Source organism: Fundulus heteroclitus, unplaced genomic scaffold, assembly GCF_011125445.2.
Source record: "Fundulus heteroclitus isolate FHET01 unplaced genomic scaffold, MU-UCD_Fhet_4.1 scaffold_44, whole genome shotgun sequence".
Taxonomy (NCBI): Eukaryota; Metazoa; Chordata; class Actinopteri; order Cyprinodontiformes; family Fundulidae; genus Fundulus; species Fundulus heteroclitus.
The window spans coordinates 1,202,062-1,273,653 of record NW_023396857.1 but is presented as its reverse complement, the minus strand read 5'-3'; the positions used below and the strand labels follow the sequence as shown (position 1 = coordinate 1,273,653).

The following is a 71,592-nucleotide window of genomic DNA, read 5'->3' as shown; positions in this document are numbered from 1 at the left end:
ATGTGATAAACCACTGTTTCTGTGAGCACATGGCCTTGGTGGAGCTGGCCTGTGGGAGCACCAACATCAACAGTCTGGCTGGACTGATGGCTATTTTCTTCATCCCTGTTTTTGACTTCTTTGTCATCACTACCTCTTACATTGTGATATTCAGTTCTGTGTTGAGATCCAGCAGTTCAGGTGTAAAAGCACTGCACACCTGCATCACTCACATCATCGTCCTCACCTTCAGTCTGACCTTAGCTCTCATTGCTTTCCTTTCATATCGAGTTAAAAGCGGGCTTCCAGAAGCCATCCGGGTTTTCTTCAGCACCATGTATCTGTTGTTTCCCAGCTGCTTCAACCCGATCATCTACGGCATCAGAACCACTGAGATCAGACAGCAAATGCAGAAGACACTGACACACTGGAGACACTTATTCCAGGTTGTTCATTAGGGAACCAACTTCCACCTCCTCACAAAGGAACCAGAAACTAATAAACTTTCTATTAAACTTGTTCATTACAGATATGAATTAAAAGACACTTTTAAAAACTACAGCTTAGCTTCTGTGTCATGTTCTTGCCCTTTAAGTTTGGCTGAGTTTTAACATTCAAGTTTATCATTGTATTTATTATTTAAAGGCCTTATCTCACCACTATGAATGGTTTTGAACATTTTGTAAAGAAGGAAAATGAGATTTTGACACCAACTAAAGAGCTGCACTAGTTTTGAAGAAAAATAAAGACATATATGACAAGGAAACAGAAATAGTTAAAACTCACTTTCCTGTTATGTGACAGTGGGGGCTGTCACATAACAAGCAGAAGATAATTCAGCCTTACCAGTGGCAGTATGAAGGCAATGCAGGAGCGATTAAGATAATGCTTTATACATAAGGAAATTTATGACCGGAGCTGACTGAACAGCTGGCAGCATTTCCATCTCCTGTTGACCCAGATTGCTACGGCCTTAATAAACGTCTGTCTCTACACCTCTGCTGCTCAGACTTCCCTCCTTCAGCTCCATCTAAACCTTCAACTCCAGCTCTTAAGTGTGCTTTGCTGTACTTTACTTTAATGGTACAACCACAGGTTGGATTGTAAACTTTCTTTTATCAGAAATACTCTGTTCCAGCATTGCATTTACTTGGGTCAACCCAGTGATTTCACTAATTTTACTAAAAAACATACCTCAGTATGTTTATATTTACTAAGCAATCGCTGATTCCCACTTAATCCCATTAAAGGTGATTAAGAAGCCTGTTTCCAGTTGTCACAGAGACAGAGGAGAGGTAAAACCTGGACAAGTCCATTAGTGGTCCAATACAGGAATACAAAGAAAAACCCATACCTAATAAAGGGGGTTTATTAGGTATATAGTGGGTATATAGTGGGTGAGGGGTGGCTCTGGTCGGGTGGCCCGTACGGGTCGTGTCGGCCCCCCCTCTTTGGGGGGCCTGATACGGGGGGCGTCTGGTCTGGGGGCGGGGCCGGGGGTCGGGCACAGGCAGTCGTATTGTTGAATTGTGGTGACCCCCCCCCCCCCACTTGGGATTTTTGGATGTGAATGCTATGTGGGAATGTGTGTACAACGTCCTTTTTTTTTGTGTCTGTGTGTGGCGAGTGGGGCACAAGGGAGGGATGGTGTGAATGAATTTTTTTTTTTTTTTTTTTTCCCAGGTTCGGGTCCGGTCCGCTCCGTCTCCCAAGAACATCTCAAGTCTCCGGTAGGTGCGGAGCCCATCCCCCCACATCCTGCCCTCCTCCGCTGCGTTGGCAGGCGCCTTGGCCCTCTGGCGCATTGACGGTCCTCGGGTTTGGGGCGGGTTCCCGGGTGGGCGCCGGCCCATTCCCGGCGGTGGCTTCGCGGGGCCTGGCCTCCCAGGGGGCGGCCGGAGCCCCTGCCGCGGGGGCGGGGTGCCCCTGGGGCCTCTGGCACCCAGGGCCCATGGCCAGGACCACTTCAGCGCGGCCGGCTGCCGGCGGAGCCCACGGGCTCGTCCCCGCGGCTCTTGGGGGCGTCGGCATTGCCGTGGCTGGGGGATTTCCTCGGGGTCGTCTCTCCTCTTTCCTCGGGGGGGGTTGCAGATTTCCTGTGAAGGCCCCTCTCGGGCGCACTGCTTTGGGGGCCCCTTTGGGAGTCCGGGGTTACGGGTCCCCTGACTCCAGCCTCTGTGCTCGGGGAAGGTGGGTCTTCGGTTCTCCACAATCACTATCGAACTATTTCCTTCTGGATAATTTTCACCTAAACTAGTGCACTCTCACAAACTCCCACAGGTGCTGGGTCCCAGGTATTAAATGTTCACTTATATACAGAAAGGCTATAATTTATTTATTTATTTTCTTTTACTTTCTTTTTTAGGTATCACATTACACATGTCAGCTTAAATAATAATACATATGATTTAGCAATGGTATCAAGGTGTTACACGATTGTATCTGTTGCTTTATGTCTGTTGGTTGTGCTGTTCTTTTTGTGTCTCTTTCCAGGTGATGGAGCAGACAGAGGACGTTTTATCATTCTCTTCCTTTTATCTCTTCTTTCTTTCACCTCTTCTTTCTTTTTTTCTCTCTTCTTGTTTTTCTTTTACTCTCCTACTTTCCCATTGTAGTGTCCATATAATTTGAAATTCTCCCTGCAGGAATCACAATAAAGCTATTTACATGCACAAATCAAGCGGAGCATTATGGCGAAAGCTGTTTGCTCCACTTGTGAAAGTAAAATCTGTCGAGCTCTATTTGGCATTAAGATATCAATTCTTATTGCCACATTGCTAGACAGGACACTGGGAAAGAAAAAAAAAAAAAAAGAAAAAAGAAAAACCCATACCATGGCAAACCAGGCCTTGTTAAGGTGTGTTCATACTGTAACAACCGTAATTGTGTATCTCTTTAAGATACTACAGTCTCACTAGTGACGTCATATGTATGCGCCACTGTTTTTCTCTGTAGAGAGCGCGGGAGATATATATGCAAAACGGAGGCGGTCATGTTAGCACCCTATTTTATTTGGTGACGTTTTAGGTTGTTGGAACTCTGCTCATGTCATGTTTGATATAATAGCAGCCGTTCAACCGGGCTTTGTAAGGTTGGTGAAGAGAATTCATTAAAGGACAACATTGTGGAATTTCCAATACCAATGTGGTCGTGAGTTTCTGAACGTCTCAACGAGCCTGTGCCTCATCTCCACCCTTCCACACAACCCAAACCGTTACAATACCAAACCCCCGAACAAGGTGAATGGAGCGAGTGATATACATGTTGTTCCTATGTGAAGGCGCAATCAGGAATACATTTTTGGTTGGATGGGTTTCGAGCAATGCGAATGGCACCAACTGCGCAAATAGAGCAAAGCAACATTTTTGCTCAAGTGCAACAATTGGAACTTTTTTTTAAGAGTTCTCCTCATCCATTTTTTTAGGCAAGACATATGGCCAGGGCGTGGCGCCGCCACGGCCACGCCGCCACTGCAACCCCCTCCAGCCAAAAGTCTTGGTAGTGCAGACCCTCTTTGAACATCTTGTTATCTGTCACAGGGCAAACACAATTAAAATTTTATTTTGAGTGGTTTTCATTTGTTAGCATCAGTTTATTTGTTCTGGAACACCAACGTGTTCAAAATGAAATAAATAAATAAAACATGAAATAATGATCTACTTGAATAAATAAGATATTGTGGAAGTCAGCAAAAGAGGCGAGAAAAAGTATGTGGAGTCTCAACTCTATTGATGCCGAACTTCAAACAACAATCAATTAATTAATGCTCCAGCAAAACTTTCGTTCAACTGAACAACAGTGCAAAAACAAATACCACACTAGTAGTACTGCTTAGGGGGTTTAAGCAAGCGGTCACTCTGGCTGTGCTTGGTGACCAAAGGTGGAGAAAGTGAGAAAGGGGCAGGGCTTTGACTACTGTGAGACTGCCCACCTGCAGGGGAAACAACAGCAGCAGGGGGCAGGGCCTGAGAGCGAGGAGCAAAAACAGGACGACCACGGGTGCCGGGAAAGTTCGGCCAACTCAATAGAACCATCTGGAAACACATGACCAGGCTTAAGGTGATCCTCTGAAACACGCTCCTCACTACTCCCAGCTCAACCAAAAAAATCCTTCGCCCCCCCTCTAATAAACCTAATGGACCAATCTAAGGTGGTTGAAGTGGAGAACGGTGTGCATCATGGTGGATAAAAATGTACTTGGCAGACATTAGGTCCTTTAGCACATGCGACTGTGGAAAGCAGTGATGCACAGCCACTTGGGCTAGCATCCCCCAGAAAAAACGACCTGCTCACGGTATCGACAACTGAACCAGAAGTACCAGGAAAAAACTCCCCCGGGCAACCTCAAAGGCTGACCCAGGACCAGCACAACTGAAGAAGACCAGAGGTTCTCCTTAGAAGCCAAATGCAGGCCCAGCAGGATCCAAGGAAGGCAGTCAGCCCAGCTGCTGTCCACCAGCAAGGCCTGTAAGGCCGCCTTCGTGGTATGGTGGAACCTGTCGCAAAGGCCATCGGCCTGAGGGTGGTACATGGTAGTGCAATGGAGTTTGATGCTCAGGTTCTCCACCACTGCAGTCCACAGCTCAAAGGGGAATTGAGGACCCTTGCCAGAAGCGAACCAATATACCAAGGAAGATACAAATGTGCGAGCGACATCTGACGAGGTGATTGAAGACAAGGAAACCACCTCAGGCCACTGAAACGTCCTGTCCACCATAGTGAGGAGATGAGTGAAACCTCAGAAAGGGGGATATGGGCCTAACAGGTCCACATGAACATGTTCAAACCTCCTCTGGGGTATGGGAAACTACTTGAACCTTGGCGCGCTGACATGCAACAGATGAGGAAGCCCCCATCCTGACCTTTTTTCGGAGGATGGGCCACATAAATTTCAACCCCATCAAGTCAAAAGAAGCTTTAACTCCCATGTGCGAAAGGGAATGAACTGCGTCCACAACCCATTGACGCCAGCAAGCAGAAATCAAGGGGCAAGGCCTGCCTAACGAGATATCGCAAAGAAGGGTTACACCACTGTCCTGAAATGAGACATCTTCCAAATGCAAACCGGACTCGGCCGTCCTAAAAGCCTGAACCTCTGTGTCGGTAAGCTGTTCAGCAGCCATGGCAGAGTAGTCCTCTTCCAAATGCACAGAACTAACCTGCGGCAAACAGTCAGCCACCAGATTAAACTTGCCAGCAATGTGTTGAATGTCAGTGGTATACTTTGAAATGGCATAATGCTGCTGCTGCTGCTGCCGTGCCAACCCTGGTTCTGAGACTTTGCCATGGCAAACGTGAGAGGCTTGTGGTCCAGAAAAGCAGTTAAGTCTCTGCCCTCAAGCAGGAACCAGAAATGATGCGTCACAAGAAAAAGGGCGAGGAGCTCCTGTCAAACGTACTGTATTTCCTAAATAAAATCAGAGGCATCGGTTGTAAGGGCAACAGGAGCCGCGGGAAATGGGTGGACCAAGAGTGCAGCCTTAGCAAGGGCAGCTTTGGCACTGTCATATGCCTGCACCCATCCAGGTATCCACTCCCATGTCCTGGCTGCCTTACGTGCCCTTAAAGCTATAGTGGTAATTCTGTTCAGAAACTGCCTCAACCTTAGTGGGGAGGGGAACCGACCCTTGTGGAGAAATGCAATGTCCCAAAAACTCAAATGGCTGGCAGACCAAATTGCCATTTAGCTGGATTCACAATCAAACTGTAGTCACTGAGACACTCAAACAACTGGCAGAGGTGGACTGCGTGTTCCACAGCGGAAGGACCACGCGACCAGTATGTTGTCGAGGTAGACGAACAAAAACGGCCTTCCACGTAAAACAGAGTTCATAAGGCGCTGAAACGTCTGTGCCGCACCCTTAAGACTGAAGGGCATCCACAAAAACTCAAAAAGGCCAAAGGAGTGATAATCACAGTCTTGGGCATGTCATGAGGATGGACAAGAACCTGATGGTATCCCTGCACCAAATCCACCTTGGAAAAAATAGATGCCCCAGCAACATAGTTGACAGATACCCCACCACGGCGCCACCAACCGTCCGCTTTACGTACCATGTGCAATGGAGACGTTCACGGGCTGTTGGAGGGGTGCATAATACCAAGGTGCTCCATGTTTGCAAACTCCTCCCTTGCTATCGCTAACTTAGCCGTATCGAGATGGCGTGCATGCGCATAAACTGGCAGACCAACAGTAGTAATGTAATGCTCCACGCCATGTTTAGCTACGGCTGCAGAGAGGGTGGGGACCATGATGACAGGAAACTCAGCAAGTAAATGCTGGTACTCATCATCTGTGGCAAGTATGTTAGCGAAGAACAGTGGGGCAGGACCACCAAGTTAACAGGGTTAGGTATCAAAAGATACAGCATCTATCAGGCAACTATTTGCTACATTGACCAATTAACCTTAAAGCACATATCAGCGACGAGTATAAGTACTGAGACAGACGCTATCACGAAGGCTCAGTCAAACTTAGGTCCCTTGAAACACACAGTCACAAACCTAGGGCCCCCGTTCGCTGCGACCAGCGGGGGTCCGTGACATTGCCCCAAGGTGTCTACGGGTGAAGCTGGCATGATGCTCTGCTGAGCCCCCGAATCCACATGCAGACTTTGTGATGAAGCAGTGTCCTCGATAAATAGCACCTTGTCCGAGCTGCTAGTGCACACGGTTGCTAGTGAGCACCAGCTCTATCATTTGCCTGGTGCCGGAAGTTACACGGTGAGATGCAACACTTCGCCTTCACTCCAAACCGGCAACAATAGAAGAACAACAAATTTCCTTCCTCTGGCGCTCCGTGACCACAGCAATAGCTTCTCCAGTCTTTGGTCCCTGTAGAGCCTCTTTAAAAAATGTGTATAGTAATAACATAGCAATAAATAGCAATAATTTCACATTATTTTTCACAATAATAAAAAACTAGTGTTTGCGTATTTTATTTGATTTAATCAGTTTTATTTCAAAATGTCTTTTTTTTAAAGTCCTCTTTTATTTCATATTGGTGTTTTTCACAATGGCCTTTTTATTTCATAATGACACTTTTCAGCAGAATCACTTTGCCTGCCAATCAAGAGAAATAGGGCGGGGCGAGCAGTATAATTGGCTGCTTCTTTACCCAGACCAAAGCAATCCAACACAGAGTTTCAAGTCAGGCCTGAAACCCTTAATTCAGGGCTGCATCCTTTGATGAACCCGGTCTTTGTGGGTCGCGTCTTGCAGCTATACTGCAGCTCACTGAATCGACAGCGCTTTCAGGTAAAAAAAAAAAATTCAAACTCACATACTTTTCCAACTATTCAAAATCTCCTACCACGGGCAGGTATGAAGCTTCATAGCAGGGTTTGCAGCCAGGACGAAGCAGGGCAGCTGTCAGCTGCTTTCATGTTGAAGTCATCAATAACAGAAAAAAGACGAGAAGCTGCTTTTTTGATAATGAATAAATTGATGGAGCACGGGTCTGAAAAGTCTCTGGCAACAGCAGCGCTGAGACTGAGTGTCAGCCTCCTCAGAAAATGACTGCAGGGCTGTGTGTCTGTCTTTTCCTTCTCGCAACTGCAATCTGTGGAGGCAAGCCAGCCGCATGATCAACATGATTTGTTTGTGTAATAAAGAGCAATCCGAACCTTTGCAAGGCAAGGCAAGGCAAATTTATTTATATAGCACAATTCAGTACAGGGACAATGGAAAGTGCTTTACATGATTAAAATATAGCAAATTAAAACAGAATAAAAGCAAGTAGGAATAAAATGTAGATAGAAATTAGAACAAAGAAGTGGTGATTCAGTTAACTAGAACAGTTGAAGGCAATCCTAAACAAATGTGTTTTTAATCTTGATTTAAAGGAACTCAGGCTTTCCGCACCTTTACAATTTTGTGGAAGTTTGTTCCAGATAAGTGGAGCATAGGAACTAAATGCTGCTTCTCCTTGTTTAGTTCTGGTTCTAGGTATGCAGAGTAGGCTGGAGCCAGAAGACCTTAGTGGTCTGGATGGTTGATACACCGATAACAAGTCTGTGATGTATTTAGGTGCTAAGCCATTCAGGGATTTATAGACTAACAGAAGTATTTTAAAGTCTATTCTCTGAGATATAGGGAGCCAGTGTAAGGACTTTAGAACTGGGGTTATGTGCTCTACTTTCTTAGTCTTGGTGAGGACGCGGGCAGCAGCGTTCTGGATCAGCTGCAGCTGTCTGACCCACTTTTTAGGCAGACCTGTGAAAACACCGTTGCAGTAATCTATTCGACTAAAAATAAACGCATGGATTAGTTTTTCCAGATCCTGCTGAGACATCAGTCCTTTAATCCTAGAAATGTTCTTCAGGTGATAGAAAGCCGACCTTGTAACTGTCTTTAGGTGCTTTTGGAGGTTCAGGTCTGAGTCCATCACTACTCCCAGATTTCGGGCCTGATTAGTGGTTTTTAGCTGAAGCAGCTGGAGCTGTGAGCTAACTTTTGATCTCTCCTCTATTGGTCCAAATGTTATTACTTCTGTTTTGTTTTTATTCAACTGAAGAAAATTTTGGCACATCCACGTATTGATTTCTTCTAGGCATTTATTCAGTGCCTGAACTGGTTCATAGTCACCTGGTGACATGGTGATGTAGAGCTGTGTGTCGTCTGCATAGTGATGGTAGCTGATGTTGTTGTTTTTTATTGCGACGGTTAAGTGGACCTGGGCCGGGCCACCAGGAAAACTCCCGGTGCTCCGGATGGCTGTTCAGCCCACCTCTGACTGTACATGGGTATTATCTTTCCCTTTACCCCCCTAAAGCCAAAACCAGCCAAATGTTTATTTTTATATTGATATAACAAACAAAATAAACAAACAAAATTCATTGACGACAAAATTTGTGCAATTTATTGCCTTTTCCAACTTAAACACTAACTTTCTTAGTAAAGTTTAAATCAATTTATTTGTAGAGTAATGGAGCTAAAGTGGAAATTGAGCCTGAAGAAACTCATTGCTTACCTCCATGAATCAGGGACTCATTCGCCTCCGACGCAAGCCAATCAGCTTTAAACTGCTCCTCCTCGAAGCCAATCAGCGTCCTGGATCCGTCTTAAAAGAACTTTAAATCCAGCTCAGCTTCTACCCAGCAAGCAAGCAGTCGCTGTGCGATGTCTGATCTGGACTCTGATGACTGGATTCAAGACGATAACAACTTATCCTCAAATCTTCCTGCTCCTAGGAACGCATCTAGCCACACATCCATCATCTCCGACCGCTGTATTTGCTCCAGCATATCTTAACCAACGCTGACCTGGACTCACTCTCTTAGCTGGCCTTCTTCCACTTGTGGCATCTCATTCCGTCACCCAACCTCTGTTTTCCATCATCTCCGATTCCTGGTGCAGACGCCGTCCCAACTCTGCCTCAGCTCTGGTCCCGCTCCGCTTCGTAGGGCGCTCGGGTCTTTCTCCAGCTGATTCATGGTGCTGGCTCTCAGCCGAGGGCTCTGCAACACCGTGGGACCTTCTCTGGTTTTGAACGGCTTTGCGAGACCCACCTTCCTGTATCATCCCTACCGCAACTTTCAGCCGGATCTCCTCTCTCATCCCCGCTCTGAGCAGCTCAGGGTAACATGTATCCACTCATGTTTTCATTCATATTGCACGCGTTTCGCTAATCACGCTTCTGAATGTCCGTCCAATTAGGCAGAACGTATCCCATCCATTCTAATGTTTGTTTTCGTTTTTCTTCTTCTTCTGGTTTGGCAGTTGGCAACAGGCTTGTAGTAGCATTACTGCCACCTACTGGTTGCAGTATGGTTCGTATTAGCAAATGTCTCAGCATTTTCAAACCTCTGATTTGTCATTCAAAGACTAACTATTGGCAATCCTTCCCTAAGCACCTTCAATGTCATTTATGTTCTGCTTAACCGGATAGGAGGGTTGAGTTGATACTCACCCCCATTTTATTTCAGAAGTACATTTTAAATCCAACAATAATACCAATTGTTATTAAAAAAACGCTGCAACTCTGGTGCAATTCGGTGTCCGTTTGGACCGGTCTGTACTGGATTCAGACCTTTTATTTATGCTGACCAGGCACCTTTTGTCACTCTTGTCATTTCAGTGGTCATTTCAATGTTTTGCCAATCAATTACTTCAGGTGAAATTATACATGTTAAAGTTATTTAATGCTTTTGTTTGTAGGTATTGTCTGAACGTCAGCTGGGAGCTGACGTCGGGTTGGCTGTTGGGGAATGATTTGACTATTGGCGATCTTTTAACAGCATATGTGCTCATGTTTTAAGGATTGACAATTTTCTTTTTCAGGTTCAAGAATTTATGTTAAGATGAACATCCGGAGAGCATCACTGTGGGTGGTGTTGTCTGGTGATAGTATTTCAAGTACGGAGCTTGTCTGCAGGCTGGTGAGGATAATTAAGCTAATAAGCATTGAAGATCATCAGTCTTTTCAGAATGCAGTGCAGAATCTGAGTTAGAGTATTAAATTAATTTCAAACACCATGGAATGAGCTAAATAAACTTAATCAATTCATGACAGCATTTAGTATGCATTCGGCATTCTACGCATTCATGAGTTAAGCAAATATTATTTGATAAATTATGTCTTAAGAAGTGTTGCCCGTCTTCATCCATTCATTTTATGGTCACATTCCTCTCATAGATTTTTCTTTCACTATTCCCAGTTGTCCTTTCTCCAATTAAACCTGTCAGCCTGCAAATTAAGTTCTAGGTATGGATCTCAACCTAGTTTCATGATGGCTTCCTGCCTGCAGTTAAGCTCTCGAATTCACAAGATATCAGTCTCATTCCATATCAGTGTTTCCGTTAGCTGCCCTCCTTGCTCGGTCAGCTCAGTCTCACAGACACATCATTGTCAGAGACACACTTTATATACAGGCAGCTCGAGTTAACTAATTTTGTTTCTTTCCTTCTTGAACAGGATACTCTGGTTGAGAGCTGCCGTTCTGAACTTCTAGTCTGGTCTGCTTCTTGCCTGGATCGGAAATATATTTCTGTAATGTGTCCTGTCATAGATATGTTTAAAGATTTTACGGATGCTGCCATCCGTAGGTTTTGGGGGAGTTCTTTAGAATTGTTGGTTCTCAGATTCCTGATCACTCCAACAAATGGGCCATGGTCACCATCATGCCTCGCATATCGTTCTGAGGATCCATTCATTTTAGCTGCTCAATGCCCTCTAAATTATAAGTAATAAAACTACAAATACTGCTGGTAGTTCAAAACTCATTCATATTATTTGTAGACCTGTGTTCTTCCTATCATGCATTCTGTCGCGTACCCTTTCATGCATTCTTTTCATATTTGTAATGCATTCTGTCATGCATATCTTGTGCGTATGGTCGTGTCTGGTCTTGCGTCATGTCATTCGTCTTTTCATGCATTCTGTCATGCGTCCTGTTATGCATCCCGTCATGTGTCCTGTCATCTGTCTTGCATCTCATCATGATCACTCCTTGTCGCGTCTGGTCCTGCGTCTTGTCATGTGTTCTCTCATGCATGCCGTCATGCATTCTGTTATGCATACCGTTGCATTCTGTCATGTGTCCCGTCACCTGTCTTGCATCTCGTCATGATCACTCGTCTTGTCGCGTCTGGTCCTGCGTCTTGTCATGCGTCCCTTCATGCATTCGTCATGCATTCTCTCATGCATCCTGTCATGCATCTTGTCATGTGTCCTGTCACCTGTCTTGCATCTCGTCATGATCACTCGGTGTCGCGTCCGGTCCTGCGTCTGTCGTTTCCTTTCATGCATGCCGTCATGCATTCTGTTATGCATACCGTTGCATTCTGTCATGCGTCCCGTCACCTGTCTTGCATCTCGTCATGATCACTCATCTTGTCGCGTCTGGTCCTGCGTCTTGTCATGCGTCCCTTCATGCATTCATCATGCATTCTCTCATGCATTCTGTCATGCATCTTGTCATGTGTCCTGTCACCTGTCTTGCATCTCGTCATGATCACTTGTTTATCTATGTGCAGAAAGCATCCGCAAGAAATCATTCGCATCCGCAAGAATCATTCGCATCAGCAAGAAATCATCATAAACATTCCTAAGCACCTCATCATCTCCCATTCATCTCACTGTACTCTGGGTAAGCCTTCACTGCAACGGCCTGCTCGCAGGCCTTCATAACCACGGCCTGACTCGGTAAGCTGTTTGCAAACCTTCTTGGCAGTTCAATTACTCATTTTGTTATCCTTCGCTGTTAGTCACCCTACCTCATGAGCATACAGATGCTCAGACCTCGGCAATTTTTGGGAGATCATTCCTATTCTCATACACCTGCTTATGCATATTGAAGTATAATTCAGCGTGAATGTTTCCTGCCGAGGTCTAAGCGCCAAAGTCTTAAAATATTGTATCAATAAATTCTTCAAATTGTCTCTTCTTTCCGTGTAAGTTTTTCAGATTGAAATATAATTATGAACTAACTGAACAGAATTCAGAATATTGAAATTATTTCTCTTTGCAGAAAGCCAGCAGAAGTTGGACAGAATTTAGGAATTGTGTCAGGAGAAAGCCGTTCTCTTTCGGCATGGAGAGTCTCTGCTGCCATGTCAGCTGGACACCAACGAGATGAGCCGAGGTCCCAACATGTCTGAGTGATATGTCAACACACCGAGCAGATGGTTCGGGTTAACTTCTCGCCTAAAACCTTTATCAACATTGATTTTATGTCACAGAAAGTGTAATATATCCAACTTTATTTACAATTTTTCACTCCTCTCCACCATTGCTGTTTCCAGTTAAAGAATTATCTTCAACTCACAATGATACATTGTTTGGCAGCATTTACCGCCTTCGTCGGCCCGCTGTGACATCATCAGCCCACAAATGCAGCCTTTGAAGGATGCAGCCCAGGGCACACTCTATAGAAAGCTGCTTATGGAGCAGCCAGGAGAAACTAATCGCTGTTTAAGGATCAGCCAATAGGGGAGCAGGTCCACCCAATGGATGCTGAATGGCAGGTGACGTGATTCTGCAGAAAAGTGTCATGAAATTGGGAAAACCCTATAATGAAATAAAAATTACATTTTGAAATTAAAAACTGCTGGAATTAAATAATATTGCCTCAATAATAATTTATTTTACTGTGAAAAATATCAATGAGAAATAAATGTTTATTCAATGGTTATACAAAATTTTAGACATTAATGAAAAATATTTTATAATGTTGAGATGGTAATTTACAAGCATTCAGTTGTTTCACAATTTCATTGTTACTTTGAATATTTATATCTTATTTATTCAAGTATATAATCATTTAATAATGTTTTATTTATATATTTCATTTTGAAATCTTTGGTGTTCCATAATTTGTCTCCCCATTCACTTTAAACTGGTTTGGATTCATAGAAAATTTTTAGCAAAACTGTAGGTGAAGCAATAAAACAGGGATTCTAAAAAGCTCTTCTGTAGTCTTTCACCAGTTTTAGTTATTTTTAATTAATATAGTTTGGCTCTGTTGAACCCAGAGCAAAATAAGCCTCGGGTGCTGAAGTTCAACAGACACAAGAATCTGAAACGTTCCTGCACTGATTTTATTTATTTACTGATGGCTACAGAAGCAAAACATTTCTAGACATTAAACAACTGTGTTCAGGCAAGTAGTTTATCATCAAATACATTTTTATAGAACAACCTTTTACATTCATGTCTTATTTTTGTTAGTTTCATCCCATACATGATTGGATTCAGGAGAGACTGAAGGATCACAAAATACATCGACATAATAATCTGTAACTCACTTGGTGCAGTAATCATATCAAACCTGCTCTGAAGAGTTTCAAATATACACCCAAAGGAAAAGTTGAGGAGTGAAGCCAGGTGAGGCATGCAGGTGCTGATGGCTTTCTGTCTCATCTGTTTGGACCCAGACGAAACGACTCTGAGGATCTTAGTGTAAGAATAAAGGATGGGCAGCAGAGGGACCAAGACTGTGAGGACAGTACCAAACAGTCCGTAAATGTTGTTCACGCTGGTGCCAGAACATGCCAGGTTAACAACCAGGTAGTTACGGCAAAACGTGCTGTTTAACACGTTTCCACATAGAGTCAGACGGACTGTTAGTGACAAAGTGATCAGAAATTTCACAAAAGAGTACAACCAGATCATAACAATAAAAACACTAACCTTGAAATGTGTCAATATGATGTGATACTGGAGAGGACAACAGATAGCAAGGTATCTGTCATAAGACATGATGGCTAAATTACAAAACTCTACATGTGCGTATGAATAGAGGCAGAAGATCTGCAGGAAGCAGAGAGGAACAGAAATAATGTGAACATCAGAGAGGATCTGGACCAGCAGGAGGGGCAACAGCGATGTGCTGCCGTACAGTTCGTTCACAAACAGGCTGCACAGAAACATGTACATAGGTTCATGCAAGCTCCTGTTCACACAGATCACCACGATCAGCAGCACGTTGACGGTCACAATTATGATGTATAATACTGCAGTTATCACAAAGTACAAGTATCGCAATATTCCAACATCCATATAAGCCCCAAGAATGAAAAAAGTCAGAGGTGGTGAAGTGGAGTTCAACATATTAAGTTTGGTGAGAAAGCTGTAAAAAAAACTGACATATGAAACAGTTTCTATTTATGTCCTTTGCGTAATTAGAAAGAAGGAACGTGAAAATGACCAAGTTAAAAACAGAGAAACAACATCAGTAAATCAGCTTTGCATCATTACTAATTACTCATTTAGTAAATGAAATGAACTGTTCGGGTGAGCTGCAGCTCATTCTCACCACTGGCTGCAGTAGGATCTCAAGCTTTTATTTCCTCCCACATTAAATGAAATAAAGACCAGTCCCATCTTGCTGTTCTCTGATTGACGGGTTGGATTTATTCCCAGAGAAACAATGAAACCATGTGATGTTTCTGTAGCTTAAATTAACTATCCTCACATCTGTCCATCAATCCATCTGGTGTCTAAGGCTTATCTGGTCTTTGCTGAAGACCCATTGGAGATCAGGATAGTCAGAGTTTGTTGGATAAATTCAGGGAGGTTTTGGTTCTGATAGGATCTGAATTAAAGGGAGGAATGGCAGGCAGCTGGATAAGCAGTGAGAATATGATTCTACATGTGTCATGTTTACATTTCCATGATTGACCCTGAAGCAGCAAACACAGAGACAACAGTGTAATTATTAAATAGGTTTATTGAAGGTTTAGGTGATGGGAGAGAAGTTATGTGGGACTGGAGACCAGCCCACAGGGTAGAATCTGGTCTGTGATGTAAGATTTTTTTTTCATTGAGGTTCCTTTTGGATCTGGATTCCTTCATCTCATCGCCTTTGCTCGCCCTGGTTCCTTGGTCCTCTTCCTCTGTTAACAGCACTGCAATAGCTTCTTGGAACATTCTGGTGTTGAACACTGAGTATTAAAGGGGCGGTAAAGTTTTTTTTTTTTTTCATTTTGAGTGCACTCAATTCATTTGGACTTTGGACTGAGTTTTACTTTTATTTCCCTAAGATCTCAGAGGTACCTTATATTTTGGCCATTTTGTTTATATTGCAATTTGATGTTGTTGATACTTATCAATCTAATAGTGATCAGTCAAGCAATATGCATATTTTTATTCAAATCTTACCTTGTTGTCTGGTGTTTTATTGGGGTGGAATTTTGGGACTTTGGAACTGTGACCCAACTACATCCTGGATCATCCTCTGGCGTCTCATCGGACTTCTGACCTTCTGGCTCTGACACGGACCTCATCTCCAACATTGGTTCTGGTTTTGGCGTCCTGTTCATCCTGCCTACACTCGTCTTCCCGGCTCTGACCATCCGGCTGGAACCTACTCCTGTCATCGGACATTTAGGTCAGAAATAACTATTTGTTTGCTGATAATTTCTAAATGTTTTGAAGCATTTTCAACTCTATATGACCCTATCTCAGGCCTTCCTCTGCCTGCCAATTTCAATAAAAGGATTTACAATTCCTTTGTGCCTTTTTGAACCCTTTTTCCTCATTCTTTAAGACAGTTAAAGAAAAGCGTTTGATTTTATATTGGTGCTGGTGCAGGACAGGGGGAGATTCTGCCGATGGTGATTATAATGGCTCTGATTAGAGAGGTTAAAGAGAGGAAAGGAAGAGAGGAAATATGACAATCACTGTGAAGTCTATTTTTGTTGGAAATAGACAAAAAACTGTGGACATGAAGAGAAAAGGACAAAAAGCAAAGTTCTGAGACACTGGGATGTCAATGTATATTAATAAAGAGTCATAAATCTGACTGCAGCCTCAATTTGTTTAGATGCTGAGAACTTTTCCTAGAGTCCAATGTTTGATGTTACAAAGTTTAATTGAAAAGAAAGATTTTCAGTCTGTTATATCAATTTATTAAAATCCTACTGCTGGGGTGTAGATCAATGGTTCATTTCTCTGGGATTCCCAATTTAAAGGTGAACTAGATGGGTTTTGATTAAGTCCTGTACTTTTTGCTTTATATATATCATACTGTTATCCTAAATGAGTGGTTAAAACAATTCAGAAATAAATAAACCAAAACAAACAGTTCACTTATTTGCTGACGTTATAATAATATACTTGCAATAGCCAGTAAAGTTCTCTGTAATGCACTGACATAAAATGCGTAAAGGTTTGGGAAATATTCTGCCTTTAAAAGAAACATAGAAAAATATCTAAACTCCCTTTTTATTTGCTCAGTAAATCAAGCTTTCAATGACAGGATGCAAACTGGAACAAAAATACTTCAATATCTGCGAGTCAAAATAACTATAGAATAGTTAGCGTGTGATCCTTATCTGGACTGCATAAAATTAGTCCAGATCCTGCAGACGGCATCCCACAATCCCCTGTCCTGTCCTCACCACCCATGCCAAGTGATTCCTCTCCTGTACTGCTCAGCTGCCATACCACACAGTTATGCTGACACACAAAATGCTTTCTATAGTATAGCTCTGTAAACGTTTTTTAGCGGCTTATTGGAAAGTCCAGTCCTTTTCAGGTTCCTGAGGAAGAAGAGCCATTGTTGGGCCTTCTTCACCAGGTGGGAGGTGTTCACAGTCCAGGAGAGGTCAGAGCAGATGTGAATGACCAGGAACCTGATGCTGTCCACGTGCTCCACCACCTCCTCCCTGTAGAGAGGCTGGTTCAGTCCTCCTGGACCTCCTGTAGTCCATCGTTACCTCCTTGGTCTGACTGGTGCTCAGGATCAGGTTGTTCATGGAGCTCCACTGGGTCAGATTGCTGACCTCCTCCCTGCAGTGGGACTCATCATCGGTGGAGATGAGACCCACTACAGTGGTGTCGTCCACAAACTTCTCCACTGTGTCTGTGGGGGGGACAGCAGAACAGTTCTGGGTGAAAAGGGTGAAGAGAGCTGGGCTGAGGACACAGCCCTGTGGTGTTCCTGAGGATCAGTGGGGCAGATGTTCCCCATCCTCACTACCTGGGTCTGTTGGAGAGGAAGTCACTGATCCAGGAGCAGAGAGGTGTGGAGAATGTCCATTTTGTGGAGCTTCAGTGCCACCATGCCTGGGTGCACGGTGCTGAATGCTGAAGTCCATGAAGAGCATTCTAACACAGATGTTAGGAGGCTGTCCAGGCCAGCAGGGATGGCGTCCTTGATAGACTTTAGGAGGATCCTCCGGTAGCCCTTCATGATGACGGGGGTCAGAGCAACAGGTTAGTAGTTGTTAAGGCAGGTGATGGTTGTTTTCTTGGGAACAGGCACACTAATAGAGGATTTCAGGTAGGCAGGTACCACTTTCTCCAACAACCTACGTTCTCCAACAACCTACCCCGAGTAACCCACTAGCTGCGACACCAAAGTATACGGGGCTAGAGAAAGGCGGGGAGGCCCAAGAGCCTCAAACACGCACAGACTCCTGTTCCCCGTATAGAACCAAAACCAAGAGCTGCCATGAACCAGGGCCGAGACAAGAAGCCATCCAAGCAACCCCACACTACCCCCCTGCTGCATCCCTCCGCTACCCCACATCGACTAAAGAAAAATTATATTAAACCCACCCCAACACTAACATTGAAAGAATTGCAACACCACATAGAATAATAGACACCCAGGCTGGGTTCTCACCACACCACCCCCCACTGACAGAATGCACTCCCTGAAGGGGAGAGTGGCCTTAAGACCCACAAGCACACCAGAGTCCCCAGTAGGCCCAGACACTTTTGCATGCACTGAGCCAAACTCCCAGGGACATACTCTACAGGAGCCAAAGCCCCGCCAGGACACCCGCCCAAGGGCAGCCCACCCCAAGAACCTCAAGCCCAGGGACCCACCCAGGAGCAACACAGCTACCAGGCCAGTAATCCACGTCCGCCGGCACAAACCCCCCAAAGAGCATCACAAATAGCTGCAAGAGGCCGTTCCGAGGCCCCCAAAGCCCCACCCCAACAGGGAACACCACGGCCCATAGGACATATCCAACAGCCCCCCACTTCCACTAAGTGATGGAGCCGATCAAAGGAGCCCAGAGAGATGCAGATGCAGGTGCTGTCTCAAGACTAATATGATCCAACAAAATATCTCTATATGGGTTAATACTGAGATTTTTCTTTGCTTTTCCAATTCATGAGTATAGTTTTCTTAGTGATACATTAGGCAGTCAAAGCCATGCAAACCCATTTTTTCACCAAAGTGCTCTCATCAAAGTTACTCAGCAAGCAAACTGAGGGGGAAGGTGAACTTTTATATCTCAGACACTTTAACATGTCCTCACATATCTGGCCCCAGAACCTCTGAACAGGTCAGAATTATTGCCTGTGCACTGTGAACAGATATTGGATTGTGCAATACCCACCCTGAATAATCTTTGACCTGTATAGTGTACTCTGTGAAGGATTTTGTTTTGTATTAGTTGTAAATTCAGGTTTCTAGTAATTTTGAAAGTTCTTAAACATATCCGATGCCAGGTGTTTGGTTCAAAGCTGACTGATAAATCCTCTAGGGGTATCTTTCCAAAGAAATTTAGAGACGGAGGAGTCCAGAGATTTAAACCTGCCAAATGGACATTCATTGGGGATAATTGACAATAAGTAATTAATTCTAGGTAAAATCATAATTTTAATTGTCCTGTTCTTTTTACAAACAAGTCATAGTTGTGCAGCTGTTAAGTAATTGTCTTATTATGAACTTTGTTAACATTTAATATGCTAACTAAGGCCTGTACAGCAATCATCCTTTTTTACTGCACAATTACTGACTTAGAATAGCTCTAACATATCCTCATGACCCTTCTCAGGTTACCTTGTGTAAGGTCAATGCTTCTGTCCTTCTTTAGCATGAAAAATATTAAGTGTGCGTTTTGGTTATTTTGAGTTATTTTTTCCTGTGTTCACCCAGTTAATAATCAAACTTGCTTTCAACCATTCATACATTCAATTCAATTCAATTCAATTTTATTTATATAGCGCCAAATCATGAAACATGTCATCTCAAGGCACTTTACAAAGTCAAGTTCAATCATATTATACAGATTGGGTCAGATTATACAGATTGGTCAAAAATGTCCTATATAAGGAAACCAGTTGATTGCATCAAAGTCCCAACAAGCAGCATTCACTCCTGGGGAACCGTAGAGCCACAGGAAGAGTCATCTGCATTGTACATGGCTTTGCTGCAATCCCTCATACTGAGCAAGCATGAAGCGACAGTGGGAAGAAAAACCACCCATTAACGGGAAAAAAAACTCCGGCAGAACCGGGCTCAGTATGAACGGTCATCTGCCTCGACCGACTGGGGTTACAGAAGACAGAACAGAGACACAACAAGAGAAACAAAAAAGCACAGAAGCACACATTGATCTAGTAATCTGTTCTACATTAGATGGTAGTAGCGGGTGAGCCGTCTTCTCTGGATGATGTCACAGTTAACAGAACGCCAGACCAGGTGTACCTACTATGAAGAGAAAAGAGAGAGAACAGAAAGTTAAAGCAGAAATGACAACACATAATGCATAATTGAAGAACAGTAGAACTCAATATAGTGAGAAAATTAGATCCTGATATACTCCAGTAACCTAAGCCTATAGTAGTAAAACTATAAAGGTAGCTGAGAGTAACATGAGTCACTAGTTATAATTTTTGTCAAAAAGAAAAGTTTTAAGCCTAGTCTTAAAAGTAGACAGGGTGTCTGCCTCACGGACCAAAACTGGGAGTTGGTTCCACAGGAGAGGAGCCTGATAGCTAAAGGATCTGCCTCCATTTCTACTTTTAGAGACTCTAGGAACCACCAGCAGACCTGCGGTCTGAGAGCGAAGTGCTCTGTTAGGAACATACGGGGTAATCAGAGCTCTGATATATGATGGAGTTTGATTATGAAGGGCTTTATACGTTAGAAGAAGAATTTTAAATTCTATTCTTGATTTAACAGGAAGCCAATGAAGGGAAGCTAAAATTGGAGAAATATGATCCCTCTTGTTGATTTTCATCAGAACTCTTGCTGCAGCATTTTGGATCAGCTGAAGGCTTTGAACTGCATTTTGTGGAATTCCTGATAGTAAAGAATTACAATAGTCCAGCCTTGAAGTAACAAATGCATGGACCAGTTTTTCAGCATCACTCCTGGACAGAATGTTTCTAATTTTGGCGATATTCCGGAGGTGAAAAAAGGAAACTCTGGAAACCTGTTTAATATGGGATTTAAATGACATGTCTTGGTCAAAAATAACACCAAGATTTTTTACTTTATTACCAGAGGCCAGGTTAATGCCACCCAGATTAAGTGATTGGTTAAGAAGTTTATTTTTTGAGGACTCTGGCCCAAAGATTAAAACTTCGGTCTTGTCAGAATTTAGATGCAGGAAATTTAAAGTCATCCAGCTTTTGATGTCATCAAGACATGACTGCAGTCGAAGTAATTGATTGGATTCATCAGGATTTATGGATAAATATAGCTGAGTATCATCAGCATAACAGTGGAAATTAATCCCATGCTGTCTGATAATTTTGCCTATCGGAAGCATATATATAGTAAAGAGAATTGGTCCAAGGACTGAACCCTGTGGTACTCCACAGGTGACCCTAGAGTTTGAGGAAGATTTATTATTAACATGAACAAATTGGAATCTGTCTGACAGATAAGATTTAAACCAGCCTAATGCTTTCCCCTTAATCCCTACAGTATGTTCAAGTCTTTGTAGGAGAATATTGTGATCAACTGTATCAAACGCAGCACTGAGATCTAACAGGACAAGTATAGACACAAGTCCATTATCTGAGGCCATGAGAATATCATTAGTGACCTTCACCAGAGCTGTTTCAGTGCTATGATGAGCTCTGAAGCCTGACTGAAACTCCTCAAGTAGGTCATTACTTTGTAAATGTTCACAAAGTTGATTAGCAACTACTTTCTCAAGAATTTTAGATAAGAAAAGAAGATTAGATATAGGTCTGTAATTCACTAACTCATCTTGATCAAGAGAAGGTTTCTTAAGTAAAGGTTTAATAACAGCTACTTTCAAAACCTGTGGTACATATCCATTTACTAAGGATAGATTAATCATGTCTAAAATAGTGCCACTGATCAAAGGGAATATGTCCTTAAACAACTTGGTTGGGATTGGGTCTAACATACAGGTAGAAGGTTTAGATGAAGCTAAAATTTTAGATAGCTCAGAAAGCTCTACTGCTTCTAAACAGTTCAAACACTGCGCAGATTCTAAAGATTCCTCCAATGCTGCCTCACTTACTGAGGACGAGGTAATCATGTTTGGGAGGATGCCAATTATTTTATTTTTAATGGCATCAATTTTATTTATGAAGAATCCCATAAAATCATTACTACTGAGAGCTAAGGGAATGGATGGATCAACAGAGCTGTGGCTCTGGGTAAGTTTGGCAACTGTACTAAAGAGAAATCTAGGATTATTTTTATTCTCTTCAATTAATGATGAAAAATATGCTGCTCTAACTCTGCGGAGGGTCTTGTTATACAACAATAGTCTGTCCCTCCAGATTAAGTAGGATTCCTCTTGGTGTGTAGAGCGCCATTTTCTCTCCAATTTCCTAACATTGTGCTTCAAGGAACGCAGCTCTGAATTAAACCAAGGAGCCAGCTTCCTGTGAATAATCACCTTCTTTTTCAAGGGAGCTACATTGTCTAATGCAGAACGCAATGAGGAAGTCACATTGTTAGCAAAGGTATCGATTTGTGAATGGGAAGAAACAGCAATGCTGCCATCTACAGGGCATTTCTGCAATACTGAGGATATTAAGAAGGGGACAGACTCTTTAAGTTTTGATACAGCTTTATCCGATAAAAATCTACTATAATGGAACCCTCTTTTGGGGGTGGAGAATTCAGTTAGATTAAACTCAAATGTTATTAAAAAATGATCAGACAGGACAGGGTTGTGAGGAAATACTGTTAATTCTTCACAATCAATGCCATATGTCAGCACAAGGTCTAAAGTATGGAGCCGAGAGTGCGTCGGTTCATGCACATTTTGAGCAAAACCAATTGAATCTAGGATAGTTTTAAAGGCTACACTAAGGTTATCACATTCAGTGTCAACATGGATGTTAAAATCACCCACTATAATAACCTTATCAGTATTTAACACCAAATCAGATAAGACATCTGACAACTCATCCAAAAACTGAGTGTAAGGGCCTGGTGGACGATACAAAACAACAAACAGAAGAGGTTTTATTGCTTTGCAGTTTGGATGAGGGAAACTGAGGGTTAAATGTTCAAAAGAACTGTAATTATTAGTTGGCCTGGGACTAATTAATAAATCAGACTGAAAGATAGTTGCCACATATATGAATCTACCTATTTAAGCGTCTTGAATAAACATCCTTGTGTATATTTTTGTAGTTAAAAGCTTCTCATGAGTATTGGTCATGTTCTCTGTACTCAACTCATCTTTTGAGTTTCACAATAAAAGGTTTTCATTTTCATCTGTTTGTTTCAGTTAAAATCTTAAGAAAAGTTTCACAGTCATTTGGAGTTTGTTGTTGGTCTCATCATCACTAGTTAAATCAGACAAAAACATCTTCTGAGTTGTCCACAATGCCCTCTGGGACCAGATAGACCACAGATGACCTCAGCTAGTAGGTCTGATTGCTCCCTCAGCTTAGCAGCTCTAGGTCTAATATGTTGTTGAGGGAATTAGTGGACACTGTGGCTAATGCAATGTCACTGTAGGGAAAACGTGTTTACATGTCTTAACATATCTGGGACCTGAAAGAAGGATCCAAAGTTTCCAACAACAGCAAATCCCGAGACATTAACAGAAAGTTTTCAAACAGCAAAGTATATTCAGAAGTTTCATCATCATAATGACTCATTCAAGATAATCAGACGGTTTCCAACAGAGTTGTAACTTTTAAATTCAATCCTGAGTCACAGTTGCTTCCTTCAGTAACCATATATCAGAGTTTTAAGCAAGTGGCTCAAATGACTGTTGGTGTTCAACACTAATACATGTGTATAATCTGACCCAATCTGTATAATATGATTGAACTTGACTTTGTAAAGTGCCTTGAGATGACATGTTTCATGAATTGGCGCTATATAAATAAAATTGAATTGAATTGAATTGAATTGATTTACGTGTTTCGTGAAAATTATCACACCACCACACTGGTCATCTCTCTGACAGACATCTGCATCTACAGCCAAACATTTTCACTTATCAAAGATTGTTCCTAAAGACAAAGGAACAACAACCAAGAAAATAAGTCAATATGCCTACTGAGGCAACCCTTAGTAGCAGATCTAGATCAACTAGATGCAACGCAGAGTTCCTTCAAGGGTGTCATTTACTGTCAGAAGGTCGTTTGGCTTCACTCAGAAACACCAGCATTTGAGCAGGTTGTGCCGTTGATGGCAGCCAGCTGCCTTCATCTCATTGAGTGCAAAATCCTTGGACATCCCAAACTATCAATAGTAAGAACTCTATTGTGGGGAGGAAAGGCAGGTTGGTCAAAAGGTTTCCTCTCTAAGGAAACCCAGCAGGTTGCATCAAGTCTCTCCAAGCAGCATTCACTCCTCCTGAAAGAGCGTAGAACCACAGTGGACAGTCGTCTGCATTGTTGATGGCTTTGCAGCAATCCCTCATACTGAGCATGCATGAAGCGGTAGTGGAGAGGAAAACTCCCCTTTAACAGGGAGGAGAACCTCCAGCAGAACCAGAACCAGGCTCAGTGTGAACGCTCATCTGCCTCCACCCACTGGGGCTTAGAGAAGACAGAGCAGAGACACAGAAAGCACAGACTCTCACATTGACCCAGGAGTACTTTCTATGTTAGAGAAGACAGAGCAGAGACACAGAAAGCACAGAAATGGTAAATTGACGGAACTTATATAGTGCTTTTCCAGTCATGCTGACCACCCAAAGCGCTGTACATTAAAACAAGAAACGGTTAAAAACAAGTTAAAAACATACAGAACATACAGACAAAACATCAAAAGCTAAAAAACAGGTTCACAGCAAGATCACATTGTATTAAAAGCCAGGAAATAAAAGTGCATTTTTAAAAGACATTTAAAAACAGGAAAAGGGTAGGCCTGTCTGATTCTCGGTGGTTAGTTATTCTATAACTTAGGATCAGTAACAGCAAATGCTCTGTCCCTCTGAGCTTCAGGCCAGTTTTAGGAACCGTCAGCAGCAGCTGATCAGCTCATCTAAGGGGTCGGGGTGGGCAGTAAGGCTGAATCAGCTCACATAAACATGGTGGAGCAAGGTTGTTCAAAAATTTAAAAACAAACAATAAAAGCTTAATATTAATTCTGTAGCACACAGGGAGCCAGTGAAGGGACACTAGGATGGTAGAAAGATACTGGGGCCTTCAGGTCTGAGTTAACAAACGAGCAGCAGATTTCTGCACAAGCTGCAGACATGCAAGAGAGGTCCGGCTAATGCCACTATACAGTGGTAAAAGCATGGACTAGTTTCTCCAAGTCAGGTCTTGCTTAGATTGATTTCACCATTGCTATTTGACAAAGTTGATAAAAAAATGTCTTTACACTGCTGATCTGTTTCTTAAATTTAAAATGTGAGTCAAACTTTACTCCCAGATTGGTGACAGATTGGCGAGACAGTCTCTGAGATAAAATGACAGAGATCTACATTTGGTGAGGGACAGCAACTCGGTCCAAACAACACAACTTCTGTCTTGTTCTCATTCAAACTAAGGAGTAAGTAATTTTTAATGTCCTCAAAGCAGTGTGTGAGTTGCTGGACAGTGTTGTTTTGTGCCAAGGGGAAATAGATCTGGCAATCACCAGCATAACAGTGAAATTAAATTCAATAACATGCAAATTGAATCCAAATTGAAGCCATTACAGGGCCTTTGTTGGGCAGTACTATAAAACTTGCAACTCCACACTATTCCAGACATTTTGAATTGAGAAAGCTTTCTGAAAACGAAGCAAAACCTCTTCAAACTTCGGAAAAAGAAGACAGATGGTTTGACAGGGGCGTGTAGGAGGCCATCTACGTTAAGAGAGAAAAAACTACCTAAACAGAGAAGGAGGACTTAAGTTCCAACTCTCAAAAATGTACAATACAGCTATAGGGCTGGTTCCAGCCAATTATCACCTCAATCCTCACTTCCATATGGATGATCAAAACATCGCTCTAGTAAGCCAGGCCAATAACGACCCTAACGACTCCCCATTGCAGAGTCGTGGACCAGTGTCGGTTCAATTTCCAGGCTAACAATGACCTTAATGACTCCCAATTACTAAGGGGGTCGACCTGTTTCGCTTCAATTCGGTTCAACCCCCAACCCTGTGACCCTGATATCTATGAGGGTCACAGGGTTGGGGTGTCAGGGTAATCTGTGGGGAGTTGGGGTGTTGGTTCTGGTTTGCGGTTGATTCTCGGGCCTCGATGCTTGTCTCTAGCCATGTAGCCGGGTATGGGCTGGGTTGGGCATTGGGTACTGTGGGTCAAGTGGGGATGGAACGTCTGCTCTCCCTGGGAATGTTTTCTTCTGTGTTCCATCAGACTGAAACTTTCTCTGATGTCTGGAGAAACCAATTATCCAAAGTTACTAAACTGATTATTAACGTTTACATTTCCTTTGCCTTTTAAACCTCAGATTATCTGAGCAGTCTTTTAAGTGTTACTTAGTTCTTCAAAACTTCCAAACTATTCTATTGGAGAGAAGTGTGACGTTGATGAGGTGGGTGTGGCCTCATCCTCAGGTGTGTCTAACTGTGATTTCAGGTGGATAACATGTGGCTCTCTACTCAGTATGTTCACTGCGGCTTGCCTCTCTGCTTTTGAGGGTCTTGCTTTAGTGCATTAAGTCCAAAGCTACCAGCTGCTGTTAATGATTGACTGAATGTGACTGGAGTTGTTATTCTGTCTCGCCTCTCTCACATTTGAAGCTTTTTCTTCCAGGCTCCCACAGCTTTGCATTGATATTGTTTCTGCTGGATCCTGAATGTGTTTTCCCCTCAGGAGAAAATCCTCCACAAACTCATTAGCAGAGACTCAGAGGGTCTCTGTGTTCTGATTTTCTGATGTTTTCCTCTCATTGTCTGAACTGTTTGAGTGTAAAAGAGTCTCTGTTTGAACAAATGAACAGCAATTTCCTCCAGTTGTTTTGATTCAAGCTGATGAACAGAGATCTTGTTTGTTTAAGGATTAAAAAGCAAAGTGTCTGTTTTTCCATACATGTAGAAGCGGCTTTTAAAAAGGTCAAATCTGTTTCCTGATTTGTTGATGCCCAATGAAATATTTCCATTATGAACGACTCGGGTAATCTTTTATGTTTGTTGTACAATCTTTGTGGTCTGAAATGTTTAAAGCTGATCTAAAGGAATGTTTTAGGAAGACTTTGACTTTATTTCAGCTGTATTTTCAGCAGAAAGACGTCACATCAGTGTTCTCTCTTTGCAGAGCGAATCTTTAAGTCTGCAGGCTGTCAGCCAGACTGATTTAGATCACTCAGACTTATGTTTGGTCAGCATCATAGTTTCCAAGACTCTGAAATCTTTAGCATTTCTTAGATATGAATGAGAATGTCAACATTGTGTTTGTGCTCCAGGGTCTGAATGACTCAGTGACGAACCGTCAGATCTACTTTGCCTTCACCCTGATGTCCTACCTGGTCACCATCTTGGTGAACCTGACCCTCATCCTCACCGTGTGTCTGGATAAAGCCCTCCACCAGCCAATGTACATTTTTATGTGCAACCTGTGCTTCACTGGACTTTGTGGAGCGTCCAGCTTCTACCTGAAGCTGCTCCTAGACCTTCTGGCCGACGCTCACCTCATCACGTACACCGGCTGCTTGATGCAGATGTTTTTCACTTATATATACATCTTCTGCCAGTTGACCAGTCTGACTGTCATGGCGTACGACCGTTACCTGGCCATCTGCCAGCCGCTGCGTTACTGGGCTCTTATGACAGGCAAGAAGGTAGCGCTGCTGTTGCTTCTCACTTGGTGTCTGTCTCTGTTAGAAACAGCTGTAGGCATTCCCCTGATCAGCAGGTTGTCATTCTGCAGCCACCGCATGGCCAGGATCTTCTGCACCAATTGGGAAGTTGTCAAGCTGTCCTGCTCAGACACCACCGCCAACAACTTGTACGGCATTGTGATCATTATCCTGCACAGTTTGCAGATCATAATCATTCTGGTCTCATACATGCACCTGATTCGAAGTGCTGCTCGCTCTCAGACCGACCGCAGGAAGTTTGTTCAGACATGTTCTCCTCACCTCGCCTCGCTGCTCGTCTTCTCCATCTCTGTGCTGTTTGACACTCTGTATTCTCGTTATGGCAGCAGCTCCATGGCGGCGCTGCAGAACGCGCTGTCTGCAGAGTTCCTCGTGGTGCCGCCCATCGTCAACCCCATCATCTACGGCATGAACCTGCGTCAGATCAGGACCCGGATCCGCCTCTGGTTCACCACAGTGAACCCACAGAGAATGTTCTCAAAATAACCTTGAGTCTGCGTTTCATTAAACTTTAAAATCCAGTAGGAAAAAAGATCCAACATGTTTTCTTTGGTCATGGTTCCGTTGTTTAAACCGTTACATAAGTGTTTAGAACTGGAGTGTTTATGTCCCCTTCACAGTACATGTGATCATATTAACTAATCAGTAAGAAAATATTCACTCTAAAAACAAAATTTTAATCCAGCAGCTGTTCTATTAAAAAATAACACTGAAAAAAACAGATAATATGGTGTAAAATATGAATGTTTTATTGCATAACATTTGCAACTGAGTTATAAATGAAGTTAATAAAAATACTACTTATTTATGTAGCCAATCTACAGCCAATAAAAATTCTTCGTCACATGAACACATGAAAAAAATAGAAATTAAACAATCTAGGAATCTAGAAAGGTCTGTGTGCTGGAACATATAATAATTACAACTGACAACTGTTTTCAACCTAAAGTTAGGCTTTTAGGCCATACAGCACTTCCTTTTTGTAACTATGATATTTTCAAAGTAAAACAAATATTTTGCAATGCTAATGTTTAAAGAAATTCAAAAAATCTATGAATTAATACAACTTTAAACTTTGAGGTTTACTGTTTTGGCTTTTTAAAATATGTTTTGAAATATCTGTAATATATTCAGCAAATGCTAAATAAAGATTTATCCTTGTTCAGACTTACTGTGTATTACGTAAAATAAGTTGGTGCTTAACTACATATTAATGAGCAGAAACATTCATGGAATAAGCAGGTTGATTGCATGCAGTGATTACACTGCAAACTTCTCAACTAAGACAAAAGTAGAATACCTGGCTGTGAAAAAGTTTGGAAGAGGTTTTGAGTAAAAATGAATTCTAGTAGTAAAGTTAGTATTGATCTTGATAACAACAATAATTGCGCTCTGTTGTGTGTTTTGCTGGACCGTCTTTAAAGGACAATGTCTTGGACTATGGATGGACTGTGCCAGGACTCTTACACCCTTTCCAACCGGGCCAGTGGGTGCTGATCAAGAACCTGAGATGCAAATATGGGAGGGCCAAACGGTGGGAAGAACATGATTCTACTTATCACCCACACTGCTGTAAATGTTGCTCAGAGCTTCACCTGGGTCCATGTATCCCACTGCAAGTTGTTTTCCAAAGAACCCCTAGTGGACCAAGGTGACATGTCAATCAACCAAGCATAATCATGCGTAACAAAACCTCTTTGAGGGCAGCCATCTGCCTGTGGCGCACCCTTCTAGCTCTAGTAGTCACAATAACACTGATATGGGTACTACTGCATCATAATGTTGACCCCCAGGATGCCCATAAGAGCAAGAGAACTGGAGGAGTTTTGTTTGCTGCAGCTGAGCCTGATCTACTTCAAGCCCCATGGAGTCAGATGGACTTATGGTATCAGTTTGCTAACTTCTCTGCCAGTGCTGTTTCTTCTAAAGACTGCATCATTTGCCTATCTTCTCAGATCCCCTTGTTCTACCTTTCTGTTCCTGAAGGAGACCATATTAATTAATGTTAATTCCTGTTATAAGAAAGTGATCCTACTGTGGTTAATTCATCTGAAAACATGACTGAGTTCAGGATGATACATTTTAATAGGGGTGGATTATCATGCTCTATGTTTGCTCATGTTATGTTAGCTACCTACCTTTACCCAATTAGCTGCTCACTAACTGCCAGGCAGAATAGAATGGCCTAAGATATGCTCTTAATTGAAAAGGCAAGGCAAGGTAAGAAAAATGTATTTATATAGCACAATTTAGTACAGAGACAATGCAAAGTGCTTTACATGATTAAAAAATAGGAAAATAAAACCGAATAAAAGAAAGTAGGGATAGAAACAAAAAAGAACATTAAAAAAAGTGCCTGAGATGTAAAATTGGATGATAGCCCTGTAGTGACTACTTGCCCATGAAAACCAAAAAACTCAAGACTTAAAAGGTGAACAAACTAAAAGTGAATGTAACTCAAAAAGTCATTTGAGGAATCATGGGTTTCTGGTATACGTAGTACAAAAATTCCAAAAAACATCAAAATACAGATCTGTGTTGGTTAATTTCAAGTCTTGCAGGCAAACAACATGGTACAAACTTCAAATGATCCCTTGCTGCCTCTCCTGCTCTGGTTCCTGCATTTGCTTGACTGATTGTCTCACCTGCTCACTTATTGCTTGACTATAGGCTGAGTGACTGCTGTTGATTGATGACTGGTTCCTGAATGACTGGTAAAAAAAAAAAAAAAAAAAAAACATATGACCACCCACATTCCTCCCGATCAACCTAAAGTTTATGTATACAGTTAGGCCAGAAATATTTGGAAGGTGACTCCAGATTTGTTATTTTAGCTGTTTACATGTTTACAGTAGTATGTTTACAAAAAATATTCAGGATAGAATTATATGATCAATATGGGCTTAAAGTGCAGACTCTCAGCTGTAATTAGAGTATTCTCATCCAAATTGGAACAAGACATTAGGAATTACAGCTCTTTAATACATAGCCACATATTTGTTCATTTCATGAATTGGTGCCATATAAATAAAATTGAATTGAATTAAATAATTTTTCAAGGGACCAAAAGTAATTGGACAATTGATTTAGAAGACTGCAAATCCTTCCCACGGTGAAGAGAAAACCCTTCACAACATCCACTCAAGTGAAGAACAATCTCCAGGAAGCAGGTGTATCAGTATCAAATGTCTACCATAAAGAGAAGACTTCATGAGAGTAAATACAAAGGATTCACCACAAGGTACTGTCATGAACGTTCTGGGACAGCGGAGGAACCAGATGAGCTCGGGGCGACAGGTATACTCGAGAGGGAGTCCCGTAGGAGGATCTGACGAGAGCACTCGGGTGAAGCCTGAGAGACACAAACAAGCGGTTAGCTCAAAGAGATCTATCTCGTGACTGAGATAGTGGCCTGCAGTCATACCAACGACTGATAACATTCTGGCATCCTCCTGCTGTCCGCACACAGTTCTTGTAGCGTGGCAAGATGCTGCTGAACCAATCCCGGCGTGTGTGCCCCGCCCACCGGTCAACTGGGAACACCTGCGGAGAGGTAGAGCCAGCAGAACAGCCTGGCTCAGCTGACTGAGTCCTGACAGATACAAACCATTAATCAGCCTCAAAAATAGAGAGGCCAGAATTGACTTTGCCAAAAAACATCTGAAGAAGCCAGCCCAGTTCTGGTACAGCATTCTTTGGACAGATCAGAATCAGAATCAGGAATACTTTAATAATCCCAGAGGGAAATTACTGTTTCAGTACAACCGCCATCACAAACATTTCAGGGGGGATGATTTACTGAGGCCTTGCTGCCAAGGACACCGCTTACACGGTGCCCACAGGGCGCTGCCATTACTCTATGGAAAGATAGGGGCCACAATAGGGGGAGGAAAAAAGACATATTTCAAACTTTATCCTAATACATAATACCATTTAAGATATCCACTCCAATAGAGGAGAACGCTGAGACCGGTAGAGTGGGTTGGAGATTGTAACTGCACTGTCTCTTCCTACTCTCCTCGCGAGTAAAACCAACAAATTGTCCTTGTGTCTTTCTTTCCCTGTGTTGTCTGATGTTTTAGGTATTTAGACCTGACATTAACTTGGTCCTTCGAGCCGGATACCAACATACCTGAAGATACTGGTGGACGCGGCTGAAATCCAGAAAGACTGTTGCCACAGCAGGACTGAAGAGTCCTTCAGACCCTTTAACGGGACTGGGTTTCCTCCCGTCCCCTAGGAGTCTGAAGGTTGGCGATGATCCGAGGGATTAAGGAGTCCTGTAAATTCCGTAAGTAGGTTTTCATTAAAACAAAAACCTCAGTTAAAAAGACCTGAGGGATTTTAGACACTGTTCAGGCAGACAAAATAGAGTAAAATAAATTCCTACCAGGGGAGCAAGCCCCCGAAACTGTCTGTAGTAAAAGTAGGATATTTTTCACCTATAAAAGAAGTGGAACTAGTTCAGGTAAATAAGCCTTAAAAGTGTGACTGAGAGTGTGATTGGGAACAATATAACCACTAGGTTCTATTGCTCAATACTAAAACAGCAGGAAAAGTACAATACGACTTTTGTGGATGCAAAGGCAAGAATTTCTCATCTGAAAAGGTTGAAGCAGAAATGACCACAATAGTTTTTAGTATTGTCCTGCTGGTAGACAAACCCCAGTGTTAAGAACACCCTAGGTGTTGACACTGGACCAAATTGACTCAAAATGGGAAAGAACTTCAGCAAAATAAGAGAAGGATTAACCAGCAGTGACTGGAAATTTGAATAGAGATCCTGGCAAAAATAAACATTTAAATAGGTGGATTGAGAAATATGGGTTTAAGGGATGCCTCAACTCCCCAAAGATTGCAGAATTAAAAGATAAAATAACAATACACTGCAAAAATGACAAAAATAAAATGGCAGAAGAAGGTTGGGAGGACCTAGGCTGGTGGGAAAAAGTAGATGTAAAAAAGGCCTTAGAAGGCATTCCACCCCACAAGGGGGATGTGGAATGATTTTTGGAAGCAATGGAGGATCTTAGAAGGTTCTATCACCTCAACGGACAAGAGGTCCAACAAATATGGATGACAGCTCTTGAAACTGACTGCCATCATGTAAGGGGAGACTGGACACCAGTTCACAATTACGCTGTGTTGCCACATGACAGTCAAGAATTGACTAACAGAGTAAATGCATTAATAGGAAGAGTGAAAACTAGATTTGCGCAAAGAGCAAATTATACCGAAATAGGATGAACCAAACAAAAACCAGATGAAAGTTTTGATGAATACCGAGTAAGGTTGACCGCTGTGTTCAAAATGCATTCAGATCTGAATAAGGAACAAAACGCCCAAAGTCCCTATCAGCAGAAGTTAAAGAACGCTCTGCATGCAGGCTCAAGTAATGTAATACAGCAATGGGTAAATCGATATTACACAGGCATGGCGTCTGGTAAACCGGAAGATTACATTAATCATGCACTCTATGCAGAAAAAGTAATTAAAGATAAAGAACGACAAAAAACTAAAACAAAGTCAGACACCTTCCTCTCAGAAGAAGAAGTGTTTTATCAAGGCCATAGAGGCCAGTCTGATAACAGAGGCAGGGGCAGAGGCAGAGGCCGAGGAGGGAGAGGAAGATTCCACGGTCGTCCTAAATTATCAAATGAATGTTGGGACTGTGGACAGGTGGGACACATCTCTAGAGATTGTCCTAATCCAAAACAAGGGAGAAACTATTTAGCATGACTAACCGATGAAGGGAAAAATGCAAAAGAACCAACAGAGGAAGAAGTAATGTTAAATCTGTATGAACTATTTTTGGTGGGGGGAATTAAACCAGAAATCAACTTACTGGTAAACGGGAAAGAAATGATATTTTTATGTGACACTGGAGCATAAAATGCCATTCCTGCACATCCAGCTGTTCGGCTCTGCTCCTCCAACTTTTGGGTCTGTTCGTTCAACGCCTTAGTGAGCGCGTCATATGCAGCTGGGAGACTGATCATGGCCAAATGGCTACAAACATCCACTGTATTTGCTGATACATCAAAAATCCACCAAATCCAATAAATAAGTAGAAATCCAAGTATCATGAATCCAAACATGTATACGTCTCCATGTCCAGGACTGACAAAGCTGAAAGACAGACCGTTTTCCATCCAAGAATATAGGGTGTATCCCACGAGATCAGTCAAATCGGGACAGGACGGGTCCCCCTTTCGCTGCCAACCAATCGAAAAAATTTGATCAACAGTATTGCGAGACCAGCTTGCCAGATCCATGTTTTTCAGAGTTCGGGTGATATGAAGAAAAGAGCTCAGAAAGACAAGACATAGCAGCAGAATCAGGAGAGGGGAGGGGAGGGTGAAAGGTGGAGAGGAGAGAAAAACACGACCGACCTCGAAGAGAGACAGAACAGAACAGACTAAGATCAACTGCTATATACTTTCAGCTCAGATTAAGCCAAATGAAGCAAAGTTGATTGGACTGCGCTTTCATAGTACAGATGGACAATGATCTAAAACATACTGCAAAAGTAACCCAAGAGTTTTTTTTAAAGGAAAGAAGTGGTATATTTTGCAATAGTAAAGTGCTAAGATTACGGGTCCGTTCCTACTCCATTTCACTTCGGCCCGTCTCACCCATCAGGTTCGATGATTTGGCAGCAAGGGAAGAAACAATTGTCAGAGACCAAACACTTATAACATACATATATTTATTTCAATTTGAAATTCCAAAAAGGGAAACAGCACTTACAAACTTTATCACTTAGACTTAGACTTAGACATCTTTATTTGTCATTTTGTATGTACAGTGTGCATACAGAACGAGATTTCGTTGCATACAGCTTGTAATTAAAAAGTAAACAATTGAAATGTAAACAATGCAGGAAAAATGTAGCAGGGATTAAAAAGTAAACAATTGAAATGTAAACAATGCAGGAGAAGAGAACAATCAGCCACCACACATAGCCTATTTTACCCCAACGTGCCTTCCACGCGATTGCAAGCTGTTGTCTCTTCGTGCAAACCCAAAACTCCCAAAGGGGTTTGCTTAACCCCCCCGTAGACATCCAGTCTCCAGCAGACATGTGCTTCCTGACAGTTCAGCCATTAGTTGTAAGTAATGGCCCTAGCCTGTTCCTGGGAGTTAACTAAGATAACATTAAGAGCCATGGGGTAGTTTTGAAAACGGTTAACTATTCTGCAAACCCCCATATATAACTGCCGTATTGTTCTGCACCTGGCACCATTACTGGAGCTTGAATGAAGTCAATGTTCTGCAAAAAACTCCCCATCCCAAGTCGCTGTTTTAAAGGTTAAATTTGTATAACTTTAAAAAATACACTATTATCATATAAATGATAATAATTTCCGCAACCATCATAACAAAGGTTGTGGAAATAAAATTATCGCGTCTACCTCTAATATCTCCCCTACCCCTCCCCCCCCAGAAGCAGCAGAGGCTGCGGCGGGGTGTGGGCGTCATGCGCGTCAGTGCTGGTAGAGGTTCAGAGTCACAGCACTATGAGCGGCACTGTTTGTAGCCTCTGCTGCCTCCTGGGGGGGAGGGGGGGGGGGGAAGATATTAGAGGTAGACACGATCATTTTATTTCCACAACCTCTGTTATGATGCTTGTGTTGTTGTAACTGCAACCAATGTTTTTTTCTTTTTTAAGTTATTGTAGTTGATAATGAAACTACAGCTTATCATTAATCTATCCATGTTGGTCTCATTTGTGAATGAGGCGGAGTTTGATCAAGCCTAAACGGTTTAACATTTTCCCCTCAGCTGCAACCCTTAAATCATACACGGGTTCACGCTGCGTCTTTACGCATGATCCAGCTGCTCGATTTTACCCTAGTGCGCTGCGCGAGAGGGATAAACAGTGGGCAAAATGCATAAATAAAGACTGTACAGGGCTCCTTTAGAGGGAAGAGAAGGAATTATGGGTCTGAGCTAAAACTGATGATGTTACGAGCTTATTGAAATAACCCTTAAAAGTTATTTAAATAAGCATGTCATTTAAATCCCATATTAAATAGATTTCCAGAATTTCCTTTTTTCACCTCCGGAATATTGCCAAAATTAGAAACATTCTGTCCAGGAGCGATGCTGAAAAACTAGTCCATGAATTTGTTACTTCAAGGCTGGACTATTGTAATTCTTTACTATCAGGAAGTCCACAAAATGCAGTTCAAAGTCTTCAGCTGATCCAAAATGCTGCAGCAAGAGTTCTGATGAAAATCAACAAAAGGGATCATATTTCTACAATTTAAGCTTCCCTTCATTTGCTTCCTGTTAAATCAAGAATAGAATTTAAAATTCTTCTTCTATTGTATAAAGCCCTTAATAATCAAGCTCCATCTTATATCAGAGCTCTGATTACCCCGTATGTTCCTAACAGAGCACTTCGCTCTCAGACTGCAGGTCTGCTGGTGGTTCCTAAAGTCTCTAAAAGTAGAATGGGAGGCAGATCCTTTAGCTATCAGGCTCCTCTCCTGTGGAACCAACTCCCAGTTTTGGTCTGTGAGGCAGACACCCCGTCTACTTTTAAGACTAATCTTAAAACTTTCCTTTTTGACAAAGCTTATAGTTAGAGTGGCTCATGTTACCCTGAGCTGCCTCTATAGTTATGCTGCTATACGCTTAGGCTGCTGGAGGACATCAGGGTCTATTTTTCTCACTCTATCGAGTTCTACTGTTTATTCAATTATGCATTGCTTGTCATCATTTCTGCTTATAACTTTTTGTTCTCTCTCATTTTTTCTTCATAGTAGGTACACCTGGTCTTGCGTTCTGTTATCTGAGACATCATCCAGAGAAGACAGATCATCTGCTATGATCATCCAATGTAGAACAGATTACTGGATCAGTGTGTGCTTCTGTGCTTGTTTATCTCTGCTCTGTCTTCTGTAACCCCTAGTTGGTTGCAGAACCGACTGGGGGGTTCTGCTGGAGGTTTTTCTTTCCCGCTAATGGGTGGTTTTACTTTCCACTGTTGCTTCATGCTTGCTCAGTATGAGGGATTGCTGCAAAGCCATCAACAATGCACACGACTCTCCCTGTGGCTCTACGCTTCTTCAGGAGTGAATGCTGCTTGTCGGGACTTTGAAACAATCAACTGGTTCCCATTTATAGGGAATTTTTGACCAATCTGTATAATATGATTGATTTTGACTTTGTAAAGTGCCTTGAGGTGACATGTTTCATGAATTGGCGCTATATAAATAAAATTGAATTGAATTTTAAATCCTGTTAGTATGAGTTCCTGAGGACAATTTAGTAAAATAGTTTTTTTAAGCATATGTCAGGTAATTTTGTCAGCGCAGTAAAACATCATAGTTCCAGTTTTTAATGCTCCTGCTGCTGTTCTCAGTGGAGTCTGATTCATAATTGCAGATGTCAGAACCGCTGCTGTATGTTGCTCTCTGGTGGTGAGGTTGTGTACAGCTCCACTATGAACGGGGGAAATATAAATCAGAATCAGAATCAAGTTTATTGCCAAGTAGGTTTGCACTTACAAGGAATTTAACTTGGTGTTGATGGTGCAGACAAAATAGAATAAAATGAAATAGAATAGATATATATACAGAAGTTGTATACACCCAGCAGACTGTGCGTTAATGTAACGCAGAAGCTTGTAAGTCCTGAACGGGTAGAGAGAGAGGCAGTGTCCAGTGTCACGGCGGCTCTTGGCCCTGTTCATAAGGCTGGTAGCAAATGGAAAAAAACTGTTCTTGTGGTGTGAGGTTTTGGTCCTGATGGACCGCAGCCTCCTGCCAGAGGGAAGTGACTGAAATAGTCTGTGACTGGGGTGCGAGGGATCAGCCACAATCTTCTTGCATGCCTCAGAGTCCTGGAGGCGTGCGTAACCTTACAGAGAGTTCCTGGTAAAGAACCATGTCTCGAGCCTGCACTGAAGAGCCATACTTGGAAAGACATAAACAAGTTTACTATTACAGCTCAAAAGTGAAAAAAACATTCTACATTAGGTAAGGTCAATCTTACATTGTTTGGTTAAAACTATAAAAGCAGCGCATATTTGGCATTGGTCCTATGCCTAGTGTTTGAACAGCAGCAAAAAATATGTAGTTTTGTTCCATAAACAAATAAAGTAGTTTGCATTTGGTCTCAACACTGTTTTCTTTAGTATTTAAAATGCTGATCTTAGTTTACAAAGCCTGTATAATGTAGTTAAATTGGCACTACTGTATCTATAAAGAACAGTATATGTGAGAAGATATGATGGCTTGGGTTAAGGAAAAACATCAATTATTAAGAGCTTAGAACGACTTTTTTGGTGAAATAATGCTTGGCTGTCGGTGAGAAAAAACACACCCAAATCTACCCGGCAACAAGAACTGGTCCACACAAGTCCACAACAAAAAGATTTATTTCATTTTGAGCTTATGGATATCTAAAGTCACATTCTGAATCAACATTGGCCTCTGCTGGTGGCAATGTATTTTGCACTGTTCTATCTGCAGTGGAAGTAGTGGCCCACACAAAGCACTATGAGGACAGAGTCCACACAATGTATTAAAGACGTGTGTGTGTGTGTGTGTGTGTGTGTGTGTGTGTGTGTGTGTGTGTGTGTGTGTGTGTGTGTGTGTGTGTGTGTGTGTGTGTGTTTGTATCGAAGTGTAGGGATGAGAGGAGAGCTGGGCCCTCCTCAGGCTACAAGAGAGGTTTAAGAGGCTCCTCCTGTTTGTGTACATCTGTCCCCTATAAAGACACAGGGTTTGTCTTACAAGGTGTGCATTTAGGGAAGATTGCACCTTGAATGCTGTTTGCCTTCAATAAAGTATATAGCTTCTAGATAATCACACTGTCTAACCTAGATGATTCTATATCTCTTCCCATTATAAAATGGGAAGAGATATGCTTAAGAACTTTCGAAATGTTGAAAAAAATCCTTCATAGAGTACACTATACTGGTCAAAGATTATCCAGGATTGGTTTTGCGCAATCGAATATATGTTCACAGTGCACAGGCAAAAATCTTGACCATTATATTCATGCACTATGTTTATGTACACCTCTTCAGAGGTTCTGGGTCCAGATATGTAAGGACTTGTCAAAGTGCCTGAGATGTAAATTTGGATGATAGCCCTGTAGTGGCTACTTGTCCAAGGTAAAGGTGAAGCATTGCGCAAAAGCTTGTAATTCCTAAAGGTTTAGTATCTTTACACTGAAAGAATAGTGTTGTCATAAGCCGCATGTTGAACGGTTCACTTGTGCACCTGTTTCTACACACACAAATGAGTATTTGCAAAATGTGTATTTAAATATACATGCATAGCTAAGCTTGCACAGACCAATAGCTAAGCTATTTTGAAAGTTTTGTCATAACTTGTTTTTTTGTGTTAGCAAGATGAAGCCAGAACTTCTCACATCTGAAGCTGCACCTGTGGTCGACCAAGCAGTCAGTGAGGCAGAAGGTTGTTGTTGCAGATCTCATCAGCTTATCTGCAAATGAGTGGTATAATTTGAATAGTTTCAACCTTGCTGCATGCGATAAAAAGATTAAGGAACTAATTCATTCAATTGAGAATCTGACTAAAAGGACTCTGATTCAAGAGGTTTTGGGACAGCTTACATTGTTATATTAGCGTAAGTCACAACTAGAAGATAACAAATGTCCTGTTACAGGTTAAGCATCAGACAATTTTAGACAGTGCTTCCAAACTTGAGCTCTCAAAGGCTGGAGGAAGGTGAAGCTGAGACAGAGGAGCTCGAAGCTCACAAGGTCAGCGGACCTGTGTCTCACCAGAGAAGTTAGTCCGCCACCCTTCAGGTGAAATCCTGACACGATCAACCCCAGCAGGTTGACTCTTTGCAGGAGCTGGAATCACAGAACAGCTCCACGGTTTCTAACAAAGCACCTAGAACAGAGCCAGTCTTGCCAAAATTTAGAACAGAACCTCAAATTTTGAGTTTACAGAAAGTACTTCCATAGACTCCATGGGAGATGCTGGAAGTCAGACTGTCCATGATGAAGCCCTGCTTCATCCTGCTGCATTGGACAGCCCAAAAGAGTACCAGGAAATTAACTCTGCAGACACAGGTGGTTCAGATTGGAGGGATGAGCAGCAATCACACCTGACTCATACCACCACCTGTCCTGACTCTGTGCTGCCCCCTAAGGGCCAGAAGAGTCACTCAGGTGTACCACACCAACCAACCTGAGTTCACACTTTGGAAAACTCTCACCTAGATCAGAAGCATTCTTCCCTACTTCATCAAAGATTAGTTCAAAGACCTCCATCAGTTCATTAACATAACCAATTTGATTTCCCAGGTGGTCCAGGTCCCCCTCTTAGTTATGGTATCCATAATCTCCTTGCTCGGAACATGGAACATTTCAACCCAGATAATCAGGATTCAAACATCCATAATTATCTGCAGGAAGTCAAACGCTGTCTTTTTGACTTGCCCTTTCCCTCATCTCATGAGAAACTAAAGCTTATTTGGAAAACAACAGCTATGAGTGTTCATGTTTTCATTAAAGCTCTTCCTCCAGAGATTTGTGACAGCTATTCAGCTCTGTGCAAAGCTTTAAGAGAAGAATATTATGTGTACAGGGATCAGGCTTCAATAACTCTTGACGCTTTTGCCGTTCTTCAAAAGGAAAACAAAACACCCAGAGATTATTACTATCGCTTAAGGAACATTTATTCTCAGGGATGTAATTCTCCAGGTCCTGAAGAGGACCCATTTTTTAAGTCTTTGTCCCTCCACAATCTGCATGAGAGTGTATGTTACGATGTGACCATACATTGCAGGGAAAGTAATCCTTCCATGCATGAGATCCGCAGATATGCCTAGTTTGTTTGGAACACTCGTCTGCAAATCGACAGGAAACTGCCGACTAGATCAAAACAAAGTTTGCAGTCTGACTTCTGCACAACCAGCCACTGAAGTCAAGAATGCAGAAACAGCTTTGTATATTTTTGTTAGCTGTTGCAGGAAAGTTGACGCGAGACGGCACGGATCGGGCTGCTATCCTTACCAGGCCAAGCTGAGACGAGAGCTGAGCTGAAATTGCCCGCTACAACCGAATCAGAGATTACATGCAGGACCCGGGGCCTACCTCGATCACGTTTCAGCTAGCCGCTGAGCCGCTAGCCCGCTGCAGAAATAACCAACATTTCCTGGACCACTGCTCTTCCTTGGATGGCCAAAGTGAACCGAACCCACACCAAGGCACCGACAGGTTTTGGCAGAAGAACGAACAGGGAAGGTTAAATGGTTGTTTGGAAGGTTTGTGTGATGCGGTTACATTGTCTCTTTAAAACACATGGAACTGACCGACATAGCTCTGGATTGTTTCTTCAAATCAGGCCATTGGCTGCTGTAATTGGAGTGTGTTTTCATGGTTATAACCATAGCTCTCAACTCTCACGCATTGACCGTGTGACACACGCATTTCACTAATTTCACACGCTCACACGCAACACATGGCATTTCACACGCAAACATGGAATTTCTCACGCATAAAAATCACAAAGCCCATCTGGGCTGCGGACGACAAAACTCCGCCTTCTGCTGAGCTGTTTTGGCTTCTTTCACAGCTTGTGGCCATCAGTAATTCCTGCTGCAGTTCGTGTTAACAGAGCAGCAGGAAGAGCGATCAGAGTTATGAATAATGTTCGTCTTAACCAGTGGTGAAAGTGAGCCGGTGTTATGCTCAAAATGTATGCCTGCCAAGATATGCATCCCCTGTCGCGGGAGCGCGCCTCGCTCTGTACAAATGAATATCGCCGGAAAACGAATTAAAATACAACCAACGGAGCGACTTGTTCTTATATTAATTATATAAAAACGTTTAAATGTACTTCTAGTGTGAAAAAAACTGTGTGTATTTGGCAGATTCCTTTACAAAAGTACGGGTGTTATGAACAACATTAAATCCAAAGTTTTTATCCAAGGTACGGCTGATTTATTTGTTGTGGTCTCTTGTCATTCACACACAACAATAAACCGTGAGAGCTGACGTGAGTTTTGAAACTGAAAAGCTTTTTCTTAAGCGGAAGATCAAACGTGCATCTGCACTGCACAGCGTTCATAGACCAGTGTGATGCATTCACGAGCGTCAGAAAGCTATGGTGCATTCAGGAGCATGGGACATTTCAAACTTACAAGGAAAGAGGCATAAAATGGAATAGAACTTAACTCATACAATAATCTATTTATCCAGAAACAGTGTGGGCTTTCTTACAATACTGAATGCTCTATAATTGTATTTATGTTATGTTTTGATTCTGCACATCTGCTAGCTTTTTATTCTGAAAAATCTATAATATTACAGCAGCAAATTATCAAAGTTTTTCAAAGCCTGTTTAAAAGCTCCAAATGGGGCTTCAGATCATAGAGCGACAATTGCGCTATCATTGTTTTACAGGGCAGAATTTGTCCTTTAATTACAGATGGATATACAGGAATACAGTCATACAAGTGTCAACTCCTCTGAGATAGCAGGGGATGCGTTTTTTGGCAATGGGGCTGCCAAAAAACACATCCCCCTATGTTTTTAATCTAAAAATTGTCCCACATACCTGAAATTCACACTAGTAGTTCAGAACACATGTGTAAACACGTAGAAAATGTTACATCAACTACAAGTGTATATTTCTATGAAATAGCAGGGGATGCGTTTTTTGGCAATGGGCTGCTTATAAACTGTAACAGTCTAGAAGTGCATTGAGCTGAAAAGAGGGAGACATCAGCAGCTGGATTGTGCATAAAGACGCAGCGAGAACCTCTGTGTGCTTCAGTGTTGCTGCTGAGGGGAAAATGTTGACCATAAAGACTTGATGAAACTCAGCCTGATTCACTAATCAGGTTATAGATTTACAATGATAAACAACCCATAGATGAATGTGTAACAGTGTAATAATTTGGTGAATAACTTAAAACTACTTAATTTTATTCAGTATTATTTGAACAATTGTGTGTTTTTTATGTTTTAATCCATTAACTGAACAATAAGGTATTAATACGTCTCTTTCTCTTTTTAACAAAAGTAATACATGTCTAAATGAGATGGAGTTGAGACTCCACCGGCTCTTCCAGGGTCCAGTTAGCCCCGCCCCAAACAAGACCCGCCCCCAAAATTAGCATAATCTCACTCTTAACTTTTGATAAAAGTTGAGAGGTCTGGTTATAACAAACGTTATCTCGACAAGAGTTTTATAAACTGATGGGAAATTGATGTTTGTGTTTTTAAAGTTAGCACCGAATGTCCACTAGTCTGAATGCTATTAGCTTCCCGAACTTCCGGCTTCCTGAATATCTGAATATGCATGACTACGATTTCATTTCAAGCCCAAGGTTTGTTTTGTTTTGCTCCACCATCGTTCGATAATGCTACAAGTATTATCACCGCATTAATATGGATTTTTTTTTATAGCTTTTTACGGCACTAGTGGCTAATTTTTTGTACAGTGGGCTAACAGGAAAGGGGGTACGAGAGAGGGGGAGAGACATGCTGCAAAGGACAGGTCGCAGTCGAACCTAGGTCGGCTGCGTTGAGGATTAAGGCCTCTGTACATGGGTCGTGCGCACTAACTGCTGCGCCACCGATTAATATGGAATAGTAATGTCAATTTAAAGGTGTTTTGTTTAACTTTAGGATTAACCGATTTTAGTGACCGATTGCTACAGCGACCTCTAGCCTCCCCGAGGTATAATTGCATTAATAAAATCAAGCGTCACTAAAGTTAATGATTTTACTGAGAAAATCTTTCTTTAAAATGTTATTTTATCAAATAATGTTTTGTTTAACTCAAGATACGCATTGTGAATGGGTGGAAACACATACCAAATGTTGTTCAAAATTAGTTAGGCTAATTTAACCTCAATTCACATTCCTTAAGATAAACTTTGGTTCTTTAACTCAGATCTGCAGTGAACCAGGATTCACTGAATTATTCTGATGATTCTGATATCAGCTCTAGAGCTGATATTCACTGGACCATACCTAACAGACAGAGAGTTATTTGTTAAACATTAAATAGCATTAAACAGTGTGTAATTGCACAACAGTCACAAAGGAGGAAACCCAGCGTTTGGTGATCTCCATGGGTTCCAGACTTCAGGCAGTCCTTGCCTGAAAAGGATTCTCAACAACATATTGAAAAGTAACATTTTGCTTAGGGTTATGTTTATTTGTCCAATTACTTTTGAGCCCCTGAAATGCTTGTATTTCTACATGTTTAATCACATATTTCTGTTCAAACCCTTGTTTTAAACCTTAAAGTCTGCAGTGCAATTACATTGTAGTTGTTTCATTTAAAATCTAACGTGGTGGCATGCACAGCCCAAATCATGAAGATTGTGTCTCTGTCCAAATATTTCTGGATCTAATTGTAGTTCTGCTGAGCTCCACACGTCTCCACACACCCATCTGGCGAGAGTGTCAGCTTAATTAAGGAGGAACAGGTTTAATGTTTTCTTCTTTGTTCCATCAGACTGAAACTTTCTCTGATGTCTGGAGAAACCAATGAGCCAAAGTTACAAAGCTGATTATTAACTTTCACATTTCCTCTGCATTTTAAACCTCAGATTATCTGAGCAGCCTTTTAAGTGTTACTTAGTTCTTCTAAACTTTCAAACTGTTCTGTTGGAGAGAAGTGAGACATCAATGAGGTGGGTGTGGCCTCAGCCTCAGGTGTGTCTACCTGTGATTTCAGGTGGATAAGAAGTGGCTCGACGTGTTCACTGCTGCTTGCCTCGCTGCTGTTGAAGGTCTTGCTTTAGTGCATTAAGTCCAAAGCTACCAGCTGCTGTTAATGATTGACTGAATGTGAGTGGAGTTGTTCCTCTGTCTCGCCTCTCTCACATTTGAAGCTTTTTCTTCCAGGCTCCGACAGCTCTGCATTGATGTTGTTTCTGCTTGATCCTGAATGTGTTTTCCCCTCAGGAGAAAATCCTCCACAAACTCATTAGCAGAGACTCAGAGGGTCTCTGTGTTCTGATTTTCTGATGTTTTCCTCTCATTGTCTGAACTGTTTGAGTGTAAAAGAGTCTCTGTTTGAACAAATGAACAGCAATTTCCTCCAGTTGGTTTGATCCATTAACAGTTTGATTAACAGAGATCTTGTTTGTTTAAGGATTAAAAGCAAAGTGTCTGTTTTTCCATACATGTAGAAGCAGCTTCTAAAAAGTTTCCTGGTTTGTTGATGCCCAAAGAAAATTTTCCATTATGAATGCCTCAGCTCATCTTGTATGTTTGATGTACAATCTTTGTGGTCTGAAATGTTTAAAGCTGATGTAAAGGAGTATTTTTAGGAAGAGTTTGTCTTTATTTCAGCTGTATTTTCAGCAGAAAGACGTCACATCAGTGTTCTCTCTTTGCAGAGCTAATCTTTAAGTCTGCAGGCTGTCAGCCAGACTGATTTGGATCACTCGGACTTATGTTTGGTCAGCATCGGAGTTTCCAAGGCTCTGAAATCTTTAGCATTTCTTAGATATGAATGAGAATGTCAACATTGTGTTTGTGCTTCAGGGTCTGAACGACTCAGTGACGAACCGTCAGATCTACTTTGCCATCGCTCTGATGTCCTACCTGGTCACCATCTTGGTGAACCTGACCCTCATCCTCACCGTGTGTCTGGATAAAGCCCTCCACCAGCCAATGTACATTTTCATGTGCAACCTGTGCTTCACTGGGCTCTGTGGAGCGTCCAGCTTCTACCTGAAGCTGCTCCTAGTCCTTCTGGCAGGCACTCACCTCATCACGTACACCGGCTGCTTGACGCAGATGTTTTTCACTTATATCTACACCTTCTGCAAGTTCACCAGTTTGACTGTCATGGCGTACGACCGTTACCTGGCCATCTGCCAGCCGCTGCGTTACTGGGCTCTGATGACGGGCAAGAAGGTAGCGCTGCTGTTGCTTCTCACCTGGTGTCTGTCTCTGTTAGAAACAACTGTAGGCATTCTCCTGATCAGCAGGCTGTCGTTCTGCAGCCACCGTATGTCCAGGATCTTTTGCACCAGTTGGGAGGTGGTCAAGCTGTCCTGCTCAGACACCACCGCCAACAACTTGTACGGCATGATGATCATTATCCTGCACACATTGCAGATCATAATCGTCCTGGTCTCATACATGCACCTGATTCGAAGTGCTGCTCGCTCTCAGACCGACCGCAGGAAGTTTGTTCAGACATGTTCTCCTCACCTCGCCTCGCTGCTCGTCTTCTCCATCTCTGTGCTGTTTGACACTCTGTATTCTCGTTATGGCAGCAGCTCCATGGCGGCGCTGCAGAACGCGCTGTCTGCAGAGTTCCTCGTGGTGCCGCCCATCGTTAACCCCATCATCTACGGCATGAACCTGCGTCACATCAGGATCCGGATCCGCCTCTGGTTCACCACAGTGAACCCACAGAGATCGTCCTCAAAATAACGTCGAGCCTGCGTTTGATTAAACTTTAAAACCCAGTAGGAAATATATGCCTGAGACTTTGGTCTTTCATCTGGTACATATGTTTTCTTGTGGTCATAGTTCTGTTGTTGTAACTGTAACATGAGTGTTTAGATCTCGAGTGTTTATGTCTTCTTCACAATACAATTGACCATATTAACTAGTCAGTAAGATAATATTTACTGAAAAAACAAAATTTAAATCCACCAGCTGGTCTATCAAAAAAATAACACTGGAAAAACAGACAATATGTTGTAAAATGTGAATAATTAATTCTATAAAATTTGCAGCTGAGTCATAAATAAGGTTAATAAAAATACAATTTATAATAATACTTCTACTTGACCTGATGTTTAAGGATTATTCATGGTATTTCAGTCGCCCCAATATTGATGGGTTGAGTAGTCGTCTTGCAATTAGAAGGTAGTGGGTTTGATTCCAGCTTCCCCTTTGCCACATGTCGATGTGCCTCTGGGCAAGGCACTTAACCCCAAGTTGCCTACCGAGCTGTGTCTCGGTGTGTAAATGTGTGGGTGTTAGTGAGAGCGACTGGGTGAATGTGGCTATAGTGTACAGCGCTTTGGGTGGTCAGTATGACTGGAAAAGCGCTATATAAGTTCAGTCCATTTACCATTTATGGTAGATTGGCCACACAGACTTTTTTTATTACATATAACATATACCAATGACAACTAACACCTTTTTTTAACTTCAGGTAAAGCTTTTAGGCCATACAGCACTTCATTTTTGTAACTATGATATTTTTCAAAGTAAAATAAATATTTAGCAATGCTTAGGTTTAAAATAAAACATTCATAAAATCTAGAAATTAATGCATCTTTAAACTTTGAGGTTTACTGTTTTGGGTTTTTAAAATATGTTGTGACATATTTATAACAAGTTCAGCAAAGGCTAAACAAAGATTTATCCTTGTTTAGACTTATTGTGTATTACGTAAAATAGGTTTGTCCTTAGCTACATATTAATGAGCAGAACCATTCATGGAATAAGCAGGTCGATTGCACGCAATCATTACAGAGCAAGCTTCTAGGCTAAGACAAAAGTAGAAAATCTGGCTGTGAAAATGTTTGGAAGAAGTTGAGTAAACAAATCTAGTAGTAAAGATAGTATTGATCTTGATAAGAACAATTATTGCGCTCTGTTGTGTGTTTTGCTGGACCATCTTTGAGGGGGGATTTCTTGGTCTATGAGCAATGGACTATGGATAGACTGTGCCAGGACCCCTATACCCTTTCCATCTGGGCCATTGGGTGCTGATCAAGAACCTGAGATGTAGACACGGGAGGGCCAAACGGTGACAGGAACCAGATTCTACTCCCAGATTCACCCACACTGCTGTAAATGTTGCTCAGTGCTCCACCTGGATCCACGTATCTCACTGCAAGTTGTTTTCCAAAGAACCCCTAGTGGACCACGGTGATATTTCAATTAACCAAGCATAATCATGCCTAACAAAACTTATTTGAGGGCAGCTATATGTCTGTGGTTAACTCTTCTGGCTCTAGCAGTCACAATGATACTGCTATTGGCATGTTGTGCCATATTAAAGCCATGATGAAATAATTGATGTCAGATTGAATTCTGACCACACAGCCACAAAGGAGAGAGTCAGCTGGGACGGCCTCTCTCTCACCAGGGTTGCTGCTGTAAACCACACCCCACAGAAAAAAGGTCAGAGCACTTCTGACCAGACTCTCAGACGACCACCACATTTCTCCTGGAGCCCTCGAGGAGAAGGGGGGGGGCACCTTGCAGGAGCCACACATGGGGCCTGGAAGAGGCCACAGGCTGAGTAAGACATGAGCCTCTCTGAAACTCAGTTCCTCCTGGGCATTGGGAAAAACTGTCAGCCGATTCAAAGATAAGTCTCTCACTTCTGCTTAAAAACAGATGCCGAAGTGAATAAATCCATCTATGCCAGCTTTGTTTTGCTTACTCAGTGGACTCCAGGCAGGGCTGGTTCCAAGCAACGCAGAGCTGAAAAGCCGAGAGAAGGACCCACTTTTGAATGCTGAGGAAAACCTGCTAAAATTGTGATGGCAACTGGGTCAGAGAACGCCGCAGAGCCCAGGCCTCCAATCCTTACCACACGTGGCTGCTGCTAGGCTACAGAGCCGCAGGCTAGCCCATAGCTGCTAAGTCACTAGCCGCTGCTGAACAGACCAACAATTTTCCCTGCTTTTCAGTGCTCCTTTCTTGGATGACAGGTTGGACAGAGAGACCCACAAAGAGAAAGGTTACATCATCGTTGGAAATGTTTGTGTAAGGCATTGTGCATGGGTTTTAAACAATGAAAGAGCTAACAGAGATAGCTCATTGCTAGCATTCGATTCCATGGCATTGCTAACGTCATTGTCAAGTGTGTTTTTATGGTTATAACAAATGTTATCTCCACAAGGGTTTCATACATTGATGGGACATTAATGTTTACGTTTTCCGGCCCATTCATTATGACTAAAATAAAACTAATTTGTTAGCGCTGAAAGTCTGCTAGTCAAAATGCTATTAGGTCACAAGTCGAACAGGAGTACAGCGGAGGACTTTTTTGTCAATTAGCGTACTTTGGGGTGATACTGTAAAACATTCACACCAGCGGAAATTCAGGGTCAGACAGCTATCAATGTTTCATAATATTTCATGTTATTTCTTATGATGCAAGTGCTCCTGGCAATTCAATCTAAATAAGCTATGCCAAAACTGCAACTTTTTGAGGAGTCTGACTCGTGAGATTTTCTTATGTTCTTTTGTTTGTAGTCAAAGTTTAAGTGTCAGTTTCGTAATGCAAGTTGCATATTATTTCATGTTATTTTATAAGTAGTAAAAGTGAGTTATTTTCATTTATTCACTTAACATTAAAAATAACAACAAAATTAATTTGCCCTTATTTTATTGGTTGCAAAACCCCGTGTGACATCTTACCCCCTATAGTGTGACAACTTACCCCTTGGAGGGGCAACTTGTCACATGGTGACAATCTCCATTAGATCGCTTATAACTCTGCACAGAAATAAGATATGAAATATACCTGAATACAAAATATATGCCTGAGACTTTGGTCTTTCATCTGGTACATATGTTTTTTATATATGGTGTTTTGATTCCAATATTTATGTATGAGTGTAAAAAGTGTGACAACTAGCACCGATCTCCCCTATATGTAGTATTATTTAATCTGACATGTATAATTTGGTAGCTGAAAATAAAAATATGGGCCCGTCCCCTCAGAGCTCCAAGGCAGGCGCCACGGGACCCAAAACCCCAAATGCCCAAAGGGACCCCCAAAGTAAAGGCGCCCAAGAGGGGCCAACACAGGAAATCCACATAGGAAGAGGAGAAACCCGAGGACATCCCCCGCGGCCGCAATGCCGAAGCTCCCAGGAGCCGCGGGGATGAGCCCAAGGACCCGGTGGCGCCCCACTCTCCGGCGGGAGACCCGACCGAGCCCCGGGGGGCCAGGCCCTGTAAAGCAGCCGCCAGGAATGAGCCGGCACCCGCCTGGGCATCCACCCCCAAACATCGAGCAACACCGATGCACCAGCGGGCCAAGGCGCCAGCCAGGGGAGGGGGGCAGGGTGGGGGGATGAGCTCCACACTTAGCGGAGACTTGAAATGTTCTCAAGGGGAGAAGGAGCAGTTCACAACCGAACCTGACAAGTTAACAGAAAAAAAACACATACACAATCTGTCAGGGTTCAGTTTTGATCTGGGTTTTATTTGCTATTTTTCAGTTCTTCCTCCGTGTCTGGGTTTAGGTTCCGGCTTTATTTATTGTTGGTTTTCAGTGTCTCCCTCCCCTTCTCACTCAGCCTTCACTTCACTCCCTTTGAAGTCAGTCACACCTGTTGGTAGTCATTTCACCTGCCAGCCTCTCTATTTAAGCCTCTCTCTGTTCTTACTCCCCTGCCGGTCTGTCATCGCACAACTCCAACTCCCTGCCTGTCCACCTGTGTGTTCTCTGCTTGCTGCTGGAATCCTGCCACCCCTGCTTCTCTGTTACCTCAGTTTGCCTTGGATTATTCCAGTTTCGTCGATGCAACTTTCCTGTTGTGACTCAGACCTTCTAGTCACTCTGCCAAGCTAATCCTGTTGTGCCTCAGTCCTGCAACCAGTATTCTCCCTGCCAAGGTAAATCATGTGGTGACTCCGATCTACTACCAGTATTCATCCGGCCAAGCGAAGCTCCTGTAAGGACTCTTACCAGCCTATATTCGTCTCAGCCGTGCTGTGGGTCCGCTACATTGCTCTGCAACTCCTCCACTATGCCTGTCTGCTCCAGTTCTCCCGTCTTGGTTCCCGTTTTGGTTCTCATCCGCAGCACAGCACCTCCGGTTCATATACTGTTACTCCATTCAGAAGCATCAGCCCCAGTCCCGGCAAGTCACCTGGGCCCTACAACAACCGCCCACCAAGACCCCGGACCAGGTGGCACACTCCTCCTCCAGGCCCCAGACTCCGGGTGGCAATCAGAGAACGGAGGTGTGAGAAATACCCCAATCCTCCCTACGCCTGCTCAAATGTTGTGTTGTTGCATGTTGTTCTCGAGGGAGTTTAAAACTGGGAGTGCCAAAGAGGGTGCCTGGCACAGTCCACCCCCCCCCCCTCTGAAAGGTAGCTGGTGCCAGCGCACCCCCTCCAAGCAACCACCCAGAACCCACAATGTCTAAATGCGAGAGGGGATGGAGGCAGCCATCTGAGGTAAGGCCAGCACAATAACCCTCCCCCAGATGTCCTTGCCCCCCCCACCCCCAGACAATGTGTTGTGAAAATGTGAATGAAAGTGTCTAAAATGCATAATAAAATTGGGGTGAGGGACATCATCAGAAAGAGGGACCCTCCAGTAACGCCCCCCTCCCCAAGGTCCTACATGTATGGCAGTGTGATGGAGAACGGCAGAGGGAGGAGTCCGGGGATGGGGAGAAAAGGACTGGGGAGCCAGCTCCCCTGCTGACTCCGATAAATGGTAAATGGTAAATGGACTGAACTTATATAGCGCTTTTCCAGTCATGTTGACCACCCAAAGCGCTGTACACTATAGCCACATTCACCCAATCGCTCTCACTAACGCACACACATTTATACACCGAGACGCAGCTCGGTAGGCAACTTGGGGTTAAGTGCCTTGCCCAGGGGCACATCGACATGTGGCAGGGGCACCGATCTCGATTCCGGTGTAGCTGGAATCGAACCGACAACCCTCAGATTGCCAGACGACTACTCAACCCACCAAGCCACAGTCGCCCCGATAGCCACCCCCGTTCCCCGAGAACCCACCCGGTAAGGGGAGCTCTGCCACTTTCACCACCATAGCCCCGGAGGGAGCCAACCACTCACCAGGACCAACATCTCGATCCCCACCCCCAACCCGGCCACCATACCTCCTGGCTGTCCCGGAAGTAAAAAATAAATAAATAAATAAATAATGTAATCCCTCGCCAACACTAATATTCAGACAACTCACCACACATACGACAATAGACATCCAGGCTCGGTCCATCCCCACTCTCCCCTCCCCTCCCCCCACTAGCAGAGTGCAAGCCCATTAAGGATCTGCCATGAGATGTTAATGTCCATGCCCCCCTACCAGCTCAACAGGCCCCCCAGCACACCAGAGGCCCCGGTAGGGCCAGACACCTCGGCGTACACCGGCCCAGATGCCAAGCAGGAGGGCGACACACCGCAGGGACCTCAGACCCCCGGACCCAACCAGCGGCAGCTCACCTACCAGGCCAGTAACCCACGTCCGTCGCCGCAGAACACCCCAAGAACACCACAAGCGGCAGCTATAGGCCGCCCCTAGGTCTCCCAAGTCCCACCCAAATGGGGGCAACAGACCCTGGGGCCAGACCCACCAGATGCCCCACTCTGAACACCCCCCAGAGCCCCAAGACTCAGGGTCCTCCTGAACCAGCCCCCGCGCCCCGCAGGACGCATCCCACAGCGCCCCATTCCACTAACAAGCTGTATTCTTGCACAAATGGCCTTGCACAATCAATTCTGCACATACAAATGGTTTTTAAAAAATACTCACCTGTACACTGTGACTTCTCCTGCATTGTCTACATTTAAATTGTTTACTTTTAAATTACTGCTCCACCTTATACTGTAATTTAATTTTACTGCAATTTACAAACTGTATGCAATGAAATTTCGTTCTGTACGCACTCTGTGCATACAAAATGACAAATAAGGTTGTCTAAGTCTAAGTCTAAGTGATGGAGCCAATCAAAGGAGCCCAGAGAGATTGATCTGATGCAGATGCTGTGTCAAGATTAATATGACCCAACAAAAGATCTCTATACTGATTGATACTAAGATTTTCCTTACTTTTCCAATTCATGAGGATAGTTTTTTTTGCAATACATAAGGCAGTAAAAGCAAACTTTTTTTCCAGAGAGCTTACCTCAGTTACCCAGCAAGCAAACTGATGGGGAAGGTTACATTTTACAACTCTGGCACTTTGATAAGTTCTTACATATCTGTGCCCAGAACTTCTAGACTGGTGTGCATAACCATAACGCATGAATATAATTATCAGGATGATTGCCTGTTCACTGTGGACAGATATTAGATTGTGCAAAACCCATCTTGAATATTCTTTGACCTGTATAGTGTACTCTGTGAAGGATTTGTATTGTATTAGTTGTAAATTGGGGTTTCTAGTCATTTTTAAAGTTCTTAGACATATCTGAGCCCAGATGTTTTGTTCAAAGCTGACTGATAAATCATCCTCCCAGTTCATAATAGGTATAGATATTGAATCATCTAGTTTAGTCAGTATCCTGTATAATTTAGACAATAGCTTTGGGGGGTGTAACTCTAGGAACTCTAATATATTAGTTGGAATTTGTAAACCACCTTTAACATGCATAATTTTTTTTTCTAATTATAGATTTAATTTGTTCATATTCTAAGAATTTATTTTTATTGATGCCATATTACATATTTAATCTAGCAAATGTGATAAACTCAGCTCCATCAAATACTAATCAAACTAATTATGACTTCCGGCTGTGCTTCCGAGCGGCGGCAAAGAGCATACATTCAGACCACTGGCGAACATTTTTCATAAAAAAAAATGCCGCCAAACTCACCAGAAATGACTCATCCACCCAGCCGATTGGTACACGATCATCAACGCCTGCTGGAACTACGACTATGCGGTGTGTTTGGGCTTGTCACCACCGCTACAATCAACTGTTTGCGCAGTCATGGGATACTCCGAGAACAACTCCCAGGGGCCTACGGAGCCGCGGACTCGCCGAGCACCTCACGCCGAAGGAAGGCCAAACGTAAGCGGTGTAGCCGGCCGAAGAAACGCGGGAGCCGCGGGGGGTTAGCAGCCAGGCTGAAGGCTAACCCATTCAGATCACCGCTTCCTTCGATCCTGCTGTCCAATGTCCGCTCACTAGACAACAAAATGGACCACCTAAATCTACAACTTTCTGCAAAGAGGGAGCTCAGAGACTGCTGTGTTCTCATCCTGACTGAAACATGGCTCACACCAGAAATACCAGACCGCGCCGTTAGCCTGGAGGGGCTAACCACCTTTCGAGCCGTCAGAGACAGACAACAGAGCAGTAAGTCCCAAGGAGGAGGACTACATCAATGATTACATCAATGATTCCTGGTGTAAAAATGCAAGAATAATAAGTTTTTGCTCTTCGGACATCGAGATGCTAACTGTTAGCTGCAGACCGTTTTATCTGCCTAGAGAGTTCACTGTGGTAATTATCACAGCGGTCTATGTCCCTCCCAGCGCAAACACAAAAGAGGCGATGAGCGTTCTCTACCGGACCATCTCAGAGCTGCAATCTGCATACATGGAGACCGTTTTCAATATTTAACCAGCCAAATATGAAAACTGTTCTCCCTCATTACTACCAACGTGGATTTTGCAACTCGGGGAGAAAACACTCTAGACCTGGTTTACACAAATATTAAAAGCACATTCAAGGCAGCCCCCTGCCCTCACCTGGGCACTTCAGATCATCTCTCTGTGATGCTATCCCCAGCTTAATTAAGGGCAAACAGGTTTGATGTTTTCTTCTTTGTTCCATCAGACTGAAACTTTTTCTGATATCTGGAGAAACCAATAAGCCAAAATTACACTGAATATTAACTTTCACATTTCCTCTGCCTTTTAAACCTCAGATTATCTGAGCAGTCTTTTAAGTGTTACTTAGTTCTTTAAAACTTCAAAACTATTCTGTTGGAGAGAAGTGTGACGTCGATGAGGTGGGTGTGGCCTCATCCTCAGGTGCGTCTACCTGTGATTTCAGGTGGATAAGATGTAGCTCTGTGCTCAGTATGTTCACTGCTGCTTGCCTCACTGCTGTTGAGGGTCTTGCTTTAGTGCATTAAGTCCAAAACTACCAGTTGCTGTCAATGAATGTGAGTGGAGTTTTTATTCTGTCTCACCTCTCTCACATTTGAAGCTTTTTCTTCTAGGCTCCCACAGCTTTGTATTAATGTTGTTTCTGTTTGATTTTGAATGTGTTTTCCCCTCAGGAAAAAATCCTCCACGAACTCATTAGCAGAGACTCAGAGGGTCTCTGTGTTCTGATTTTCTGATGTTTTCCTCTCATTGTCTGAACTGTTTGAGTGTAAAAGAGTCTCTGTTTGAACAAATGAACAGCAATTTCCTCCAGTTGGTTTGATCCAAGCTGATTAACAAAGATTGTGTTTGTTTAACGATTAAAAGCAAAGTGTCTGTTTTTCCATACATGTAGAAGCAGCTTCTAAAAAGGGTGAAATCTGTTTCCTGGTTTGTTAATGGCTGATGAACTATTTCCATTATGAATGACTCGGATCATCTTGTATGTTTGTTGTACAATCTTTTTGGTCTGAAATTTTTAAAGCTGATCTAAAGGAATGTTTTAGGAAGAGTTTGGCTTTATTTCAGCTGTATTTTCAGCAGAAAGACGTCACATCAGTGTTCTCTCTTTGCAGAGCGAATCTTTATGTCTGCAGGCCGTCAGCCAAACTGATTTGGATCACTCAGACTTATGTTTGGTCAGCATTGGAGTTTCCAAGGCTCTGAAATCTTTAGAATTTCTCAGATATGAATGAGAACGTCAACATCGTGTTTGTGCTCCAGGGTCTGAATGACTCAGCAACAAACCGTCAGATCTACTTTGCCTTCGCTCTGATGTCCTACCTGGTCACCATCTTGGTGAACCTGACCCTCATCCTCACCGTGTGTCTGGATAAAGCCCTCCACCAGCCGATGTACATCTTCATGTGCAACCTGTGCTTCACTGGGCTCTGTGGAGCGTCCAGCTTCTACCTGAAGCTGCTCCTAGACCTTCTGGCCGACGCTCACCTCATCACGTACACCGGCTGCTTGATGCAGATGTTTTTCACTTATATCTACATCTTCTGCCAGTTCACCAGTCTGACTGTCATGGCGTACGACCGTTACCTGGCCATCTGCCAGCCGCTGCGTTACTGGGCTCTGATGACGGGTCAGAAGGTAGCGCTGCTGTTGCTTCTCACCTGGTGTCTGTCTCTGTTAGAAACAACTGTAGGCATTCTCCTGATCAGCAGGCTGTCGTTCTGCAGCCACCGCATGGCCAGGATCTTCTGCACCAATTGGGAGGTGGTCAAGCTGTCCTGCTCAGACACCACCGCCAACAACTTGTACGGCATGATGATCATTATCCTGCACACATTGCAGATCATAATCATCCTGGTCTCATACATGCACCTGGTCCGAAGTGCTGCCCGCTCTCAGACCAACCGCAGGAAGTTTGCTCACACATGTTCTCCTCACCTCGCCTCGCTGCTCGTCTTCTCTTTCTCGGTGCTGTTTGACTCATTCTATTCTCGTTATGGCAGCAGCTCCATGGCGGCGCTGCAGAACGCGCTGTCAGCAGAGTTCCTCGTGGTGCCGCCCATCGTCAACCCCATCATCTACGGCATGAACCTGCATCAGATCAGGACCCGGATCCGCCTCTGGTTCACCACAGTGAACCCACAGAGATCTTTGTCAACATAACGATGAGCCTGCATTTTATTAAACTTTAAAACCCATCAGTAAAAAAAGATCCAACGTGTTTCCCGTTATTGTGGTTCTGTTTTTTAAACTTTTAGATGAGTGTTTATGTCTCCTCGATACATGCGAGCATATTAACTAACCAGTAAGAAAATACTAACTGTAAAAACAAAATTTAAATCTATCAGCTGGTTAATTAAAAAATAACACTGAAACACAGAACATATGGTAGAAAATGTATTGCATAAAATATTCATATTTTCCACCATATTTTAAAAATACAATTTATATTATTACTACTACTTGATCTGATGTTTAATTAAGGATGATTCTTGGTAGATTGGCCACACAGACTTTATTTATGTAGTCAATCTACAGTCAATGAAAATTCGTAATCACACAAACGCATGAAAAAAAAATAGAAATTAAACAATCTAGGATATATAAGAGAAATAATGATATTGAGGGACATTAAAAGGTCTGTGTGCTGAAACAAATAACAATTATCAACATTAATGCTTCACAAATCAGTTTCGTCACACGGCATCATAGTTTTAGCATCTATCCACAATTTTAAACATTCAACTAATTAAACAAATGACGAGTAATAATGACACTTAGTGGTTAAAATATAATTAAAAGTGGTTTCTTTCCACGGACACCCGCCATTTACTCAACAGTCCATTGTTACACTAAATTCTAACTTTTACAGAATAGATTTATAAAGTTGTATTTTGTTCTAGTTTTGCTCTGCTTCTCTAAATGGCTTCCATGTTTGCAGGCTGCTGCTCTTTTGTCAAGAAAAAATACCAAATACTGAGCTCTGTGTTGGGAACACTGTGAACTCTCATATAATTGGCTTAGAACCAGGAAGTAAACACGGGCTACACTGGGAACTGAAATAGTTCTGGACCGTACGTCTAGGTTTGAAAGGAGAAAAACTTGACTAATACATTCTTGATGGTGTTATGCCATCACACCATGGCTAAATTGTGTGAATGTTGAACACTATGTGACATGGGAAGGATTAAAATTGGGTTGTGAGAAGTGAGTTTCTGGCTGGGACGGCCTCTCTTCACGGCAGGGTGCCTGCTGTAAATTCACACCACTCCCCCTGAGTCTGGTCAGAGCACTTCTGACCAGACTCTCAGAAGACCACTGCTTTTCTCCAGGAGCCCTCGAGGAGAGGGGGGCTGCCACCCAGCCTTCACCTTTTTCTGCCTGAGACAGAGGAAGAAGGAGGCCGGCCTGAACCATGAGGGCTCATGGGCCCAAAAGCCAGGAGCCAGCACAGGGGAGAAATACTTCATCGCCCAGGGGATATAACCGGGCAACTCAGAGTTAAGTCTGCTGTCTTCACTTCAGCGTAGAACGCCGGAGGAAGAATCCCTCCATGCCAAAAACAGCTTTGTTTATTTCTTCTCAGGAAAGCAGAATCCAGACAGAGCCTAAAAGCCAGCAAAAGGACCCACTTTCCCATGCTGAGAGGAAAATCTACTGAAATCGTGACAGCAATCGCTTCAGAGGCTGCCTGCAGTCCAAGCTTCGGCAAGCTCATGGCCACATTGCTGCTTCTAAGCTGCTAGCCGGTGCTGAACAGACAAACAATTTTCCCTGCTTTCCCGTTGTCTTTCCTTGGATGGCCAAAGTGGACCGAACTCACACGAGGCACCGACAGGTTGGGCAGAGAGACCAAAGGGAAAGGTTAGACTTAAACTTAAACTTAGACAACTTTATTTGTCATTTTGTATGCACAGAGTGCGTACAGAACGAAATTTTGTTGCATAAAGCTTGTAAATTACAGTAAAATTAAATTACAGTATAAGGTGCAGCAGTGATTTAAAAGTAAACAGTTGAAATGTAAACAATGCAGGAGAAAGTCACAGTGTACAGGTGAGTATTTTTTTAAAAACATTTGTATGTACAGAATTGATTGCGTAAAGGACATTTGTGCAAGAATGGATATAGAAACTAAGAGTTTGGCAGCATTTGTAATGCTAGATAGAGATGCAATGATGCAAAATGTGCAAATATGCGAATGTTGTGCAGATTTTATGGGTTATAGTTCAGCAGTTCAACAGCAGTTCAATAGTCTGATGGCAGCAGGGAAAAAGGTTTTGCAGAACCTGGTGGATCTGCAGCGGATGCTGCGGAACCAGTCCATGGTGGGGGTGTGAGGGGTCCCTGATGATGTTACGGGACACGCAGCACTGAGATGAAATGTCTTTTATGGAGGGAAGAGGAGCCCCGATGATCCCTTCTGCTGTCCTCACCACTCTCCTCACGTTCTTCCAGTCAGAGGCACTGCAGCCTCCACACCACACAGAGAGACAGCTGGTCAGAATGCTCTCTATGGTGCTTCTGTAGAAGGTCATGAGGATGGGCGGGGGCAGGTGGGCTCTCTTCATCCTCGGCAGGAAGTACAAGTGCTTCTGTGCCCTCTTCACCAGTGATGTGGTGTTCGCAGACCAGGTGAGGTTGTCCGTGATGTGCACCCCCAGGAACTTGGTGCTACTGACCATCTCCACAGCTGAGCTATTGATGAGCAGTGGAGAGTGGCAAGGCCGGTTCTTCCTGAAGTCGACGATGATCTCCTTCGTCTTCTCCATGTTCAGGATCCGGCTGTTGTCTCTGCACCAGCCCACCAGCTGCTCCACCTCTTCTCTGTAGTCCTGGCCGTTGTCGTCTCTAATCAGGCCCACCACCGTTGTGTCGTCTGCAAACTTCACGATGTGATTGGTGGTGAACCTGGGGACGCGGTCGTGAGTCATCAGGGTGAACAGCAGGGGGCTCAGGACACAGCCCTGAGGGGAGCCCGTGCTGAGGGTGATGACACCAGAGGTGTTCTGTCCGACCCAGACCGACTGAGGCCTGTTGGTGAGAAAGTCTAGCAGCCAGTTTCGAAGAGGTGTGCTGAAGCCCAGATGTTCCAGTTTTTCCACCAGATGCTGTGGGATTATGGTGTTAAACGCTGAACTGAAGTCCTGGAACAGCATCCACACGTGTGTGTTCTTCTCCTCTAGGTGGGTCAGGCTCAGGTGAAGAGCGGAGGAGATGGCGTCCTCAGTGGAGCGGTTCCGACGGTAGGAAAACTAGAACGGGTCGAGTGTTGGGGGGAGACTGAAGACGATGTGTTCTTTCACCAGCTTTTCAAAGCACTTCATCATGATGGGAGTCAGTGCAACAGGCCGGTAGTCGTTGAAACAGGTGACTTGAGGTTTCTTCGGCACCGGAATGATGAAGGCAGACTTAAAACATGCTGCCACTGTGGCTTGGTCCAGCGATGTGTTAAAAATGTCTGTCAGGATACCAGACAGCTGACCTGCACACTCCTTGAGCACCCGCCCAGGTATGTTGTCGGGACCAAGCGGCCTTCCGCGGGTTGACTCTCCTCAAAGTCTTCCAGACGTCTGCGGTGTCAAGGTGGAGGACATCCTCTTCCTGATGGGGAACAGCTTTCACTGCTGGAGTGCTGTTTAGAGCCTCAAACCTCCCAAAGAAGTTATTTAGTCCATTTAGGAAGTCAGCATCAACTTCACCCACCGGGGGGGAGGGCGTGTTGTATTCAGTGATCGCCCCTATGGCTTTCCACATGCTCCTGGTGTTGCTGGCGTCATGGAAAAGCTCCTGGATTTTCTGACTGTGGTTCTGCTTTGCTAACGTGATGGCACGGTTCAGGTTGGCTCTCGCTGTCCTCAGACTTGAAGGCTAAATTTCGTGCTTTTAGTGCTTGACGGACCTCCCCAGTAATCCAGGGTCATTGGTTGGCTCGGGTGATGATGGTCTTGGTGGTGCTGACGTCCTCAATGCATTTGTTGATGTAGGCTGACACAGTCATAGCGTACTCATCAATGTCAATCTTGTCCTCATAAGTTGCTGCAGCTTTGAACATGTCCCAGTCAGAGAATTTAAAACAGTCCTGGAGTGCCTCCATGGCTCCCTCAGTCCACACCGTCACCTGCCTCACTGTAGGTTTAGCTCTGATCAGCAGGGGCTTGTATGCAGGAAGCATAACAGAAAGATGGTCTGAAGGGTTCCCTGCTTATCGGACAGACTCTCCGTTTGGCTGACGTCACTTCCTGTTTGCGGTAAGGCGTATTGTATCACTTCCTGTTTTCACTGCGTGAGCAGCGGTTTGTTGCTCCAGATTCTCTCGCTTTTATCTTTAATCTCTTTGCTGTAACATCTGTTTCTAACACATAAGCACTTTTAAAACATTTTCTGTTGCTGCATATCACGCTTGGGAACTCCTCGTGTTTCACGGTTTGCTCTCTTGGCGTGGTAGAAGGGCGCTAGCCTAGCTTTAGCCTAGCCTAGCTTTAGCTCCACAATGGCTTCCTCTCCTACTACTACTTCAGCTTCTCCGTCTCTGACTAAGTCTCCCCTTATCTCCTGCTCTGTGTCAGATGTTTAGCTATTCCTCTGCCTCCTTTGGTGATAATGGTACTTGTAATAAATGTAGTGTTTTTGTAGCTTTGGAGGCGAGGGTGTCAGAATTAGAGACCCGGCTCCATGCTATGGAAAGACCAGCTGATAGCCGCCCCTCTGCTAGCGCGGAGCCACATAGACCTAGCGTTAGTTCACTTAGTGGTCCTCCAGAAGCACCCGAGCAGCCGGGTAAGCAGGCCGGCTGGGTGACAGTTCGTAGGAAGCATAGCTCTAGATTTCAGCCCCCAGGTCACCACCAACCCGTCTGCGTTTCAAACAAATTTTCCCCACTCAGCGACACACCCGCTGAGAAGCCGATCCTGGTTATTGGGAGCTCAATAGTCAGAAACGTGGCACTAGAGACACCAGGGACCATAGTTAAATGCCTGCCAGGGGCCAGAACGGGCGACATAGAATCTTACCTAAAACTGCTGGCTAAGGATAAGCGTAAATACAGTAAGATTGTTATTCACGCTGGCGGTAATGACACCCGATCACGCCGATCGGAGGTCACTAAAGTTGGTGTTGCTTCGGTGTGTGAGTTTGCTAAAGCAATGTCGGACTCCGTAATTTTCTCTGGTCCCCTGCCTGATTTGACCAGTGATGACATGTTTAGCCGCATGTCATCATTCAACCGCTGGTTGTCTAGGTGGTGTCCTGAAAACGACGTGGGCTACATTGATAACTGGAGAACTTTCTGGGGAAAACCCGGTCTGATCCGGAGAGACGGCATCCATCCTACTTTGGATGGTGTAGCTCTTCTTTCTAGAAATCTGGCCGGATTTATTAGTCCTCCTAAATGCTGACAACCCAGGGTCCAGACCAGGAAGCAGAGCCGTAGTTTAACACACCTCTCTGCAGCTTCTGTACTGTTACCCATCCATTATCCTATTGAGACGGTGTCTTTCCCACGGCCAAAACTTAACAGATCAAAAACTTATCTAAAAGGAACAAATCATAAAAACCTAATAAAAATCAATACGGTTCACCTTGAACCTAAAAATAAAACAATTAAATGTGATCTATTAAATATAAGGTCTCTCCCTCCAAAGACTTTGTTAGTTAATGAATTGATTTCTGATAAACAGATTGATTTGTTTTGTCTCACAGAAACCTGGCTACAAGAGGACTACGTTAGTATAAATGAGTCAACTCCCTCCAATTATTCAAATTTCCACATTCCCAGATCTGTGGGAAGAGGAGGAGGAGTGGCAACCATCTTTCAGTCTGATTTATTAATTAGTCCCAGGCCAATTAATAACTACAGTTCTTTTGAACATTTAACCCTCAGTTTCCCTCATCCAAACTGCAAAGCAATAAAACCTCTTCTGTTTGTTGTTTTGTATCGTCCACCAGGCCCTTACACTCAGTTTTTGGATGAGTTGTCAGATTTCTTATCTGATTTGGTGTTAAATACTGATAAGGCTATTATAGTGGGTGATTTTAACATCCATGTTGACACAGAATGTGATAACCTTAGTGTAGCCTTTAAAACTATCCTAGATTCAATTGGTTTTGCTCAAAATGTGCATAAACCGACGCACTCTTGGCTCCATACTTTAGACCTTGTGCTGACATATGGCATTGATTGTGAAGAATTAACAGTATTTCCTCACAACCCTGTCCTATCTGATCATTTTTTAATAACATTTGAGTTTAATCTAACTGAGTTCTCCACCCCCAAAAGAGGGTTCCATTATAGTAGATCTTTATCGGATAATGCTGTATCAAAACTTAAAGAGTCTGTCCCCTTTTTAATATCCTCCGTATTGCAGAAATGCCCTGTAGATGGCAGCAATGCTGTTTCTTCCAATTCACAAATAGATGTCTTTGTAAACGGTATGACTTCGTCATTGCGTTCTGCATTAGACAATGTAGCTCCCTTGAAAAAGAAGGTGATTATTCACAGGAAGCTGGCTCCTTGGTTTAATTCAGAGCTGCGTTCCTTGAAGCACAATGTTAGGAAATTGGAGAGAAAATGGCGCTCTACACACCAAGAGGAATCCTACTTAATCTGGAAGAATAGTCTATTGTTGTATAACAAGACCCTTCGCAGAGTTAGAGCAGCATATTTTTCATCATTAATTGAGGAGAATAAGAATAATCCTAGATTTCTCTTCAGTACAGTTGCCAAACTTACCCAGAGCCACAGCTCTGTTGATCCATCCATTCCCTTAGCTCTTAGCAGTAATGATTTTATGGGATTCTTCATAAATAAAATTGATTCCATTAAAAATAAAATAATTGGCATCCTCCCAAACATGATTACCTCATCCTCAGTAAGTGAGGCAGCATTGGAGGAATCTTTAGAACCTGCGCAGTGTCTGAACTGTTTAAAAGCAGTAGAGCTTTCTGAGCTATCTAAAATTTTAGCTTCATCTAAACCTTCTACCTGTATGTTAGACCCAATCCCAACCAAGTTGTTTAAGGAGGTATTCCCTCTGATCAGTGGTCCTATTTTAAACATGATTAATCTATCCTTGGTAAATGGATATGTACCACAGGCTTTTAAAGTAGCTGTTATTAAACCTTTACTTAAGAAACCATCTCTTGATCAAGATGAGTTAGTAAATTACAGACCTATATCTAATCTTCTTTTCTTATCTAAAATTCTTGAGAAAGTAGTTGCTAATCAACTATGTGAACATTTACAAAGTAATGACCTACTTGAGGAGTTTCAGTCAGGCTTCAGAGCTCATCATAGCACTGAAACAGCTCTGGTGAAGGTCACCAATGATATTCTCATGGCCTCAGATAATGGACTTGTGTCTATACTTGTCCTGTTAGATCTCAGTGCTGCATTTGATACAGTTGATCACAATATTCTCTTACAAAGACTTGAGCATACTGTAGGGATTAAGGGAAAAGCATTAGGCTGGTTTAAATCTTATCTGTCGGACAGATTCCAGTTTGTTCATGTTAATAATAAATCTTCCTCAAACTCTAGGGTCACTTGTGGAGTACCACAGGGTTCAGTCCTTGGACCAATTCTCTTTACTATATATATGCTTCCGATCGGCAAAATTATCAGACAGCATGGGATTAATTTCCACTGTTATGCTGATGATACTCAGCTATATTTATCCATAAATCCTGATGAATCCAATCAATTACTTCGACTGCAGTCATGTCTTGATGACATCAAAAGCTGGATGACTTTAAATTTCCTGCATTTAAATTCTGACAAGACAGAAGTTGTAATCTTTGGGCCAGAGTCTTCAAAAAATAAAGTTCTTAATCAATCTCTTAATCTGGATGGCATTAACTTGGCCTCTGGTAATAAAGTTAAAAATCTTGGTGTCGTTTTCGACCAAGACATGACATTTAAATCCCATATTAAACAGGTTTCCAGAGTTTCCTTTTTTCACCTCCGGAATATCGCCAAAATTAGAAACATTCTGTCCAGGAGTGATGCTGAAAAACTAGTCCATGCATTTGTTACTTCAAGGCTGGACTATTGTAATTCTTTACTATCAGGAAGTCCACAAAATGCAGTTCGAAGTCTTCAGCTGATCCAAAATGCTGCAGCAAGAGTTCTGATGAAAATCAACAAGAGGGATCATATTTCTCCAATTTTAGCTTCCCTTCATTGGCTTCCTGTTAAATCAAGAATAGAATTTAAAATTCTCCTTCTAACGTATAAAGCCCTTAATAATCAAGCTCCATCATATATCAGAGCTCTGATTACCCCGTATGTTCCTAACAGAGCACTTCGCTCTCAGACTGCAGGTCTGCTGGTGGTTCCTAGAGTCTCTAAAAGTAGAATGGGAGGCAGATCCTTTAGCTATCAGGCTCCTCTCCTGTGGAACCAACTCCCAGTTTTGGTCCGTGAGGCAGACACCCTATCTATTTTTAAGACTAATGTTAAAACTTTCCTTTTTGACAAAGCTTATAGTTAGAGTGGCTCATACCCTGAGCTATCTCTATAGTTGTGCTGTGATAGGCCTAGGCTGCTGGAGGACATCAGGGTCTAATTTTCTCACTCTACTGATTTCTACTGTTCTTCAGTCTACTGTTCTCCAGTTTTGCATTGTATTACATTGAAATGACTGTCGTCATTTCAGCTTTTAACTTTTTGCTCTCTCTCTTTTTCTTCATAGTAGGTACACCTGGTCTGGCGTTCTGTTAACTGTGACATCATCCAGAGAAGACGGCTCACCCGCTACTACCATCTAATGTAGAACAGATTACTAGATCAATGTGTGCTTCTGTGCTTTTTTGTTTCTCTTGTTGTGTCTCTGTTCTGTCTTCTGTAACCCCAGTCGGTCGAGGCAGATGACCGTTCATACTGAGCCCGGTTCTGCCGGAGGTTTTTCCTTCCCGTTAATGGGTGGTTTTTCTTCCCACTGTCGCTTCATGCTTGCTCAGTATGAGGGATTGCAGCAAAGCCATGTACAATGCAGACGACTCTCCCTGTGGCTCTACGGTTCCCCAGGAGTGAATGCTGCTTGTTGGGACTTTGATGCAATCAACTGGTTTCCTTATATAGGACATTTTTGACCAATCTGTATAATCTGACCCAATCTGTATAATATGATTGAACTTGATTTTGTAAAGTGCCTTGAGATGACATGTTTCATGATTTGGCGCTATATAAATAAAATTGAATTGAATTGAATTGAAGAACCGAGGTGGGGGCGGGTGGCTGCCTTGAATGCGTCTTTAATATTTGTGTAAACCAGGTCTAGAGTGTTCTCTCCCCGAGTTGCAAAATCCACATGTTGGTAGAAATGAGGGAGAACAGTTTTCATAATCACAAGAGCGTGGCTCAGTTTTACAAGAGCCACCCGTGAATCTGGACACTGTCTCTCTCCCCCGCTCAGGACTTACAAGCTTCTGCATTACATTGACGCACAGTCTGCTGAGTGTATACAGCTCCTGTGCATATATCCTTTTACTTGTTATTTCACTGTATTCTTATTTTTTTGTCTGCACCATCAATACCAAGTCAAATTCCTTGTAAGTGCAAACCTACTTTGCGATTAGACTTGATTCTGATTCTGATTCTGATATTTGCCTGGTTAAAATCCCCAGCAATGATGAAAACACCCTCCGTGTGTGCAGATTGCAGCTCAGAGATAGTCCGATATAGAACACCCATGGCCTCTTTTGTATTAGCACTCGGAGGAACATAGGCCGATGTGATGATAACAACAGTGAACTCCCTAGGCAGATAGAAAGGTCTGCAGCTAATAATCAGGGTCTCGATGTCCGGAGAGCAAAAACTTGTGACTATTCTAGCATTTTTACACCAGGTGTTATTGATGTAAACGCAGAGTCCGCCTCCTCGGGTCTTACCGCTGAGTTCTTTGTTTCTGTCGGCGCGGAAAGTAGCTAGCCCCTCCAGACTAACGCCGTGGTCCGGTATTGATGAGTTAAGCTATGTCTCGGTCAGGATGAAAGCGCAGCAGTCCCTGAATTCCCTCTTTGCAGAGAGCTCAAGTTGTAGATGGTCAATTTTGTTGTTCAGCAAGCGGACATTGGACGGCAAGATGGATGGGAGCGGCGATCTGAAGGGGTTAGCCTTTAGCTTAGCTGCTAAGCCTCCGCAGCAGCTGTCTTTCTTCGGCCGGCTACACCGCTTTCGCTTCGCTCTCCACCGGCGTGAGCTGCTCATCGAGTCCGCCGCCTCACAGGCCCCCGGGACTGGTACCCGTAGTACGCCGAAGCCACATAAACAGTCGAGCGTAGTAGTAGTTAGAAGTCCAAAAACACTACATGACCGTAACTCCAACAGGAGCTGGCGGTCAAGTACTCATCGGCTGGGTAGATGAGAGATTTCTAGCGAGTTTGGCAGCATTTTTTATGAAAAATGTCAAGAGTTGGTCGGAGCAGTACGCATAGCCGCTGCCCGGAGGCGCCGCCGGAAAAAAAACATGGTCATTGGAAAATGTTTGTGTAATGCGTCCACATGGTGTTTTTAAACAAGGGGCTAATTGAATTAGCTCATCCTACCAGTCGGTTCCATGGCATTGCTGATATGGTTCAAATGTGTTTTATGGTTGTAACAAACGTTATCTCCACAGGGGTTTTATACATTGATGGGATTTTAATGTTTATGTTCTCCGGCCCACTCATTTTGACTAAAATAAAAGCCGAAGCTTTTAAAGTTAGCGCAGAAAAGTCTGCTAGCCAGAATGCTAATAGCCGTTAACGTCCGATTTCCGGTTATTCAACAAAAGCCATTTTCAAGCATAAAATAATATTAATAATTAATAATTGAACTTAATTGATCTCACAATGGAGAAATTCACTTCTGCATCCTAACCCATCCCCTTAGGGAGCAGTGGGCTGCCACTGTGCGGCGCCTGGGTAGCAATCGGGGGTTAAGGGTCTTGCTCAGGTAGGTGTTGTAGGAATTCTAAAAAGTAACTGACTTCCTTGAGTTATTGAATAAGGAAACGGGGGAGTGATAAAGATCCAGCACTTTTATTGAAAACAGAGCAGAGATCACATAGATAGAAAGTTATCACACCCCTCGGTCCGCCAGCCAGTCTGTCTGCCCTGTTTCTGCCCAACAAAGACAATCTGTGATGAAGCCGCCTCGTCACTAAAAGCCACCTTGCGGACTTGGCGTGCACACACACACATGCCCGTAAAGCTATTCTTGTGAGGACCGTTGCACTTGCGGTAAAGCCCTAGTTAAGTTTCCTCAACAAGACACACATAAGCACTGCCTGGTTACCTGCTGGGGTATTGAGGATGCACACTTAATATTTCAGTGGTGTGTGTGTGTGTGTGTGTGTGTGTGTGTGTGTGTGTGTGTGTGTGTGTGTGTGTGTGTGTGTGTGTGTGTGTGTGTGTGTGTGTGTGTGTGTGTTGGTTGTATATGAATGATTCCATGAATCTATGAAAAGGATTGAAAGTGTAAAATGTATGTGGTTTTTCTATATTCATTTGAATAAAACTGATTTATATGGGGAAATCAGGGTTAATTAAGCCTGAGAGGAGGGGCCTAAGCTATTTAATGAGGGCTGTGGGAAGAACGGCGGCCATTTTGTATTTCTTTTTCCTTGTTACATGGCTGGTAACTGGAGGGAGGCTGAGTTCCAGAAGACTTTGTACATATGTATATAGGTTTCTTTTGGCACCCTGTTTTTTTGAGGAGCATAATAAAGCACCATCACCGCTAACACAACTGAGCCTGGATTCTTGAGGAACAAAGAACCCCGTCACACAATCATATCCTGGACATTCATTATCTGCACAGTAAAACCCAAGCTTTTGGCCTTTGCAATTAGCAGAGCTGATGTGCAGCTCCTTGTGTCTCCCATGACCGAGTTGGCGTCAGGCCACAGTGACTTCAGAAATATATTACAATAACATTCCACCCCTTTGATCACAGAGATAATGTTTTATCTATGTGATCACTCACAAAAGAGGAAAACAAGATGTCTCATCACATGAACATGAAGAAAAATCAAGGGGACCATAATCATTATGTGGAACTTTTAGTTCCACATAATGCTTATGAATGCTTCATAGAGATCAAAGGTTTAGCATTTATCTACAATTTAGGGTTCAACTAATTAAGTAAGGCCTGTTTTAGGTTCCTACGTGTATTTTATTTTTATTTTACATTATACTAGGTAAGCTTAGCCTGTTCAGTAACCAAGATCAAATCTGTCTACTCTATCCCCACCCCGAAAACCTCCTATAAAACATCCATCCCTACCATAACTTACAAATCCAGGAGTACCAATAGGGGGCATTACAGGGTGGGCTGGGCCTTTCCCCAAAAATGCTAAAATGCCCAAACCAGAAGCCACAAAAACGAAGGTGGGATGGAAAAGACACATTTCAAACTTTATCCTATAACAGTATACAGTTTGAGATATCAAAACCTCAAATAAGCACAAAGAAAACGAGACACATAAAGCAGAAGGTAAACATTCGAGACTAGTCGCGTGTAAGTTCATCAGTTTATATGAGCATCAGTTATGTGTGTCTGTTTGAGTGAAAGTGTTTATATTTCTGTGAACGCTCTCCAGAGGCCGTTGTCCTGGATGTTATCAGCTGGCCAACAGTTCAGAAAGCATCCGCAGGTGTCAGTGGGGGAGGGGGGAGCGGGGGAGAGTTCTGAGCTCTCTCTCCATAACAATCCAGGAGTGATTAGATAGGGAAGGCATAGACCAAATATGTTACTTGTTATGAGACAAGCTGCACTGACTTTCCCGTCAGCTTTAAGTCTTTGCTTGCTCCAAATGGTGAAATCCAATATTCCAAATTGTTGGGCTTTTCCGCATTTCACTTCCAGATTTTATCCCATCTCCTCTTGAGTTCAACCACCAAAGCCAGTCTGCGTTCCAGCAAACACAGCTTTTCGGCTCTGCTCCTCCACCTTCCAGATCTGTCCGTTCTCCGCCTTAGTCATATGCAGCCGGCAGCCTGATCAAGGCCGAATGGCTACTGACATCTGCTGTATTTGCTGATAAATCAAAAATCCACCAAATCCAATAAGTAGAAATCCAAGTATCCTGAACCCAAACATGCAAACGTTTCAAATGTCCAGGAATGACAAAGTCTAAAGACACACCCTTTTCCATCAAAGAATTTAGGGTGTATCCCACAAAATGAGTCAAATCAGGACCGGACAGGTCCCCCTTTCGTTGCCTACCCATCGCAAAATTTCATCAATGCCATTGAGAGACCAGCTTACCAGATCCATGTTTTTCAGAGTTCGGTTGATAAAAAGAAAGTGCTCAGAAAGACAAGACATAGCAGCAGAAGCAGGAGAGGGGGAGGGGGGGGTGAAAGCTGGAGAGAAGAGAAAAAACACGACTGACCTCGAAGAGAGATAGAACAGAAAACGACACCACCGTTTCCTTATTCAGTAACTCTAGGAAATCGGTTATTGTTTAGAATTCCAACAACACCTGAAAAGAGGTCTTCTGTTTCCTGGTGAAAATCATCAGCCCCCTCCTCCCAGCAGGAGTGCTTGTATTTCAGCTGAAAAATGTAGTTATTGTAAAATGTAAATATATTAAAAGGGAAACAGGTTTGATGTTTTCTTCTTTGTCCCATCAAACCATTGAGCCAAAGTTACTAAACTGATTATTAACTTTCACATTTCCTCTGCATTTTAAACCTCAGATTATATGGGCAGTATGAGTGCAACTTTGTTCTTCAACAACTTTCAAACTATTCTGTTGGAGAGAAGTGTGACGTCGATGAGGTGGGTATGGCCTCAGCCTCAGGTGTGTCTACCTGTGATTTCAGGTGGATAAGACGTAGCTCTCTGCTCAATATGTTCATTGCTGCTTGCCTCGCTGCTGTTGAGGGTCTTGCTTTAGTGCATTAAGTCCAAAGCTACCAGCTGCTGTTAATGATTGACTGAATGTGACTGGAGTTGTTAATATGTCTCACCTCTCTCACATTTGAAGCTTTTTGTTGTTTTTGCTTGATCCTGAATGTGTTTTCCCTTCAGGAAAAAATCCTCCACAACTCATTAGCAGAGACTCAGAGGGTCTCTCTGTTCTGATTTTCGGATGTTTTCCTCTCATTGTCTGAACTGTTTGGTGTAAAAGAGTCTCTGTTTGAACAAATGAACAGCAGTTTCCTCCAGTTGGTTTCATCTGGTTTGTTTAAGGATTAAAAAGCAAGGTGTCTGTTTTTCCATACATGTAGAAGCGGCTTCTAAAATGTTTCCTGGTTATTTGATGCCCGATGAAATATTTCCATTATGAATGACTTGGATCATCTTGTATGTTTGTTGTACAATCTTTGTGGTCTGAAATGTTTAAAGCTGAACTAAAGGAGGGTTCTAAGGAAGAGTTTGTCTTTATTTCAGCTCTATTTTCAACTGAAAGACGTCATATCAGTGTTCTCTCTTTGCAGAGCGAATCTTTATGTCTGCAGGCCGTCAGCCACACTGGTTTGGACCACGCAGACTTATGTTTGGTCAGCATCAGAGTTTCCAAGGCTCTGAAATCTTTAGCATTTCTTTGATATGAATGAGAATGTGAAGATTGTGTTTGTGCTCCAGGGTCTGAACGACTCAGTGACGAACCGTCAGATCTACTTTGCCTTCACCCTGATGTCCTACCTGGTCACCATCTTGGTGAACCTGACCCTCATCCTCACCGTGTGTCTGGATAAAGCCCTCCACCAGCCTATGTACATCTTCATGTGCAACCTGTGCTTCACTGGGCTTTGTGGAGCATCCAGCTTCTACCCGAAGCTGCTCCTAGACCTTCTGGCCGACGCTCACCTCATCACGTACACCGGCTGCTTGACGCAAATGTTTTTCACTTATATATATATCCTCTGCCAGATGACCAGTCTGACTGTGATGGCGTATGACCGCTACCTGGCCATCTGCCAGCCGCTGCGTTACTGGGCTCTGATGACGGGCAAGAAGGTTGCGCTGCTGTTGCTTCTCACTTGGTGTCTGTCTCTGTTAGAAACAGCTGTAGGCATTCTCCTGATCAGCAGGCTGTCGTTCTGCAGCCACCGCATAGCCAGGATCTTCTGCACCATTTGGGAGGTTGTCAAGCTGTCCTGCTCAGACACCACCACCAACAACTTGTACAGCATTATGATCATTATCCTGCACAGTTTGCAGATCATAATCATCCTGGTCTCATACGTGCACCTGATTCAAAGTGCTGCCCGCTCTCGGACCGACCGCAGGAAGTTTGTTCAGACATGTTCTCCTCACCTCGCCTCGCTGGTTGTCTTCTCCATCTCGGTGCTGTTTGACTCGTTCTTTTCTCGTTATGGCGGCAGCTCCATGGCGGCGCTGCAGAACGCGCTGTCTGCAGAGTTCCTCGTTGTGCCGCCCATCGTCAACCCCATCATCTATGGCATAAACTTGCATCAGATCAGGACCCGGATCCGCCTCTGGTTCACCACAGTGAACCCACAGAGAATGTTCTCAAAATAACGTCAAGCCTGTGTTTGATTAAACTGTAAAATCCAACAGGAAAAAAGATCTTAATGTGTTTCCTGTGGTCATGGTTCCGTTCTTTAAACCATTACATGAGTGTTTAAATCTGGAGTGTTTATGTCTCCTTCACAGTACATGTGAGCATGTTAACTAATCACTAAGAAAATATTCACTGTAAAAACAAAATTTAAATCTAGCAGCTGGTCTATCAAAAAATAACACTGAACAACAGAAAATATGGTGGAAAATATGAATATTTTATTGTGTAAAATTTGCAGCTAAGTCATGAAAGAAGTTAATAAAAATACAATTTATATTATTACTTCTACTTGATCTGATGTTTAATTAAGGATTATTCTTGGTAGATTTGCCACACAGACTTTATTTCTGTAGCCAATCTACAGCCAATGAAAATTCTTCATCAAATAAACACATGAAAA

General features: G+C 43.1%; 6 protein-coding genes across 6 annotated transcripts in view; 5 read left to right on the top strand and 1 right to left on the bottom strand.

Annotated features, from left to right (window-relative positions):
• Window positions 1-509, top strand: part of LOC105921654 (olfactory receptor 52E4-like) — a 3,054-nt gene extending 2,545 nt beyond the window's left edge. The window contains exon 2 of the mRNA XM_012857510.3: window positions 1-509. This exon is cut by the window's left edge and continues 554 nt beyond it. Within this exon, the coding sequence (XP_012712964.2) occupies window positions 1-437 (437 nt within the window). The 3' untranslated portion in view covers window positions 438-509.
• A 13,010-nt stretch (window positions 510-13,519) lies between these two features.
• Window positions 13,520-14,707, bottom strand: LOC105921649 (olfactory receptor 11A1-like). Its single transcript, XM_012857504.3, has one exon. The coding sequence runs from the start codon at window positions 14,528-14,530 to the stop codon at window positions 13,577-13,579; it is 954 nt and encodes a 317-aa protein (XP_012712958.2). The 5' UTR covers window positions 14,531-14,707; the 3' UTR covers window positions 13,520-13,576.
• Window positions 14,708-26,947: 12,240 nt separating this feature from the next.
• Window positions 26,948-27,967, top strand: LOC118560526 (putative gustatory receptor clone PTE03). Its single transcript, XM_036131587.1, has one exon. The coding sequence runs from the start codon at window positions 26,948-26,950 to the stop codon at window positions 27,881-27,883; it is 936 nt and encodes a 311-aa protein (XP_035987480.1). The 3' UTR covers window positions 27,884-27,967.
• Window positions 27,968-44,867: 16,900 nt separating this feature from the next.
• On the top strand, window positions 44,868-46,052 carry LOC118560517 (putative gustatory receptor clone PTE03). The gene has a single exon (XM_036131558.1). It carries the CDS (start codon window positions 44,868-44,870, stop codon window positions 45,801-45,803), a length of 936 nt encoding a protein of 311 aa, XP_035987451.1. The 3' UTR covers window positions 45,804-46,052.
• An 8,107-nt stretch (window positions 46,053-54,159) lies between these two features.
• On the top strand, window positions 54,160-57,162 carry LOC105921651 (olfactory receptor-like protein OLF4). Its single transcript, XM_036131465.1, has 3 exons — window positions 54,160-54,233; window positions 54,792-55,799; window positions 57,009-57,162. Exons 2-3 carry the CDS (start codon window positions 54,904-54,906, stop codon window positions 57,160-57,162), a joined length of 1,050 nt encoding a protein of 349 aa, XP_035987358.1. The 5' UTR covers window positions 54,160-54,233; window positions 54,792-54,903.
• A 12,986-nt stretch (window positions 57,163-70,148) lies between these two features.
• LOC105921652 (putative gustatory receptor clone PTE03) lies at window positions 70,149-71,149 on the top strand. Its single transcript, XM_021313500.2, has one exon. It carries the CDS (start codon window positions 70,214-70,216, stop codon window positions 71,147-71,149), a length of 936 nt encoding a protein of 311 aa, XP_021169175.2. The 5' UTR covers window positions 70,149-70,213.
• Window positions 71,150-71,592: the final 443 nt, after the last annotated feature.

Bases quoted from the DNA above. Each gene is read 5' to 3' on its own strand.
- LOC105921649 (XM_012857504.3), bottom strand. From the start codon at position 14,530: ATGTTGAACTCCACTTCACCACCTCTGACTTTTTTCATTCTTGGGGCT.
- LOC118560526 (XM_036131587.1), top strand. From the start codon at position 26,948: ATGAATGAGAATGTCAACATTGTGTTTGTGCTCCAGGGTCTGAATGAC.
- LOC118560517 (XM_036131558.1), top strand. From the start codon at position 44,868: ATGAATGAGAATGTCAACATTGTGTTTGTGCTTCAGGGTCTGAACGAC.
- LOC105921651 (XM_036131465.1), top strand. From the start codon at position 54,904: ATGAATGAGAACGTCAACATCGTGTTTGTGCTCCAGGGTCTGAATGAC. The intron at 55,800-57,008 runs GTTCACCACAGT...GCTTTTCTCCAG, and splicing joins AGGACCCGGATCCGCCTCTG to GAGCCCTCGAGGAGAGGGGG.
- LOC105921652 (XM_021313500.2), top strand. From the start codon at position 70,214: ATGAATGAGAATGTGAAGATTGTGTTTGTGCTCCAGGGTCTGAACGAC.